Genomic DNA, 72,089 nt, shown 5'->3' with positions numbered 1-72,089 from the left:
AGCTTCTACCTGGGTGGTTACGGCACTGCATCTTTGGTTTCTCTTGAATGCAAGGAAGGGCTTACCCCAAATTAACAACTGTCACTAATCTCCTTTTCCTCAAAGCCAGAAGGACCTGTGCAGTTTTTCACTGGTATGATCACCTAGCTGCTATATTTGTTCCTTCTATAGGATTAGAAGATGTCATATCACATATAGAAGCCCCGACTGAGGTCACTCAACAGTGACCTCAGTGATAACCAAACTGGATTATCCTTATTGAATACTGAAATATCTTTAACAAAAAAACCTGTCCTCCAAAATAGAATGTCCCTAGATTAAAAAAAAAAAACAAAACTGCATCACAAGGTGGTACATGTGCAATTATCCAAGCTGAATGTTTTATTTTTATACCCGATGAGTTTCCAAAATTGTCATCTCTGCTAAATCACATGAAAAAGCAAGTAAATTCCCTTAGGGATCCTACACCCCATCTAAATAATTTTGTTAGTTGGCTCCCTATAGACATCAGCACACTTCTGCATCTGGATTACAACTCCTAATTTTGTTAACCCTCAGAATCATTGTATTGATCATAATATTTAAACTAATCACTGTTTTCTTTACTCGCTGTTGTAAAACCAGCATTCAGGCTAAAATGATGGTTTTGAGATGAATAGATCCAACAAGATGAGGCTTTCCCTCATCTTGGCTGCCTTGTTGCTCAAATATGGCCCTGCTTAACGCTAAATAAGAGATTATCTGTATAACCACATTCTTATATCCCCATTTTCTGCTTTCCAGATGTTTTTAGTTGTTAATCCTCAGGTCTGGGTTCACTTTTAAGATTGAGTCTCTAGGTGCTCACATTATTTTTGGCTTTGGGATCTAGTTTCTTTTTAAAATTATTCTGGCTTTTTTCCACAAATCCTTCTGGGAAAATCCTACCTGGATCATGATGACTCAACATCTTCAAACCCTCAAAAAAATGATTGCTGGAACCTCAATGAATTTTCACTATGAGACCATAATTAACCTATAACTGGACCCCTGCCCTGCGTGGCCCAAATTACTTGATTGGATGGCTAAGTCCTGCTAAGCCCATGAGTCCCTCCATGAAATTAGATGGACCCAACAAAGGCAGAGGACATTTTGGCACCAAAATGGCACAAACAACAAACTGATCATCAATGGTGACTGTGGCAGGTTTTGATCAAAAGGGGTAAATGTAGAATAAAATGAAATCAAAAAGACTCTGAGAACAAGATGGACTCTGTGTGGCTAACTGGGGCCTAAAAACAAAATGGAGTCAATTGACCATGATGGGACAGGGAAGCATTCACATACTCTGTTCTCAAAGAAAACACATAATGACTCTTAAGCTTTAATTCTGCCAAAGTTCCTGATTTTAAAAAAGCCCCTAAAATACACCTGGACCTAACTAATAAAATTATGACCTGCACCAACCCATCAAGACTAAGCGGGCTTGCATACTTCGTTTGCATAAAAGGACCTGCATGGGAACCTGGGTGGGGACTTTTTTTTTCAAAAGACAGCTGTGTTCCTTTGTTCTCCCTGAGAATACTTTTGTTTGCCAAAAGGCCATGTGTCCTCAGTTTGCAAACTGTATGAGCAATAAAGCTTTCCTCACTAAATTCTTGTATTCCAGATATTTTTGTTGACATAATTTACCAAAGAGATTTGGAAGCCATTTTAAGGACACATGCCATAAAATATAATTATTGCTAAGAAGTTATCTATAAAGGCTTATCTCACATCTATTTGTCATTTGCTCCCGAGAAATATGTTTAGATTACCCACAAAAACTTCATGAGTCATTAGACAAAATTATCTATCATTCTAAGTTATTATTTTTGCTGATAAATTTGTAACAGAGATAACATGAGCTCATTCGACTAGTAATCCCAGGCTGCATGTCTGTATCATCTCCAGTGTTGATAACTCTGAGAACATGTCTATTTGAATCAAACCAAAAAACTTAAATAAGTTTTTATTTACCAAAGTTTGTTTTATATCATGGCACCTTGAAAATCAATTGGGCTAGTTTCTATTACATTTAGAAAAGTTTATATAAGCATTTATTTAAGATAATAAAATAGAGGTCTTTTTTAGCCATACCATCCAGCGGTAGAAAAATATCTCACAATGAAAGTGTATATATATATACACACATTAACACACAAGCAGACACAGACCAAAACCTTATAGCTTCCATTAAATTTTTGCTATGAATCAGGTACAATACAAAACTCACTAGTTTATAAAAGAATATCAGATCCAAATTTTGTTTCGCAATTGTAAAGAGTTAAGTTCACCTGGTAAACCATTTTACTAATATTTGTGGAGAGAACATTTAAGATTTTTTTTTGTCAAATTCCAAATATTTCCTCTCCATTTTTGTAAGGCAAAGATACTTGTCTTAAGTTTCTCAAATACTTGGGTTTAGCCTGAATGATATCAAAAGGCTTATCCATTCATCCAATTACATTTTCTTTAATTCACTTATTTATTTATGTCAGGGATATTTTTAGCTAAAAGTTAAATCAAAAGATCATTATGTTCCAAAACTTCAGGAAAATATACCACACCTTTAAAAAGTCTGCACAAGGGGTTTAACAAAGGCTCTCTTTCTTTCCTTTTTTTTTTTTTTTGTGAGGAAGATCAGCCCTGAGCTAACATCCATGCTAATCCGCCTCTTTTTGCTGAGGAAGACCGGCTCTGAGCTAACATCTATTGCCAATCCTCCTCCTTTTTTTTTTTTTCCCCAAAGCCCCAGTAGATAGTTGTATGTCATAGTTGCACATCCTTCTAGTTGCTGTATGTGGGATGTGGCCTCAGCATGGCCCGAGAAGCGGTGCATCGGTGCGCGCCCAGGATCCGAACCTGTGCCACCAGTAGCAGAGCGTGCGCACTTAACTGATAAGCCATGGGGACGGCCCAAGGCCCTCTTTCTGAGTGCACAATTTAACCCTGGACAAATTCACCTTGTTGGAGGGGGGTTTCTATTATCCTTTTATTAGCACCTGCATATCAGCCTTCAGTTTCTATCTCACATTGTATCATCTCAGGAAATCTTATTGACTTCTTTTAGCACATTTAACTAAATTGTCTGAAGGTTGGGTTTATATTCCCTGTTTTACGTATCAGGCAGGGAAAACATTCCCCAGTGAGACACATGTCTGTATCCATAATGTAACCCATAATGTAATCAGACAAAAGAGATGCGATGATTTCACACAAAGCCAGTACTAAAATACCAATTTTCCTACAAAATTTTATCTTAATTGCATCGACTCTTATACCTTTAATCATAGCTTCCATTAGGACTCCATCAGTAAGTCTCTGTCTTATAATACTAGTTTGGGGAAGCATTTCTAGCCAGACATAACACCAATCTCCAAAAAAAAACCAAAAAACAAAAAAACAGGCAAAGTTGACATAACCTCTTCATATAATGCTATCTCAAATATTTCAACATTTGTAATCTTATCAACACGTATCCCTTTACATTTTCTCAATCTAGTTGTAGCCTGAGTCAGGGCCCAACCAATGGGTTTTGTACCACATTTTGTGGGGTTCCTGAATCAATGAGTCTTGGAAATTTTCTCTCAATCTCCCAGTCATTTCATCCCTTCCTTTGTAAAAGATTTTGAATCCCCAGTGAGAGGTTTGGCCAAGAGACCCCGGCCCTTTTGTCAATCTTTAAATTGATTAACTGGCCTAACTTTTGCCACAAGCAATTTTTGGTTAGGTTTCTCATTGTGATCTCTGCCTTCTGGCCTTTTAAATTTCTCCAAACTGAGGTAAATAGAGCAGACTTATTTGGGGCCCTTTAATGATAAATGTCTAGAAGTGGCTCCCTTTCGCTGGCTGAACATTAACTCGTATCATATTTTAACACCATTAATGTCCATTTTATTCATCCCACTTTTAAATTATCATCTAAAGATTTCCGTCCTGCTAGGATGAGTCCCGTGACTCTTTCTTTCTGATTCCCTTTGTTTTTCCCCTTTTAATATTTGCTTTCTTTGCCTTATTTCCTAATAATCCTTTTAAAAATTTCCACCTTGTTGAGAAGAGTCCCTTGACTTTCCCCTTGGTTTCTTTTTATTCTCTTTTTAATGAAATTAAAGCTTTTATTAGCATCTGTAAGACACTGATGAGAAGATGAGAACCCAAATGCGATTAAGTTCTTAAGGCTAGTCATTATTTATTTGTATTTTTTCTTAATTTGCTCTTTTTATCGGTTCCAATGAAACAACTGTTTAAGATGAGTGCTCACTAAAGTTTTTTCCAATTTAGATGTTTTTCCAATTTAAGGGATCATTGTCTGGCCATTGATAAATAGAATCTTAATAGCAACTCAAACTAATAAGCCTTTTATGGCTTAACTGAAGATGAAAGAGGCATCCCCAAAAGAAATTGCAAAAGAAGTAGCCATCACGATATCCAGAAAGTTCACTCCAAAAAATAGTCTAAGAAAGCAAAGGCCTTTGTTGCACAGGTGGAAGGGATGTTGTAGTGAAATCTTTCTCTGGTCTTCCACAGGAATGTGGGATGCCTCCAGTCACAAATCTGCTAAACTTGACACCCAGCAGGCACTACTGGAATGAAATTTTTCTAGCACTAACAAGCAACAAAGATTGAGATGACAAAGGCTTCTTATGAACTGGGGCCCCTTATGGCAAACTCCCCTGAGGGTTGACACAGCTGGACAAAGAGAGTGCATTTTGCAACCCCAGTCAATTCAAGTGGCCACCAAGATGCACACCGGTCTATGCATCCTCCAGATGGCAAAGAGAAAAGATATCTCACTGGTCACAAAGCCAAGCTCTCAAGACAAAGAACAAGACAAATGGGAAAACCTTACCCTATATTCACATAACGGCTTTAGATAAGCCTTGGGTCTCTTGTAGCCAAACTAATACCTATGAGGGATATGCCAGGGGCTGGGGATTCTGTGTTGTTTTTCAGATTACCTTATTGCATGGAAATTTCCTTGAGGTTGGCAGGTTGACTCATGTCAACCCCATTCTGTGAGCAACTTTTCCTGTCATAGGAGTATTCTTGAAGTGGCAAGCACCCTAATGGCTCGTAAATCCTTCATCCATGGCCATCAATTTGGTAGCTTTGTCTTCCAAGATGCCCCTTAGAAATCACTTTTACCTCACATGCACATTAACCCCTAGCAAAGTTTACTGCGTTGCCAGCCCAGACAGCTGACACATAGGGCTTACGCCTGCATACTGTCACATGGTTTTTCCTTTGTATGACAAACAACACAAAAGACAGAGACAAGGAAAAACAGTGACTATTTCTGGGAGGGAGGAGAAGGATCAATAAACCAAAGAGTACTCAAACTAAATTTCCCCGAGTCTCTGAGTCCAAGATCTACCTTCACAAATATTTTCTCCTGTTAATCTATATTGAGAAAATGAAAATCTCACCACTCTCAATTCTGTTATAGCCTGCAGGCAGAGAGCTTGCAGACTGACATGGTAAGAACTCTTACCTCCTGCCAGCTCTTGTCAGAGGTCTAGGATCTCCTAGCTTCAGTAGTCCCAGAGTGAGCATCATCCAGCCAGTTATGTTTTCTCTCACCCTTGTTGCCAACTGTGGTGGAGGAAGAAATATTCCTCTACCCTCCGTATTTTTCTACCTGGTCTAGTAACTAAATTGACATAAGGCAGACTAATAGGAGAAAATCAAACAAATTTAATAAAAAGTACACATGGGAAGAACCCGGGAAAACTGAGTAACTTACCAAAATGGCTGAAGGCACCACCTTAAATACCATCTTCAGCTAAAGACAAAGGAGAATGGTGGTGGTAGTGGCTTGGAATTCAAAGGAGAGGAAGTCAATTCACATGCAAATGGAAAAGCAAATGTTTGGTAAACAAATGTTTGTCATGCCTTGAAAAAACAATGAGACGTACAGAGGACTTTGATCAAATGGGTCTTGCTAGGTTCTTCCTTGCCTACTACACCTAGTTTATGTCATACTATAGTTACCTATGGTATTAGTTCCTTCTTGAAATGCATTTTCTGTCTTAATTTTAGGCAGTTAGGGGAAAGGTGAAAGTATCTTCTTGAGTCTTTTGATCTTAAAAATAATCAAGCCAAAGAGAAAAATTTGAGGGTGGCAATTTCTGATCCCCCACAGCTATCTTGCAGCAAACTATGGGACATGAAACACCAATATGTGATAAAGGATTCTAGGGGAGAATTAAATATTAAAAATTTCAAATCATAAACTGATTTGTTCATTAATACATGATAAGTAAAAATATTAGCAATAAGATTAGATTTTTGTTAGATATTAAAATATAGACACATATATAAATCTCTGGGGTATGATAGATGCATATTTTAAAGATTGAAATTATAGAGCTTTGGAGTCATATCACATTAATATTAAATCAGAGAAAATATCAGCAGATACTTTTGTGCCTAAAGCTACAATCTGAAACAAATTATTTTCATGTTACTTTTTCTTTTAATGCTGCTTCCCAAAATTGAAGGTGAAGCAGTCTCACCCAAAACAACAGAGCATGGTTGTTTTCAGCAGGAAACATTTATTGTCTCCGTGAAACACTTGATACACCCAGAGTTAGAGAAAACATTTCCTTTCTAGGAATTGCATTCAGATACTGCATTTCTACACAGAATTACATAATCCCTGAAGATTTATCATAGTCTTTATTGCAATCATGGAGTTACTACAGGTGTACCTCCAGTAATCCTGAAAATATAGTATAGGATTCCTATAAGTAAGAGTGAACAGCTCATATGTTTCAGAACTGCTGTCCTTAAAGACAGTAAAAATCAGGTTTCATTATCATTTAGATAAAACACCAGCAATCACTGTCACTGAGAGTCACAGTAAATCAGATTAGGAGCCACCAGGGATTGGTCCAGGGCCCCATCTCTCCTTACTAGTGCAGTTCATGCCTCGGGTATTATTCTTTCTTCCTGTGTGGCTTTGGCATTGTACCAGTTTCAAACACAGAAGAATCTCTTTTTCTAATATCATCATTGACTTACCCAGACTCAGATACCCCTCCTTCTTTGCAGACTTTGCCTCTCAGACCGAAGTAGAAAATACTCATCTGACTCCTTCCAGCTGCCAGAAGGGTGAGCTTAGTGTGACATTCAGAACAGTACCGTGTGAGAAAGAAGGAGGCAGCCAGAGAAGTTAGATATGAGTTTGTGATTCTGTGACCTCACCTCCCCTCAGAACTGCAATTATCTTTTCACCTGTAGCTGCAAGGAGAGCACAGGCTTGGGGAACTGAGAATATTTGTGAAAAACTTTTTTCCCAGTTGTTAATTAAGGAAAAACAATTACATGTTGTAGTTAACATCTCCAAAGAGACTATTGCAGTTTTGTGGAAAGGCTCCTTCTTTTTATTGATCCCTGAAGGCAGACAGGGACTCACATGGGGGCAGCAGGAAATGCTGAGGTGACAAAGGAGGGTGGCAGCAAAGGTCATGGGTCTCACTGGTTTCCTTACTCACTACGGAAGTTCTACCCCAAAGTGAGTTATTTCCTAATTTACAGACCACTGAGCTGCAGTATGATTTAAATTGTGAGCAGAGATATGGAAACAAAGTACCTGAGAAAGTTTTTCTAAGAGATATAAGTAAAAGGAAGAACATGATAACAAAAATTTACGTGAAAATCACTGGACTGGTTTACACAATCCAGTGTCAATTTATTTGGAAGTATAGATAATGTAGAAATTTCTTGCAAAATATATTTACCAATATTCACCTTTGCCCAGAACTCAGTACATGCAGGAATTCTAAACAGAACAATATCCATAGAAATATACAAGTTTATGAGTTTCTTATATAAAAGCATGATTTTGCAGGAAAAATCTGATAATTTAACAGGCAGATTTTACAATTCCTTTAACTATCAGATAAACTGGTGTTACTCCCTAAATTCAAGAGCATTGAATGGTTACCACAGTCTTCTACACTAATTTTTTTGCTGTATTTTCAGTAATGAGCATTGATTACTTTTGTAATTTGTTAAGAAATATAAAATGAGTTCAAATTAATCCTGTTTTTTAGTAAAAACAGATCTATAACTAGAACAATGTCTACTAGCCAAATCCCCTATTTCCAAGTCAGAGATTAGATCCATGATGGTAGACAACCCTTTTTCCACACACACACACACACACACACACACACATTTAAACCCTCACACTGAGATGCAAACACACCTGTGCATGCACACACACAAATATACAGTCACAATACCCACATACTTTAACATGTACACACACATTTATACACGTTATGATGCACACTCACACAAACTCACACAGCCCCACTCACATTCATAAAGTCACACTCACATTATAGCATGGGCATGTGTATCTCCATAAACTGTTCATGCACAGAAGAACTGTGGTGTATCCAGACATGTGGATGCCTGAAGAAGGAGGCGCTCTTCAAACGTTTTACTTCTTCCAACCTTGCAACAACCCACCATGATGTATTTACAATACGCAACATTCAAACTGTGCTGTGAGCATTGCCTCTTTCGGTCAAAGCAAAGAGCACCACAGTCAGAGTGTTGAGGAGTGACACTATGTGGATGTATGACAGAGTGAAGCCCTCGGTTACTGTTACTGTATATGGTGAGTTTATTTTTGTTTTGCTTGTCTCTTTTTCATTATTACTATGTGCTCATTCTTCTGGTAGCTCAAACATTTATAAAATGTATATACTTTCCAGTAGATTCTAGGCTTGAAATTAGTAATGCATACAGTTTTGTCTCTTATTTAGTTTTCAGCTTAGCCCAGGATATCTAATGCTGTCTCTAACAGCTGTAGCCAGAGTAGGTCTCCTTGTCTCACTCTGCTTTTAGGAGAAATGTGTCACAAATGCATCATTGTATGAGTTTTGCTGGAAGTGATTTGTACAAAAAGTATTTTTTTCTTTGGCTCAGCTTTGTGTTTATGAATTTTTCTCGCACATATGTTGATACATTGCTGTGACTACATTATTTTCATATTTCAAACTGTTAACTGAGTTTTTTAATCATAACATCTAATATTGAACCACCTTCACATGGCCAGAATTAATTCTATCTAGAAATTTTGTGCAAGTACTTTACCATACCAGAGCATTATAATGGCTAATCTTTTATTTAAACTATTACATTTTTATACTTGATGAAATTTTTTATTCTACATTTCATATTTCTTTGCATTTTCTAGCAATCGAGCCTGACAAAAGGCTGAAGGAAATTTATTCTTTAAAATATCTTCATAGACATTACACAACATGGGAGCAATGTTACTTGAAATTTTCATAAAACTTACATACCTATGCATGTATATTTTATTGAGATGCTTAAATATTTATTAATAATTGTTATTGATCTTTACAATAAATATTTAAACTTGAAACTTGTTAGAAAAAATAAAATACTGCAAATTTAAAATAAAATGACAAAGTATGTGAAGGTCAAAAAGCTACATTAAGCAGCACTATGTTTAAATGAACAGCCATTATACGAGCCCAGGGAGTTAAATCACCACCTTTCCCATAAAAACTATTTCATTTGACAAATCACTAAACTTTACTTGCCTCAGTGCTCGTCCTCTTTGGAATAAAAATACTAGTACTGACTATTTCATGAAGTTAGGAAGAATACAGGATGCAGGACATGAGGTTTCTCCTCTGTTCTTCACAAACATATGAATTAGATTTGCAAAATCTACTACTACTTTCAATATTAAAAAAGAGGAGAACATAAGCAGAATAGTTAAGTAATTTGTAAAAATTCACAGCTTGATTAGAGTTCCAAGGAGTCCTTGAACCCAACTAGGCTGGGAACAAAGATAGTGCATTTAACCACCATGCAATACCAGTAGATATATTTAGTTATGTTGTTCAAACAATCCAGATCAATATTAGTTTGTTTTTACCCTTTGTTATTATATTTTATAATGCTGGTATTTTGTCATATAATTTTCTTTGTAATCAAGTTCCACTCGTGTGTAAAAATTTATTCTATAGCACCATATAAGTTATGAATAAAGCTTTAGGTATCATAATAAATGTAAATTGTTTTCATTTCAGGAAAATACTACAGAAATCTACTCCATCAGAATTTGGATTAATGAATGCAAGTATGGCTCCATATTAGGATGGGAACAGAAAGACCCATTTGCTTTTGCACTAGAAACAAAAGCACAAAGGACAGTATTCTATGAATTATTGAACAGAGTCATGTCATGCCCTAAACTATGGGACACAATAACATAGTGTATGCGAGAGACCCAAATTGTTATTCATCTCAGATCATATACTTATCTATTTATTAATATTGATATTAAGTAAAATATTAGCAATGAGATGATACTTGTGAAAATAATTTAAATACAAAACACATATGCAAAATGAAATTTATGAGCCTGAAATATTGTACATTCTCTACATTGAAATAATGCTTTTTGAATTAATATTAGAATATTTTTAAATGAGAGAAAATATCACAAGACAGATTTAAGCCTGACAGCTGTAGTCTAAAACTCATAACTATATAAAGTTATCTTTTCCTTAAATTCCGCTTCCCTAACTTCAAAAGGGAAAATAGTCTCATCATAATCAAAAAACAACAGATGTTTACAGTGGAGAGACAACTCCTGCCTCCATTAATTGCATCATACAATTGGCTTTAGAGCGATCATTTCTGTTCTAGCAATTGCCTATCAAATACAGAGTTCATGCACAGGATCGGATAATTCCTATAGATTCATCCTAGTCTTCGACATTACAGTTAAAGATGCATTATACGTACACCTCTAGAGATTCTGAAAATTTTGACTATGATTTTTATATGGTAATCTGAATAGCAGACTAATTTTGTAATTATGGTTCCAAATACAAACACCTTAGAAATCAGGTTTCAATGTTATTTGGATTAAATATCAAAAATCTCCATCAGCGGAGAGTTCATTAAATGGCTTTAGGAGCCATCAGGATTGGTGTAAGGTCTAAGACCCCCATTTCTCTTGACCAGTTTTTGCTGAAGCATCAGAAGTGATAACTCATTAATCTGTGGCTTTGACACTGGACAGGTTCATAATCAGAAGAATCCCTTTTTTCAACATGATTACTTACAGGTGCTCAGGCACACCTTCTTCTCTTAGAGGTTCTACTTCTCTGGCTGAAAAAAAATCTCTCTCTACTCCTTCTCCAGCTTCCAGGATGGTGGGCTCAGTGTGACGGCCACAACAGCAAATACTTGTGTGAGAGGGAGGAAGACAGTCAGACAACTAGATATGGGTTGTGATTCTGTGACCTCACCTCTTCTCAGAACTGCAATTATCCTTTCACTTGTAGCTGCAATGAGAGGACAGGCTTGGGGAGCTGAGAATACTTGTGAAAAACTTTGTTCCTAATTTTAATTGCCAAAAACAATTACACGTGTCTAGTTATTATCTCCAAAGAGACTGTTGGGGTGTTTGAGAGAGGCTCTTTATTTTCCATAAACCCTGGAGGCAGACAGGGACTCGCATGGAGGGAGCCAGAAATGCTGAGGTCTGACACATGGGGGACTGGCAGCAAGTATGTGTGTCTCAGAAGATTTTCTGCTTCTCTGAGTTTTTCTTCCTGCAATCAAGTTTTTTTTCCTAGTCCTCAGGCACAAGTTGTACCATGATTTTAGTTATGAGCAGGGAAATAGAATGAGACAAAGTTCTTCAGACATATCTTTTTAAAAATACAGGTAAAAGCAAGAACGTGATATCAATAATGTATTTAAATAATCTTTAACTACACTTGCACATCTCAGTCTCACTTACTTTGGACTCATGTGCACAACTCAATGCAAATAAATAAGGACATTTTATAAGAAAATATAATTTCCCAATGTTTACTACCCAATAGTGACTTGAGGTAGAAAAGTACAATATCCATACAAAGAAGAGCGATGATTATTAAAGATCCATTCAGAAACTAAAGCACAAATTCCAGATGGTTTAAAAGGAAAACTCTATCATTCAGTTATTTATTTCTTATGTGTAGAAGCATTATAACTGTAATTCTTATTACAGGAAGTGGCAGAATTAGGGGTCAAATAGAATTAAGATTTCAAAAGGGTCTGCATCTAGACTGTTCTCTTAATCATGAGTTTTAATTGATTATGGATTCTACATTTTATATTATGAAATTTAACAAAAAGTGAGTCAGATCAAAACAAAATGAATTCAGATGACTTAGGCTCTATCCATATATCTTCCTGTCTAATTTTGTTTTTGTCAATTGTTACTTGAGGATAATTTAATTATTTTATTTTTTATTTTCAGGCACGTTATAGTCAAGTTTTGTATTTTTCCATTGTTTGGTTTAGTAATAAATCTGTTTTTCTTATTACTTTGTCCATGACATAAAATGTTTTCATTAATGTTTTTTTGTTTCATTTCAAAGTCAATACTTAACGTCTCAACCTCTCATTTCTCTCTGAAAATGTCTAGCTCACACTTTTTCTTCTGTTCTTCACAAAGTAATAAGTATAACTGCTTCTGCTTTTTAATTCTTAATAAAAATGTGGCTCAAAGATACAAGACCAAGTTCAGATGGCCCTCTCTGTGAAGACTTTGTTAAAACAATAGAGAACCAGATTAACTACCCTCACACAACTTTCAATCTACATTAAAATGACTTTAGTTTTACATTGTTTTCCTTTTTTTTCTCTTTAACTGGCAGATAAGCCAATGTTTCGCAGTCAAGTCAAGAACGTTGAGTGGGTACCACAGTTCCCTACACATATTTTGTGGTGATTTTATATTAATGAGCACTTTGTTTTGTAATTAATAAAAATATTAATTATAAATTGAAATTGATAATTCATTTTTTTACAAACGAATCCATAATTTCATCTAATACTCTCCTTCCTAGCTTTGATCAATACATTTGATCATCAACATCAGTATTATAACATATGTATAAGGCAATTGAGTCTTAACATTAAGGGTTACACCATATTTTAATATGATTACAGTCCAATTCAGATTAATTAAAGATCAAGTCAGTAAAAATTACAGAAGTGTTCATTGTATATCTTCAATCCAATCAGCCTTTGCCTACATATCAGATGTAATTCTGAATTGGCCTTGTCACAGTTGACCAAGACTCAGCCATTTCTGTGTTCCAAGTCCATTGCAGACAAAGCGAGTCACCTTGTCTTAGTTCACGTGACTGTACTGAGACCTGAGCGTACATTGTGTGTTGTTATGCAACAGGGACAATTTTTTTTCCTATGGGGAGCACATAGCTTGATTCAGAATGGTCCCTGTTTCTGTTCACTATATTGAAGGTCATGTCTTGTTTTGATTCATTCTTAGGGCAAGAGCAGACAGCATGCATTGATGTAAATTACAATTACTCCTGAGAACTTCCATAAATGTGGAGGTTCATAAGATTTCCAGTAGTGAACCCCTTCTGCCTCTGCTTGTAGGATGGAGGGTCATGGCCCCATCACTACTTCCACATCTTTATTAAAATAGTCAAAGCAAGGTTAGAGAAAAAGCCATTTTCCAATGCTGTCTCTTGGTAATATCCAGCTTTAGGAAATGTTAATTCTGCCTGATGCGCCTCATTAAAGCCTTATCATTTTTCCACGCTTATTTCTTTCTCTTCCTCCTTGAAGGAGATTTCTTCTAATCCACCCATTATAGCCAACAAATCTTTTCCTCTGAATGTTCCTTCTCGTTAAAAGAAAATTCAACTTGCCCTACAAGCCTAAATGAGCATATGTTGACTGAAATAAAGAGTCTAGGTGATACTAGTGAAGGAGTTTATTCAATAATCAGCATGAGAAGTTCAAACTCTGGGAAAACAGTTCAACAGAGCGCTCCAACGGAACTGCTCCAAGGTGTGGGAGTTACGTGCAACTTATATCTCTGTCACAAAACAGTGAATGTTCATAGAAGTGGAAAATGAAAAAAAAAAGTTACAACTAGTTTTCATTTGTGTCAAAAAAAGGGATATAGTATGTCTGGGCTTTTTTCTAGATTATACGTTGAAGGTAATATAAACAAGAATTTCTTGGTAATGCATCAAACAAGTTCAGAGATGTTGATGTTGTCTACGTGAGGAGGGAGTCAAGGACCAGGGTCATTAATTATTCCTTCCATCTCTAAGAAACGCAGCTGGAAAATGTGAGAGAGAGGTACCCCTTTATCTTTTCCTCTTGTGGTTGTGACCAGCTGGTGTCTTCAGTCAAGGGGTGTGGGAGTTGCAATGTCATTTTGACACAGGCTGAAGATGGCCTGCACGGCTGCTTCACAGTACAGCATCGATTTTATTGTATTGACTTAAAGCCTATGCAGTTTGCTTGCTAGATTTGCCTGTTAAATCAGGGAGAAGGGTTCAAAAATCTGTCCACATGCCTTTCTCACCTCAACATAAGAGCTAAAAGTACATGTCCCAGTGCTTGCAGACTGGCACTTTTCTGACTGGTAGTCCTTCATCAATTACCTAAGCTTGCTTGGAGTCTGGAGATCAGCCCAAAGTGAAAGTTTAAGGTTTTCATAGGACTTTTCTGAGCATGCTTCTTGCTTGGGCATGCCTGTGGCTTAATAGATTCTGCCATATACACAGCTGCCTTGAATGTACATATTTCCCAAAGAGTGTCACCTCAGTTTCTCCTCTGGGCTTTAGGTAGTCTGTTGTATGTCTCTACCCATCATCTGTTGCCCCAGGCATCTGGGGGATGTAATTCTCCTTGTAGCTCTTACTAGCTGTTCCTGCTGTTTATACTGTCTTCCTTCTGAGATATATGAATCTGGGATGTATCCTTCAGGTACTCCCCAGACAGAGTAGAAGACATATAGATAGCAATTTGCGAATGAGGTCTATCCTTCTCCCTCTAGTTTGAGAGGAAAACTGGGAACTAGTCTACCTTCTGATCAAGATCAAGACCTCCCTCTGCACCAGGGAGGGATGGGGCAAGGGAAAGTAAAAATCTCACGAAAGTTTTCTGCCGCATTGAAGAGGGCTTTTTCCTGATTGTGGTTTTTTTGTAGTTGGCTGTAAACCCTTATATTCTAGAGTTCCTACAAAGTTAGTTCAGATAGTTTCTGGTTATTTTTTCGATGTTTCTATGAGGGAACAAGAGCTTGGAGTTTTCTAGTTCATAATTTTGCTAATGTCCCTCCCCCACACTCCACGTTTTTATGATTAAGAGGGGAGGAGGGGGGGGAGGAGGGTGAATGGGATAGTTAGGCACATGTGTGTGGTGATGGATTAGTATTTGGGTGGTGAACGTGATGTAATCAATGCAGAAACAGAAGTACAATGATGTATGCCTGAAATTTATACAATGTTACATACCAATGTTGCGGCAATAAAAAAAAAGAAGAAGACTTCCAACAGGAATCCATGCAGCAGGATGAATCAAACCTGCAGCATCAACCTCAGTAATTCCCCTCAAGGACCCCAGACCAAATCAGCTGAATAAATCCAATAAACCTTCATGGTATACTTTCAAAAGCCAGGTGGTTTTCTTCTTAAATTTCTGCATTGATCTTACCACTTGTCCAGAATCACTAATCCAGGTATAGCAAAATGTATGAGTGCATGGACAGACTGTGCACTGGCCCAGAAGGAGGAAGTCTATGACAATTCTATCATCCAGAACAACACAGCCCAGAGAGCTGAGGCTGATGAATGCCTTCAAGGCGAATGTTGGATGTCTTTGAAGATTTGCAAGTCTCTTATGGCCACCATGGAGGTGGAATTTTATGGCTTTGAGGAGGAGATCACATTAATGAATGGTGTATACATAAGAAGCACAATTCCTATGTGCATATGGTGTACTCGGGAAAGAAAAGTGTTGCTTACAATCATTGGGGCTACCCAAGTGGAGCCCTTTTCAATCGGAGTACACAGGTGGACATTGCCTGCACCAAGGCTCCATGGCAGGTTGGTAAACCATAGAGTTTGCCATTCTGTTACAATATATGAGTTTAGTCAACATTTTTAGATGGATTATCTGATGGCAGTCAGTCTATCCTGTACTATTTTATTTAGGAATCCTGATATTTGGCATTCATACTTCCTGAAGGATAACTGAGAATAGAGGTGTGGAAGGGATCAAGTAGAGTTTTGCATGAAAGCTACAGGAATTAAGGATATTGTCTTTCATTTCTGATAGAGTTTTATTTGTGTTTCAAGCGAATGACAATTAAATTTTGGCTGTGGCCATCAGCAGGGGAAGGCAGACCTAGCAACCAGTTAAATGTAAAGCTCTTGCAAGACATTGGAATCAGTGTAATAGGTTGACTTCCTCTTGGAGGTAGGCTCTAGGGTGGTTTTGAAACACAAAATGTGATGGATTCTCCTCTTCTGTATCACTGGGGTAAAAAGTGTTCCCTCCTGAGCTCTCAGGTTAATGTTCTCATTCCACCTCTAAAAAATTGTGATGCTCCAGTACAGATCCATGACCATCACTTTTTTTCAGTGTTCCCCAACTTTCACCCAGACATTTCATCTGGAAGAGTATTGAACGCAAAAGCATGTCTACAACACTTAACTGGAATGAAACTGGAGTCCATAAACACTCTTTTCTCTGGGCTGCTACCCTGAGGCGCATATCAACCAGACTGGCCTAGATTTTCTATTAGGTAAAAGAAAGATGCATTCTTCCTGGAATGGTCAAGACAGAATCCTAAACTTTGTTAATATGTCGATATTATTGTCATAATTTTTATATGAGTAATTATCATGGATGCAGTAGAGGGGAGATCATTCCTTTCTGATATAGTTACTTTTAGTTGCTAAATTACCTAATTAAGATGTATGGAGATGGAGGAAGTAAGGGAGATAGAGTCATAATGAGAATTAATTTAATAGAGGATTTTGTGATAAAGGCACTCCATGTACACAGTGCATGTGGTCCTTTAGGTCTAGAAGGTGACACACATTAGTTTTAAGGATCACCATGATGTGGCTGGTGTCAGCTGATATTTATGTTGTAAAAACCTGCAATGGTGAGTCAGAGCTTATAGCTCAGAGACAAGGGTCAAAGTTTCAATTTGTCATTATCCCTGGTGATGGCAAGGGCATCACCTACCATGAGACAAATGGGACAACTTCTAGAAAGAGGCACAAGACTGGCATGCAGTGGTGATGTCTTTCACAAGAATCAGATTCAGCCTCCATCAGCAGCTAGATTCCTACCGTCCAAACAATCTCAAGAATATTCAGCTTCTTCTTTTGTGTTTCTGTTGCTTGGTTATAGACAGAGGGAGGAATCAGAGGACACAGAGGGAGAACAACTCAGTACTGGTAAGCAAGACATGAACAAGGCACATTTTCTTTCAGTGTCTAGCAGACTTTTAGTTGCTAACAGCTCAGACAAATGAAGTTAGACTGTTTTCTATTCACCCAAAACTCTGTATCAATTTGGAGATCACTTGACTCTTTCTCCTTCTGTCAGGAAGAGAATGGACAACAAGAAAAACCATTTCAGGTTGCTTGTTTCCAGTCAAATTCTCCCATATCAGCCTCATTAACAGATGGGAGAATGGAGAACCTTGATCAACACTTGGTGAGAAAATCTACTACATGCCCTAGGGAGTATTCTGTCACCCTCTAATCAGGCTCAAGGAGATCTTTACCATTTTTCCTCCTAGAAAGTTATATCTCTCTCAGAACTCCATCATCAATGAAACTGTGAAGAAGTGAAAAGGGTCTTAAATTTTACACCATTTGGTAGCAAAGTATTTAGGTGTCATTTCATGGATGATGGAAGAAAACACGAGAATCCTGGGTCTACATCAAGAGACTTAACTTTTCATGGCACTACTGCCAGCAAGAGCTTCATATTTGCTATTGTGTCCCTTCCCTTCCCCATGTAGAGTGGAGGTGAGTCAAAAAGGCCTGGAAGGATGTTGTACACACTGTAGTTCTGCATCACACCTGAGGATCTAAAAACTTAAGAAAGCCGATATTTTAAAGTGGATCCCAATCAAGCCTGCTCAAATTTTGCCTCAGAGAAAGCCATTATCTTTATTATATTGGAAAATAATTAGTCTGTCCTTCACCCCCAATAAAGGACCTACCACGATCTTGGAAGGCTACTTGTTATATACAATTTTATCTTATCCTTGATAAGATAGTTTGGAATTAAAAGTCATAAAAGACTTAAAAATCATAAAAGATGCTTGGGGAAAGTATGTCACAACTGGGTTGACTTCTCCCTTTAAATATGAGAAAAGTTGATCCTCTGAACAAAAGGCCCACTAAAGATTCTGGACACCAAGACTTTTATTTGTGACACCATGGGACTGCTAAAGTCTTTAAGAGTTAAGAAGATATGGGGAGAATGGCTACCAGAATGCACATAAAAGTCAGCACTAAGAGTGATGTGATGTTACTTTGTAATGCAATAATAGGAGTGAAAAGAAGAGATATGATAATACAACGCTTTCTTAATAAATTGAGATTTATTAGCCTTATTGGAAAACAATATCATTTGCTATCTACAACACAGCAAAGTGATTCTGAATAGAGTTCTGATTTAATTTTAAAGAATGAAAATGGTATTTATGGAAGAAAAAGGAGTTTATTTCTGTGTTTTTAGAATAGGAACAGATTTCTTTCTTTTTGTTTTAACTGTTTTTTTTTAGTTGTTGAGGATCTTTTTTTTTTTTTTTTTTTGGTGAGGAAGATCAGCCCTGAGCTAACAGCCATGCCAATCCTCCTCTTTTTGCTGAGGAAGACCAGCCCTGAGCTAACATCTATTGCCAATCCTCCTCCTTTTTCTCCCTTTTTTCTCCCCAAAGCCCCAGTAGATAGTTGTATGTCGTAGTTGCACACCCTGCTAGTTGCTCTATGTGGGATGCCGCCTCAGCATGGCTGGACAAGCGGTGCGTAGGTGGGTGCCCAGATCTGAACCCGGGCCACCAGCATTGGAGCACGTGCACTTAACCACTCAGCCATGGGGCTGGCACCTGGGAACGTATTTCTGACACTGAACAAAAACATTAAACATAATGAGTGAAATAAAAATTAAAGTACGGTAAAGTTAAGAGCTGATCTTCATCAAAAGGCAGTGAGATAGAGAGTGCACAAAGAAAGGACTTGTATGCTATATATATAAAGAACTCCTACTAATCAATAACAAAAAGAAAGATGACACAGTGGAAAAATGTGAAAAATAAAGCAAAAAAAAAATACTATATGATCTCATTCATATGTGGACTCTAATAAAACCAAACTCATAGAAACAGAGATCAGATTTTCAGTTGCCAGAGGTGGGTAGTGAGGGGTGGGGGAATTATGTGAAGGTAGGCAACAGGTACAAACCTCCTGTTTATGTAGATAACTATGTTCGAGGATGTAATGTACAACATAGTGACTATAGTTATCAATACTGTGTTGTATATTTGAAAGTTATTAACAGTGTAGATCTTAAAAATTCTCACCACAGACATAGAAGTTGTAACTATGTGAAGTGGTGGATGTTAACTAAACTTATTGTGGTGATTATTTTGCAATATATACATATGTTAAATCACTATGTTTTACACTCTAAACTTATTCAATGTTGTATGTCAATTATATCTCAATAAAACTGGAAATACCGGTAAAAATAAACCAAAAGATGCGTTAAAAAATCACCACCCAAAGTCTATTTAACACATGAAAATACACTCACCTTCCTTAGTAATCAAAAACATGCAAAGAAACTAACCCCTCACCCTTGGAACAATCACACACCAACAAGACTCTGAAAATGAAAATAACAAAAAATATCAAATGTTGGCCTGATGTGGATAAAACAGTAATTTCATATTCTGATATTGGATGTGAAAATTGGTTAAAAAAAGGTTCTTTTGGGAAAATATTTCACAGTATGTAACAAAGGTGGACAAATGTAAACCTGTGGTCAAAAACTTCCACTACCATGTACACACCCAAGAGATGTACACACGTTTCTCACAACTAGAAAAATAATTTACATATGAATAGTAAGTCCTAATAGCCCCAAACTGAAAACCACCCACATAAACAACCAAGTGCAATGATTAAATTAATTCTTTGATATTTAAGATTTCAATCTTACGTAGCAATGGAAACAAACAATCCAACATAACCTGCAACAACATTGATAAATTCATGAACAATACAAGGAATAAAAAGAAAATAAGTGAATGCTGTTTCATTTGTACAAAATTAAAAACAAGTTAAAAGTTTTCTGTGCTTTTATATGTCAGAATATCATATAATAGATGAAGTAGTGACTAGTAGATGAAAAAATGTGGTTTCTGTCATGTTGTGACAAAATTCAAATTTTTTATCTAGGTGTTGAGTAGAGAGGTATGTTCACTTTGTAAGATTTCATTGAGCTATGCAATTATAACCAAAGCATGTGGCATTGATTTTTAAAAAATGTAGATCAACAGTAAGCAAAAAAAATTGGGAGACCTTAAGAGACTAGTGTTGGAATACCATCATATTGTCCAGGAAGAGGTAAAATATATTAAAAAAAAAAACCACTCTGATTAGTTTTCAAAAGTATGCTGTAATTTCTAAGTTACAAACTAAAAGATACTGAATGTACAACACTCAAAGTGAAAGGAATAAAATGTAGAATTATTTCAAAAATTCATGCAGAGGACATTAGAAAAACAAAGAACACACAACAGGTGTCATGAAGAGCACACGATAATCAGTAACTCCAATCCCAAATGTAACTATTATTGTGTTAAACACAACTACACCAATTGCTCTTGTTAAGTTAAACATATTTTACTACATTCATTTCAATATTTTTTCAAGAGATATAATTAAAATATAGGGATTAAAATAAAAATACATTCTATGTAATGTTAACCAATTTTTGATCCAACCTCTAAAGAAAAGGGGCAAAAATCGAGTAATTTTAAATTATTTACTTGGTGATATTTAAATTAGAATGAAAAAGAACATAGAATAGTTATAAGGAAAACCATACAAGTTGATAAATCCATTCTCAAATATATCCATTTTTACATTACATTAAAGATTACTCCTAATAAAATCAAATATTTTTAATTTATTCAGTTGTATGTTTTTCAAGAGATATACCTAATATATAAGGATTTAAGTAGAAAAATGAAAAATACATTCCACGTAAATTGAACCAATTAAACAACCAGCACCATGATACACATAACAGATAAAATAGAAACAAAAGAGCAGTGTGTAATTATTTTAATTAGTATTATTTTTAAATTTCTTAATTTACAATGTTCCAATATATTTACTGATGAAAAACAAGCACAATTTGACCTCATTTATATTTATACATATGTGCACACATAAACATGGTGATACACAGCAAACATACGTATGCATATATATATACGCAAAAGCACAAATACACAAATATATATACACAAACAAGCATATTATTTTGGTGTCTAATATGTTTTCAGTATTTCAAAGTGTATCATGTGAGCTTAATATATGTGTTTATTTTTTTAGCAGAAGGTTCAATATTTATCCATTAGGTGAAACTAATCTGTTGTTTTAAATATTTGAAACCCTAATTGTTTGTATTAGCTTTTTAACGTAAATATAGAGAGACATATTAAAATCACTTATAAAGTAGATGGAATTTCCATTTTATTCTTTTGAATATCCACGGGGCAAAAGTGACACAGAAACAAAATGGATTCACGGCTTACCCTTCCAGCTGACCACTCCCCACTGCTTCAGGATTCATGAAAGCTCCACTATAAATTTATTTCCTCACATTCAAGACGTGGGTGTGCACCTTGGAGTGTATTTCCACCAACATGCCAAAGTGGCATCTTCAAAGAGAAAAACTACTTTCTACAGATCCTCAAATCCATATGATTTTATGGCAGGCAGAATGCATTTTTCATAAGCAATACTTACTTCTTGTCTTTCAATATGTGCAAAAATATACTCTTGTGCTCATTTGTCTGGCTCCAGTTCAGTCTAGCCATGTCTACAAGAAAATGTGTTAATTGTGTTAATCTCCCTTCATAACATCTTTTTTCAAATGACTATGGTCTCTCTAGGGATGGAATATACAAAAACAATATTTAGTCTTTAATGCCTCAACTCTCTGAAACTGAATTCACTCTCCAGCTTAAATCCATGGTCTTCACTTTTCTGTGAGAGAATTTTCCTTTCTACAGTTTCTTGAATGCTGATCTCAATGGATGTTCCTGTTTTATGAAACTTTCCTACAATGCCATAAGTAATTAATGTCTGGAAAATTTATTACATCACACTGAAAGTTACCTTCTTATATCCAGATTGTTTCAGGAACTGCTGTTTTAACACAGCATAGACTCTGAACCCTCCACTGCAAACATTAAAACAATCTCTAACACATCAATATTAACATGATAATAATATATTTCATTTACAATTTCTATTGATTTTATTGCTTACTTAGGAGCAAAAGCTTTCTGTCCTGTTTACCACTCCTTTGTAATGTGAGTGTTTCACAAATGTGCTTACATGCTAAAAGAGCCTAATGAAAAACAATTCGCCATTGTGAATATGCATAAAATGGAAAAATTTATGAAAAGTTTAGGGGATTTTGTATTCCATTTCAAGCAAAGCAGACTCGAGATACTCTGGAGTCGTGGCTCAGGAGAAGGTAGGGGCTGACAGTTGGGAAACATGCAGCTATTAGCGTAGAAGTGTTCCTCAGCCAGAAACTGGGGTTGTTAAAAACTGACACACAAATGAGGAAGATAGAGGAGAGAGTCCACAAAGATACAAAGGTGCTCACCAGGACAAGGATGCTTTGCATAGCTGTGGACTCAGGAGATGATCTGGGAGACAGATTTTTTCTATGCATGTATTGAACCTGCTGCTTGTGTTTGTGCAAGATGAAAACCATGAAGCCACTGGCCCAGATCATCAGCACTGAGCAGAAACCATCACGACATAACGTAAATGCTACGTAGACGTTCAATGTGGTGTTGCCAGTAAGTATTGCATAACAGTAGCCATAATCTACTTTCTGTGTGAAGTTTGCTTTGTTCCTTTTATCAGTTATATGCAGAGGGAGTATAATATCTAGCATCATGTTCAAGATCCAGCAGAGGATAGTGGAGGTTCCTATGTACTTAGGGGCTTTCACTTTAAGCTCTGCCCACCTGGGATTCAAGGGGCTGATCATGATGGCGTGGAAGACACTCAAGAGGCAAGTGGTGCCAATGGACACATCCCTGCTCACTCTGTGAACATAGAAAACAAGTTTGCATCCAAAATCATTGAGGAAATCTTTTAATCCAAAACCAGCCATCATTTGGGGAACTCCTTTAGAAAAAATAACTAAGAGGTTGCCTACAATCAGATTCTTGAGAATCAAGTCTGTGGACCTAAACTTGCATCCTGTCAAGTAAAGGAAGAGATAAAAGTAAAGAACAGAGAAATTCCCGAGAATTCCAACTAGAGTTTGTAAGGAAAAGATCATTCCTATGGCCAAATCCCTGGTGGCCATTCTGTCCAATCCCAGGAAGGGATAGTCATCTTCTGAGCCAGAAATTCCTGCATGGGAAGATGAGGCATGAGCTACATGCATCACATCAACTGAAACTCAATATTCTCCACTTACATTCATTCCCATGTATAAATAGTTTTTTATAGTTTTTCCTGTTATTAGGTTTCCAAGAGTTGAATGTATAACATTTAAAGAACTTTCACAATATGTTTCACTCCTACAAAGGCCATATATGTCCTACATCTTGTATTGTTCCTAACTACATGAAACAGTCAGTGTTATTATTTTTATTCAAAAGAGAAGGAGCACTGGGGCAGGTAAAGTTTAGTGATTTATCAAATCCAAAATCTTTTTATGGGAAAGGTGGAGATTTGAATCTGGCTAGGTTGGTATAATGACTCTGCATTTATACCCAGAGCTGTTCAAACAAAGCTAGTTGGCAGTGTTCTTCCAAAAAATACAGATGTGTATTTAGACATTTCCATAACTTGTCATTTTATTGTAGATTGGTAGTATTTTATTTTATTTTTTTCTAACGAGTTTCCATTTCCGTGTAAAGATTTATTGTATAGACTAATAATACTTATTAATAAATATTTAAATATCTCAATAAAGTGTACATGCACTTATTCTAGTATAATTCCAGAAACTTGCTCCATGACAAATTGTATTGAAAGAATGCCCTCTTGGCTTTATTTGAATTTCCAACAGATGTACTAATTTGCTTTCATGCCAGGAATGGAATGACACCTGTCACAGGCAACACTGAACATTCTGGCATGCCCTAAAATGTGAGACTTGAAACACCAATATGTGATCAGTTAGTGTAGACTGAAAACTAAATATTACTACTGTCAAATCATAACAAATATGTTCATTACATGACTTAAAAAGTATTATCAATAAGTCAAGATTTGTAAACATTAAATTATAAGAAACATATAGAAAATAAATTCTCTATGATGTGAAACCTTGTTATTTTATAGGTCGAAATTGTAGAGGTTGGAATTGATATGACTCTATATATATATATATATATATATATATATATATATATATAGACAAGGAAGATTGTCACTGAGCTAAATCTGTGTCAATCTTCCTCTATTTTTTGTATGTGGGGCACCACCACAGTGTGGCTTGATGAGCAGTGTGTAGGTTCATGCCCAGGATCTGAACCTGTGAACCCCAGGTTGCTGAAGTGGAGCACACGAACTTAACCACTACACCATGGGGCTGGCCCCAATTTTTAATATTTTTAAACCAGAGAACAGATCACAGGATACTTTTGTGCCTGATAGCTGCTATCTGAAACCCATTTTTAACATGACCATTTCTTTAATTACTCCCTCTCTAGTTTGAAGTCGCAAAATAGTCTTACTGAAATCAATCAACCATGAATGTTTTCAGCAGGAAACAATTACTATCTCCATTCAGCACTTCATACACCCAGAGCTAGAAAAACTATTTCTATCCCAGCAATTGCCATTCATATACACTGTTTTTGCAAAGGATTAGATGATTTCTGTAGATTTATTCTGGTTTTTATTAATCATGGAGGTGCTATTAGCACATCTGTAGTAAACTGGAAAGTGTGTTTTATGATTCCTGTAAGTCACCTGACTACAGATGTATTTCTGAACTACAGTCATTCCTCACATTAAAAACCAGGTTTCATTATCACTTGCATTAAACACCAACAATCGATTTCAGTGAGGATTACACTAAATTACATCAGGAGAGATCAGGGATTGGAGTCCAGTGTAGGACCCTCACTTCTCTTTACAAGTTAAGCTCCCGTCTCACAATTATACCTTCTTCCTGTGTGGCTTTGTCACTGGACCAGGTTCAAACACAGAAGATTTCCTTTTTCTTATATCATCACTTACCAAGACTCCTGATACCCTTCCTTTGCTTGCAGACTCTGCGTCTCAGACTGAAATAGAGAATACTTACTTGACTCCCTCTCTTTTCCAGGATGGTGGGTTCAGTGCCATGGTCACAACAACCTGCTTGTGTGAGAGGGAGGGAAATAGCCAGACCACTAGATATGGGTTTGTGATTCTGTGACCTCATCTCCCCTCAGAACTGCAATCATCTTTTCATCTGTAGCTTCAGTGAGAAGACAGACTTGGGAACTGAGAATATTTGTGAAAATCTTTTTTCCAGTTGTTAATTACCAAAAAGTAATTACAAGTTTGTAGTTATCATCTCAAAAGAGACTATTGTGATGTTTAGGAAAGGCTCTTTCTTTTCTTTGATCCCTGGAGGCAGAAAGGGAATCAATTTGAGGCAGCAGGAAATGCTGAGGTGTCACACATGAGGGACTGGCTGCGATGCTCATGTATCTCACTGGATTTTCTGCTGCCCTTAGAAGTTTTTCTAACCAAAAATGAGTTCTTAACTAATTTTCAGACTGCTGATCTGTTCTGTCATTTAAGTTAATAGTTGATAAATTAAACCAAAGTAACTTAGAAGGATTTTCAAAGCAAAACGAATAAAAAGAAGAACATAATGACAATAATTTACTTTAGAAAACATTAACCTTTTTTGTATAAACCAACACCAATTAATTTGGTCATCTAAGTGATAGCGACATTTTCTAGTAGAATACTCTTTATGCATATTGACCTTTCTTCTCTCCCCCAGTAGGAATAGGGTGTCTAAAAGGAACATTATCTATGGAAAGACAGAAATTTATAGGTGTCTCTCACAAATAGAATCACTGAGATCAGATGATTAATCAGGATGATTCTACAATTTCTTTAACTGTCAGATAAGTTGTTGCTTCCTCAATTCACAAGAAAACAAATTTCTGTAAATATGTATGGTGACAGATGTTAACTAGACTTGTTGTGGTGATCATTTCACAATACATACAAATATCTATTCATTATGTTAAACACATGAAACTAATGTGGTATTGTATGTCAATTATACCTCAATTAAAAAAACAGTTATGAATGCTTACCAGGACCCCCACATATATTTTAATTAGCTATTGGGTTTCTCGAAGAAACAAAGCCAATATTTGACCCTGGCCAACTATCTGATTCCTTCCAATTTCCAATTCACAGATTAAAGACATAATGGTAGACAATCCCTCCTATACACACACACACACACACACACACATACATATTTACAACTGTAAATTTTCACACACAGATGCAAACACACATGTATACCAGCATGCTCAAATATACAGTCACATACACTCACATCCTTAAACACATTTGTACTCACAAATACTTTCCACACAAATTCACAATATCCTTACTCACATTCATACACATTATGACATGTAGTCATACAAAGTTACACAGTCCCAATAAGCCCCAATAAATCTTAATATGGAGTTCACATGTGGAAGAATAGTGGCATCTCCAGAACTCTGGATTCCTAAAAAGGGGGCCACATTTCACCTATTTAACATCCTTCCATCCGTGTTACATTCCATAAAAATGTTATCTAAAAAATGCAACATTTAAAAGATGCTGTGATAATGGCCACTTCAGGTCAAGGTTCATAATGGTAAAGTTGGAGCATTGTGAAGTGACTGTGTGTGTGTATGTATGTGCGAGACTGAGAGAGAGAGAGAATATGTGTGACAGAGTGATGTACAATGAGGACACAGGCTGGGGGTATAGATATGGTGCAGAGAGCATGGGGTGTGGGGGGATAGAGAACTAGAGGGACAGAGAGGAAAGAAAGTTTAAAGGCACAAGAGTGTCAAAGTCTCAGTGTGGTTAAACTCTGGGGTTTAAGCTGATAGGGGACGATGTGTGCAAGGAAGTTAAGGGTAGGCAGACATTGTGTGCTGGGTGGATATGTGTTGGAGGTCATGGGAATGAAGGGGTTAATGGGGGTGTGAAGATAATGGGAGAAGGGGGTTCAGGGGCAGGAGTGGGTAAAAGGCACATGAGCTTTCATGTCTCTGAGAAGTTAAAGAACGTGGTAGTTGAAAGAGTATAACAAGTGGGCATGCAAGTCCTGGGGGTCGTTGGTGGCTGTAAGCAGAGGTGAGTGTAGAAGGGGAGATGGAAGTTATGGTAAAGGACTGCATGTAGGATTTGGGGTGTCCAACACGCCACAGCCACTGGTAAAAGAGAGAGCTCTTTTATCAGTTTGTATTTTAGGAAGACCTCTTTCCCTCCTTGTTTTTTTTCTGTCTCAGGCAATTGTGGGCTGTGTTTATGTTTCAAACATGATTGACAACTTCAAGAGACGGAAAAAGAATGCAAGATTTTTTTCTTGGAGTTTGGCATATATTTGTCTATTATCAAAAGTCTAGGGTAATTACTTTTTAAAATTTTTCTTCTTTTTCTGAATAACAGGTCAAATTTGTTTCTAATGTCCTGATCTTTTGTAATATCTACAAGCATTTCAAGAGGAATAAGTGAGGCTTTCGGATTAGTAAAAAGGAATAGATGAACTTTGAATTGCCCCTTGAGCTGCATTTCTAGTTTTTCAAAGATTTATAAGATAAAGACTGTTGCTCTCAATTCCTTACAGAGTTGAGTTGCAGCCTAAATGACATTATAGGATGATACATCCATATAATTACATTATGGTTTTTAGCAGATACTTTTACAAAGCTCTCAGAAGATTTGTCTTTCCCTCTGGGTACATAGTTTTATTTTAGCTTGGGGATAAGGCCCCCCAAAAATTCCTATCAGGCTCTGTATATCATCTTCCAATTTGGCCCACTTTTGACTACTGAGCTACTAAAAGTAAATATTTTAATTGTCATGTCTGTTTTCAGCTGTGACAAACAGTGAATATTTCTGGCAGTTTAAACAATGCCTTGGACACAGAAGGCATCCCCAAAGAGGGTACAAGAGATATTTTGTTTCATCTTTCTCTACCAAGAACTGTAGTGTGGACAGAGATCTGGGAAAACTGACTCTCGTAAAAATTCTTAGACTTTGCTAGCTTTTGCCAATTTTCTCAGGATCTCATCTGCAGGTTCTGAGTAAGGCTTAAAGAGAAGATTGTGGCTTCAATATTTTCCAGAATTTGGTAAGATTTATTATTAATTGTAATGTTACTTTTCCGTTGTCTGTTTAAGGGAATAATGTAGCAGTTTACCTGAAAATCCATCAAAATCTCATCAACTCTGGAAGTGGACCCTACAGGGGCCCTCATTTGGTGGTAGATAGCAGAGCATCTATAAAGCCAGTATCTTGATGGACTTTATTTATTGTCTTTCTTCAAATTCCTTTCAAAGTGCTTGACTGTAATCACAAGTTCAATCAGATTGATGACCTCCCTTCCTATTTTCTGCCTTTTTATCAACCCCCTAGTCTCAGGAAGTAATTAATTTAGAAAAATTTTTGAAGATCCTCCTTAGGTTTAGGACATTCTTTAACTATGGCCCTTAGATTGGACTTTGATCTCACAGTAAAAGATATATAAAGAGAAATATCCTTAGCTTTAGGCAGTCTTATTTTAAGAGATAAATGTTTAACAGAATCTTCAGAGTGAAAAGGCAATTGAGAGAGAGGATTACTAGAATGTGTACTGAAATGTAGAGGGGAGCAATGGGAGTAACATCCGTCTTAAGGTCTTTTGTTTTAGGTACCTCTTAAATCTTTAATTTTTGTTCTAGACTAATTTCTATTCTTTTATTTAAGCCATTCCCTAAGTTAGTCATTATGCTTCTTTATATTCACTTTTTAATTTTGTGTTTCCATAGGTACAAATAAGAAAATTGTTTAGGAACAGATCTCTCTCTAAACAAAGAATTCTAACATAGAAGTTTCTACAATTCAAAGGACCCATTGCCTGGCCATTGATGAGTAGGATCTTATAATAACCTCAAGAGTGACTCAAAATAATGAGCCTTTTTGACTAACCATGGACACAAGAGGCATAACAAAGGACAGTGCAAAAGACATAGCTGATACAAGATCCAAAAAATTTGCTCCCAAATTTAGTCTAAGAAAGTAAGTGTCTTCAGTGTTATAAGCAGTAAGAATAGTGTAGTGAAAAAAGACTCCAGCTCCCCACAAGAACGTGAGACACCTCCAATCATAGACCTGCTACTCTGTGACACCAGGCAGGTGCTACTGGAATAGGACATTTCCAGCACTAACAAACAATGAAGGTTAAGATGGCAAAAGCCCCTTATGGACTGGGACTCCTCAGAACAAATTTCTCTGAGAGCTGTCGGTGTCAGACAAGAGACTGCTTGCTGCTTGCGACTTTCTTTCGTGGCACTCCAGTCTATTTGACTGGTCACCAAGAACTAATACGTTCACCTTCTGGCTGGTGGAGATTCAAGAAAATTTTCTCAATGGTCACAAGGCCAAGCTCTCAAGACATAGAACAAGATGAAAAGAAAATCTCATCTAATTTTTCTTATATGCACACTAACAGCTTTAGCTAAACCTTGGGGCTCTTGGAGCCAAACCAGTACTGCAGAGGGATATGCAACGGGGTTGGGAATTGTGTAGTGTTTCACAGAGTACCTCATTGCATGGAAATTTTCTTAAGGTTGGCAGATGATCTAGTGTCAAAGTAACATTTTTCATGAGCAACTTATCCTAACATGGAAGTCCCTGACTTAGGTGGCAATTGCTCTAATAACTTTTAAATACTCAACCCATGTCCACCAACTTTGCTGCTTTGTCTTCCAAGATTGTCCCTTAGTAGTAGCCTTTACTCATGTGTGACACTGACCCACAGCAAAGTTTGTCTAAATAGATGCTGGTCTGGTGATATCTGTGAACTCACCAGGCTGTGAGGCTAGCTCAAACAGCAGGCTTATAGTATCAATGCCCGCATTCCACCCTATGTTTTTCTTCCTTATGACACAACGGACAGAGATTACAAAACAGAAAACAGTGAGTATCTCTGGGTGGAAATGGATCAGTAAAACCAAGAGTACTCAGAACAAATCTTTACCAGAGTTGCTATTCCGAAGAAATAATTTCCACGAATATTTTATCCTCCTACTGTAAATTTAGAAAAGGGAACAAAAAGGACTCTCACCACTCTTAGTTCCACTGGACCCTGCAAAAAGACATACCAAAAGAGGTGGTAAGAATTCTTACTCTCTGATGGCTTTTTCTCAGGGTTTCCAGGATTGCTAAACTGCAGTACCCTCAGATTGAGCAATATCTAGCCAGGGAAGTTTCTCCTAGCTGGCTTGGAAACTATTGGGGACATAAATTTTTCCTGACTCTTCTAGATTCTTTTTTTCTGATCTTTTATTTAAATTGATATAAGACAGATTAATGGGGGAAAAAATAACATACTTATGAGAGCCTCACATAGACAGGAGAGGGTCAACGACAGTTAGGAAATTGAGGATTATATGCCATCCTGAGCTAAGGAGAAGTGGGTAGGAATCTGGGGCTTTAATATCTGTTTTTTTTAATACCTTTTTTTTTTTGGTGAAGAATATCAGCCCTGAGCTAACATCCATGCCAATCCTCCTCTTTTTGCTGAGGAAGACCGGCTCTGAGCTATCTATTGCCAATCCTCCTCCTTTTTTTCCCCAAAGCCCCAGCAGATAGTTGCATGTCATAGTTGCACATCTTTCTAGCTGCTGTATGTGGGATGCCGCCTCAGCATGGCCGGAGAAGCAGTGCGTTGGTGCACGCCCAGGATCCGAACCCGGGCCACCAGTAGCGGAGCGCACACACTTAACCACTAAGCCATGGGGCCGGCCCCGAATCTGGGGCTTTAAAGGGAAGGAAGACAATTCATAGGAAGTTGAGAAGAGCAAATCTTTGGTAAACAAGTGTTTGTCATGCCATGCAGAGACAATGGGACACAGAGAGGACTTTGAACAAACAGGTCCTGCTGAGCTCCCTCAGCTCACTGCACCTAGCTCATGCTCTTTGTAGTTGTCTCTGGTGACAGATCCATTTTTGCAGCAGGCTCTCTATCTAAATTCTTTTAGGTTGTTAAAGGGGAGGTAAAAAGCCCTTCCTGAGTCTTTGGACATTGATTGTCTTCAGCACAAAATAATCCACATGCCAGGGTGACACATTTTTGTGAGGCTCAGTCTGAACCCCTTCAGTAGTGTAAATGTGTAAGTCTCTCCACAGACCCTATTGCAAAGCAGCTCCTCACAAATGCCCCCATATTTCCTGCTGCTTCTAGCACAAGATAGTGGTCAGCCCAGAACTCATATTCCCTTTAATCTTCTGCCATATGTGGTCCATCTGCCTTTCTGTTGTTTGCAGAACCTAACAGAAGGAAGAAGGCTCTTAAATTTTATATTATCTGGTAGCAAAATAAATAGTGTATCTAGGCCTGCAACAAAAGATTGAATTTTTCATGTCACAACTGGCAGGAAGAATTTTACACTTGGGTTTGTTTCCCTTGCACTTCTCAAATACAGTGAGGGGTTGCAAACAGGCCTAGGGTGGTTTTGTACACACTGCAGATCTGGATCACAGCTGAGTATCGAAAAACTTCAGAAACTCCAATATTTTAAAGTGAGTCATAAGACAACCTGCTCAACTTTTGCCTCAGAGAAAGGGATTATATTTATTATAGTGGTCAAGTGTTAATCAGCCCTTAACCCTTGGTAAAGAAACAACCATCTGCATTGAAGGCTATTTGTTACACAAAATGTTATCTTATCTTTGATAAGATAGTTTGGAAGAGAAGCTGATAAACAGATTTGAAATCAAGAGTGATGCATGGGGAAAATATATCACAACAGACTTGACTTCTTCCTTTAAGTATGAGAAAAACTGGTCCTCTGAAAAAAAAGCCTATGAAAGATTCTGGATACCAGGACTTTGATTTGTGACATCAAGGAATTGCTCAAGTCTCTAGGAGGCAGAAAGAGATGGGCAGAATGGCCACAAGAATTCGTTGAACAGTCTGTTCCAAGGATGATGTGATGTCACCTGGTGAGGTTATAATTGATGAGAGAAAAGGAAGAAAAAAAAAAAAACAGAAGACAACATTTTGTAAATCAATTGAAATTTATTAGCCTTATTGAAAAACAATGTCATTTGCTATGCACATCTCAACAAAGTGATTCTGATTGGATTTCCAAGTAAAATATAATAAACAATGTAATTTACAGAAGAAAACAAAGGACATAATCTTTAAGTTCTTAGTATAGGAAAATATTTCTGACAGCGAACAAAAAACATTAAATATAATGGGGAAAATGACAAATTAAGTCATAGTAAAATTAAGATCTGATGTTCATTAAAAGATCAAGAGATGGATAGCACACCATGAAAAGATGTTTACACAACACATATAAAAACTTCTATAAGTCAACTAGAAAAAGAGACACAATAGAAAAATGGTGTAAAATATACCAAGAAACACTTCAAAATAAAATGTTTCCCAAAGTCTATTTAATATGTGAAAGAATATTCAACTTACTTATTTGTCAGAAAAAGCAAATAAAACCCCTACCTGTAACGATTATATCAACAAAAATACTAAAATGAAAATGACAGAAAAGACCAAGTGTTGACACAATGTGGATAAACCAGGAATCTCGTGTTCTGTTGGTGGGTGTGGAAACCACTTTAAATAAATGCCTTCTGAAGGGTCTCCTTTCTTTCCTTTATTTTTAAGTTGACATATAATTGACATACAACATTATATTAGTTTCAGGTGTATAACATAATAATTTGATATTTGTGTATACTGCAAAATGATTACCATAATAAGTCTAGTTAACATCCATCACCAGACATAGTTACAGAATTTTTTTTTCTAGTGATGAGAACTTTTAAGAGTTACTCTCTTAGCAACTTTCAAATATGCAATACAGCATTGTTAACTATAGTCACCATGCTGTACATTACATCCCCATGACTTATTTATGTTATAACTGGAAGTTTATACCTTTTGACCTCCTACATCCATTTTGCCCACTCCCTAACCCCCTGCCTCTGGCAACCACCAATCTGTTCTCTATCTATGAGCTTGATTTTTTTTTTTTTTTTGGATTACACATATCAGTGAGATCATACGGTATTTGTCTTCCTCTGTCTGACTTATTTCACTTAGCATAACACCCTCAAGCTCCATCCATGTTGTCACAAATGGCAAGATTTCATTCCTTTTTATGGCTGAATAATATTCCATTGTGTATATATCTACCACATTTTCTTTATCCATCCATCCATTGATGGACATTTAGGTTGTTTCTATATCTTGGCTATTGTAAATAAAGCTGCAGTGAATATAGGGGTGCAGATATCTTTTCAAGTTAGTGATATAATGTTGTATGTCAATTATATGTCAACTTAAAAATAAAGGAAAGTGGGCCGGCCCCGTGGCTTAGCGGTTAAGTGCGCGTGCTCTGATGCTGGCGGCCCGGGTTCGGATCCCGGGAGCGCCCCGAGGCACCACTTCTCCGTCCAACGCGAGGCCGAGTCCCACATACAGCAACTAGAAGGATGTGAACCTATGACGTACAACTATCTACTGGGGCTTTGGGGGGAAAAACTGAATAAATAAAATCTTTAAAAAAAAAATAAAAAAAAAAAATAAAGGAAAGAAAGGAGACCCTTCAAAATAAATAAATAAATAAAATAAAATAAAAAGATAATAAATAAATAAATAAATAAATAAATGCCTTCTGGAAAATATTTCACAGTATGTATAAAAGCTGGATAGATGTAAGTCTACTGTCTTAAAATCCCACTACCATGTATACTCCTAAAAGATCTACGTTTCTCACAAAGAAAAAAGAGTTTGCATATGAGAAGCAGTCCCAATTTTCCCAAACTGAAAAGTGCTCACCTGAAGATCAGCAAAGGAATGATTAAATTAATTCTTTGATATTCAATGTCGACAAATTCATGAACACCATATGGAATAAAACGACAACAATAACAAATGAGTGAATGCTGTGTTATTTCATTTGTGTAAAATTAAAAACAGCCTGAAAGAGTTTTTTACTCTTAGACGTCAGACAATCAGTTACTTAGTGGATATAGTGTCCAGCAGAGGAAAACATGTGGTTTCTGCAGAATGTTGCCAAAACTTCTGTGGTTTTCTTTTGTTTTTTTTGGGTATTGAGTACAGAGGTATATTCAGTTTGTGAAATTTCACTGAGCTGTGCATTTATGACCTGTGCATATGACATTGGCATTTTTTAAAAATACAGATCCACAACCAAAAATGTTGAGAGAGCTTAATGGATTATTGTTGGATTGCCATCAGACCATCCAGGTGGAGGTTAAATATATTAAATAATTGCACTCTAATTAGGCTTTGAGAGTACACCATAATTTCTAATTAAAAAATTAAAATATACTGAATTTATAACCACCAATTTGAAAGGGGTAAAATGTATAATTATTTCTAAAAATTAATAAAAAAGAAAGTTATGATAGAAAAACTAGAAATACATAACTGATGTAGTGAGGAACACACTATAAATTGGTTTCAATACCAAATGTAACCATTAATGTATTAAATAAAACTATATAATTACTCTTGATGCAGTTAAAAGTATTTTACTGTATTCAGTTGATATTTTCAAAGAGATATACCTAAAATATAAGAATTCATATGGAAAAATGAAAGTTATATTCTGTATAAATTTATACCATTAATCAACTAGCATACGGATATATATATATATATCAGATAAAATAGAATTTAATGTTAAAGCAGTTTGCTGTTATTGTTATTGGCATTCTTTTTTACTTCATAATTTACAATTTTCCACTGTTATGGATAAAAAATAAGTATAATTTGATGATTTTAAAATTATACTCATGCGCATATGTAAACATGAGAATCACACACATATGTATGTATATACATTCCAATACAAACACACAAATGTATATATATGTATATATACACTCACACATATGTTTAGTGTCTAATATGTTGTGAATATTTCTAAGTGTATCATGAGCCCAAAATATATGTTTCTCTATTTTTTTGACAGAACATTCAATGTATATCCATCAGACAAAACAAACGCTTTGTCTCTAATATTTGAAATTTTAATTCTTTGTATCAACTTTATAATGTAAATATAGAGAGACTAATATTAAAATCATTTGTAAAATTAAAGAAATATCCATTTTATTTCTTTGACTATCCAGAGGACAACAGCATCACATAAACAAAGTGGCCTCATGTCTTACCCTTCCAAATGAACGTTCCCCCACTGCTTCAGGATTCATGGAAGGCTCCACCATAACCTTACTTTTTCACCTTTGAGACACGGAAATGAAACTTGGAAACTGTTTCTGCCAACATGTCCAATTGACATCGTCACATCATATAAAAAAAGTCTATCTTACGTCTATCTTCTACAAATCCCAAAATCCGTGTAATTATATTGCAGGTGAAATGTATTTTTAATAGGTAACACTTTATACAATACCTTTTAAAAATCTCTTAAAACGTGCTTTTATGGTCTCATTTATCTGACTCCAATTTTAAGGGTCATTTCTACATGAAAATGTTTTACATATACTATCTCCCATCATAAAATCTTATTTCCAATGTCTGTGGTCTTTCTAAGTATGTCATGTACAAGATTCACACTTTTCCTTCAATGATTTTACTCTCTGAAACTAAATTTAACCTCCAGTTTCACTTAATGGTCTTCATTCCTTGTGGGAAAATTTTCCCTCCTTCAGTTTCTCAATGACAGTCTCAAATGGTTTTCCTGTTTTATGGAACCTTTGCTACAATCCCGTAAGTAGTTAATGTCTGGAAAATTTATTATGGCAGATTGAAAGTTGCATTCTTAATGAATTCTCTATAATCTCCAGGTTCCATAATCATTGTTTTAACCTCTACATAGAATCTCAAACCCTCGACTGCAAATATTAATACATTTCAATTACATAAATATTAACATGATAATATCTTATTTCATTTAGTTAGCATTCATGATATTGTTTATTCAGAAGCAGAAGCTGAGTCATTCTCTTTTGCCACTCTCTTGTCATGTGGCTATTTCACAAATGTGCTTATAAACGAAGGTGATCAATGAATACACAAATAACCATTGAAATAAACAAACACTTTACATACTTATTGTAAGTTTAAGTGATTGTATTCCTTTCCATGGAAAGCAGAGCCTAGATACTCTAGGGTCATGGCTCATGAGAATGTAGGAGCTCAGAGTAGGGAAACATGCATCAATTGGTGTAGAAGTATTCACCAGTCACAAACTGGGACTGTTAATAACCAACAAACAAACGTGGATGATAGAGGAGGGAGTCCACAAAGAGGGAAAAGTACATACCAAGACAGGGATGCTTTGCATAGCTGTAGTCTCAAGGGAGGATGTGGGGGAGGGATTGCTCTTGTGAATGTATTGGACCTGCTGCCCGTGCCTGTGCAGGATGAAAACCATGGAGCCACTGGACCAGATCATGATCCCCAAGCAGAAACCATCACAGAATAATACCAATACTACATAGGTTGACTGTGTGATATTATATTGAGTTACAGAATAACAGGAGCCATAATCTTTTTCCCCTGTGATGTTTGTGTTGCTTCTTTACCAGTCATATACAAAAGAACCATAATATTTAGCAACATTGAAGGTTTCCCTGTACTTGGGGTAAGTACAGGGAAAACTTAAGATCTTCCCTTGTGGAGTTTCTGGGGCTGATAGTGATGGCCTGGAAGACACTCAAGAGGCAGGTAGTGCCAGTGGACACCTCCCTGCTCACTCTGTGAATGTAGAAAACAAGTTTACATCCAAAATCATTAAGAAAATGTTTCCACCCCAAATCTGCTATCATTTAGGGGACTCTTTTAGAAAAAATAACTAAATAGTTGGGTGCAGTCAGATGCTTGAGAATCAAACCTGTGGACCTAAATGTGTATCCTCTTAAGTAAAGGAAGAGATAATGGTAAGGAACAGAAAAATTTTCCAGAATTCTGACTATAAATTGTAGTAAAGGGATCATTCCTATTGCCAAATCCCTGGAGGCCATTCTGTCACATCCCAAGGAGAGATAGTCATCTTCTGAGCCAGAGATTCCTGCGTGGGAAGTAAGGCACGAGCTACATGCATCATGTCAACTGAAATTCAATATTCTTCTTTTACCTCTGTTCCCACTTAGAAATATTTACAATTTTTACTTTCTAACAGGTTTTCAAGTATTGACTGCTTAATGTTTAAAGTGCTTTTTACGGAATGTGGTTCTCTACTATGTAGGCTGTATACGTACATCCTGTATTCTTCATAACTTCCTGAGAGGGTCAATCCTAGTATTTTCACTGAAAAAAGAGGGATCACTGAGGCAGAGAAAGACTAGTGATTTGTCAAATTCCAACCATTTTTATGGGAATAGTAAAGGTTTGAACTGGCTGGGCTCCTATAATGTCAGTGAATTTAACCACAATTTCAATCTACAAAGCTAGTTAGATGCATTCTTCAAAGTGCAGGTGTATATTTAGATGTTTTCATACTTTGTTACATTATTTTACATTGGTGGTATTTTATTTTACATTTTTTCACAAGTTTCCATTATGTGTACATTTTTATTTTATAGGCCAATACCATTTATGAATAAAGGTTTAAATATCTTAGTAAAATCTAGATGCACTGATTGTGATATAACTCTACAGGGACCTGCTCCATGACAAGCTGTATTGACAGAATGCACTATTGGCTTTATATTGGATTGGCCACAGAAACACGAAATTGCTTTTATGGCAGGAAGGAAATGATACCTATCTCAAGAATCACTTAATGCTCTTCTGTATCCTGAACTGTGGGACTTGAAACACCAATACATGACAGATTAGTGTCAGGTAGCAACTCAATATTACTAATTTGAAATGATAAACTAATCTGTTTATTAACATCATTTAATAAAAAGTGTTAGTAATAAATAGTAATTAGTAATGCAACACCTGCTACATTGACAGATATGTTCAGTTTATGAAATTTCATTGTTGTGCATTCATGACTTTGCATATGACATTAACATTTTTAGTACAAATACACAATTTAAAAAACAAGTAGGGAAGAGGTTAATGGATTATTGTTGGATTGCCATCATGTTGTCCAGGGAGAGGTTAAATGTATTCAGTAATAACATTCTGATTAGTTTTAAACAATATGCTACAATTTCTAGGTTAAAACTAAGCATAATGAATACACCACCTCCAAGTAAAAGTGTTAAAATACGAATTTATTTAAAAAGTAATACAGAAGAAGTTAAGCCAGAAAAACTAAGAACATAAAACAAGTGTAATGAAGAACACACGATATATTGGTAAATCTGGTCTGAAATATAATCATAATTATATTGAACGTAAATAAACTTGCTCCTGTTAATGTCAAACATATTTTAGTATATTCAGTTGGATACTTTTTCAAGATATATAACTAAAATATATCCATTAAATTAGAAAAAAATACATTCTATCTAATTTTAACCAATTAAACTAGTAGCATGGTGATACACGTATCAGATAAATAGACTTGGTATTAGTTTGCTAGAGCCGCCATAACAAATCACCACAGGCTAGTGACTTAAATAATACGTATTTACTTTTTCACAGTTCTGGAGACTGAAAGTCCAAGATCAAGGTGCTGACAGAGTCGATATCTCTGAGGCCTCTCTCCTTGCCTAGCGGATGGCTATCTCCTTGCTGTGCCTTAAATGGCCACGCCTGCTCATGTGCACTTCTTCCTACATAAACACCAGCCCTACTGGAGTAGGGCTCCACCCTTATGGCCTGATTTATTCATAATTACCTCTTCCAAAGCCCTGTCATCAAATACAGTTGTTTTGGGGATTAGAGATTCAACACATAAATTTTGAGGATATGCAATTCAGTCCATCACACACTTTAAGCTTAAAGCAGGTTGTTGTAGTCAGCATTTTTATTTCATAATTTACTTTTCCCAAAATATTGGTTGAGGGAAAACATGCATAATTTGACTGATTTCATACATATGTATATGTGTACATATACATACATGAATAGAGAGAGACAAAATATATACAAACACATGCAAACATTAACACACACACATTTCTTGCTTTCTTTGTGGTGTAATACATGGTTAATACTTCTAACATTCTTCTGTGAACCAAAAAAAAAAAAAAATGTGTTTCCCTATTTTGTGGCACAAGATTCAATATACATCTGTTAGCTCTAACTAATTGTTTTGTTTTTCTATTTTGAATCTTTAATACATTGCATCAGCTTTACAGCGTAAGTACAGAGAGAGCTATATTAGAGCTATATCAACTTTATTAAAATTAAAGAAATATCCATTTTACTCATTTGAAAATCTGCCAAAAATGCCACTTAAAAAAATGAATTCATGACTTATCCCTCCAAATGCTTATTCCCTCACTGCTTCGAGATTAATGGGAGGCTCTAATATAAATTTATTACCTCACCTGAGAAATATTAGAGTGAACCAGGGAACCCATTTTTTCCTAACATACCCAACTCGCCTCTTCACGTAATAGAAAAAACAAACATCTACACTTCCCCAAATCCATGACAATTATGCCACAGAGCATGCATTTTTAACAGACAACACTCACTTGAAGTTAACAGTCAGCAAACATATATCTTGTGCTCTCCTTTGTATAGTGTTGGTCAATCTGGTCCTGTCTACGTTTTTGAATCTCCCTTCATAATATCATATTTTAAAGGACTACCATCTTTCCAAAGATGTAACATGCAGAACTTATGCTTGGCTCTCAATCCCTTCCTACCCTGAAACTGAATTTGCTCTCCAACTAAACTCCATGCTAGTCAATATAGTGTGGAAGAATCCTTCATTTTTCAGTTTCTTAATGAACATCACATATAGTTTTCTGTTTCATAAGATATAACCTACAATCACATAAATAGTTAAAGTCAGGGAAAATTAAAAATATCAGACCAAAAATTACACTCTGTAAGACTTCTGCATAATCTCCAGATTGTTTCAAGAACCGCTGATTTAACATTGCATAGACTCTGAACTCTTCCACTGCAGTCATTAAGAGAATTTCAATTATATAAGCATTAATATGATAATTACATAATCTTTAATGTACAATTACTATTCATTTTATTGTTTATTTTGGAGCAGAAGAATGATATGTCTTATTACATTCTCTAAATGTGAATTTTCATAAATGTGATTAATTCTGAGGAGAATTAATGAATAAAAAGGGAGCCATTGTAAATATACATGAAATTTACAAATTTATGACAAGTTCAGGTGAGCTTACATTCATTTTCCCAGCAACTCAGAGCCCTGATATTCTGGAGTCATGCCTCATGAGAATGTAGGGGCTTACAGATGGAAAACATGCAGCTAATAGTGTAGAAGTGTTCACTAGCCAAAAACTGGGATTGTTAAATACTACCAAACAAATGTGGAAGACTGAGGAGAGAGTCCATGAACATACAAAGGTGCACACCAGGACAAGAATGCTTTGGGTGGCTCTGATCTCAGGGGAGGATCTTGGGGAAAGATTCTTCCTATGCATATGTTGGACTCGCTGGTTGTGCCTGTACAGGATAAAAACCATGGAGCCACTGGAGCAGATCATGAGCCCCAAGCAGAAACCATCATAGGATAAAAACAATACTATATACAGTGACTCCGTATTGTCACCATGAGTTATGGAAGAACAGTAGCCATAATCTCTTTTCCTTGTGATATTTGTGTTGCTCTCTTTCTCAGTCATATAAAAAAGACCGAGAATATTTAGCATCACATTCAGAACCCAGCAGAAAATGTTAGAGGTGCCCATGTACTTGGGAGCTTCTGCTTTAAGCTCTGCCCACATGGAGTTCAAGGGGTTGATGGTGATGGCCTGGAAAACACTCAAGGGGCAGGTGATGCCAATGGACACATTCCTGCTCGTTCTGTGAACATAGAAAACAAGTTTACACCCAATGTCATTGAGGAAATCTTTTAACCCCAAAGCTAACATTGTTTGGAAGACCCCTTTAGAGAGAATGGCTAAGAGGTTGGCTACAGTCAAGTGTTTGAGAATCAAATCTGTGGACCTCAACCTGGATCCTGTCAAGTAAAAGAATAGATAATGGTAAAGAAGACAGAAATTCCCCAGAATTCCAACTATAGTCTGTATGAAAAAAATTATTCCTATCACCAGATCCCTGGTGGCTATTCTTTCAGTTGTCCATGACTGATATTCCTCCTCTGAGCCACAGATACCTGCGTGGGAACATGAGGCATGAGTTACATGAATCATATTAACTGAAATACAATATTCTCAGCCTATATTATTTCCCAATTAGATAAATGATTTAAAAATTTTCTTTTATTAACAGGTTTCCAATAGTTGAATGTAGAACTTTTAAATGGTGCTTACAAAATATGATTCACTGCTATGAAGGCCGTGTGTGTAATAAATATTGTGTTGCTAATAAGTCCAAGGGACTAGCAGTACTATTATATTCATTGGGAAGATAAGAAACACTCAGTCTGACAAAGGTTAATGATTTGTCTAAATTCATTTCTTTTATAAGAGCAAGGTAGGGATTTGAATGTGGCTGGGCTGGTAAAAAGACAGTGCATGTAAACACTGTGCTTTTCTAACATGACTGGTTAGCTGTGTTCTTTATATAAAACAGATGTATATCTAGTCATTTTCATATCTTGTTATTTTATTTTAGTTGGTGGTATTTCATTTTTTAGTTTTGTTGGTAACAAGTTTCCATATATGTGTAAAGGTTAATTGTATAGGACAATACTAATTATAAATAATTATTTAGATATTTCATAAAATGTAGTTGCACTGATTATAGTCTAATTATATATGAATCTGCTCAAAGACAAATTTTATTTAATGAGTTCACAATTGGCTCTATATTGGGGCAGCGATAGAAACATTTATTTGCTTTAATGCTGGCAACACCATTGCACCTATCATGAAAACTGTAAACACTAGGTTACACTCCAAAGTACGGGCCCTGAAAAAATAGCATATGATAAAATAGCGTAGGGTAGAAATTAAATATTACTAATTTCAAATCATAAACTATGTTTATTAATATCAGACAGAAACACTAGGATTAAGGGAAGATTTGTGAAATATATTAAAATATAGGACACGTATACAAAATAGAATATCTAGGATGAGAATTATGATCATTATATAAATTGAAATTCATGAGAATGATTTGAGAATATTTTGAAATCAGATAATATAACATAAGATCCATTTGTACCTGACATCCAGTATATGAAACATTCTTTTACTTTACTGTTTCCTCAAATGCTGCTTCCCTAACTTAAAGATGGAAAACAATCTCACCAAAATCAAGAAACCATGGATGTTTTCAGAAGGAGACAATTACTGTCTCTATTAAGCAATTCCTATGCCCAGAATTAGAGAAAATATTTCAGTTGCAGTACCTGCCATTCAGAGACACAATTTCTGCACAGGATTAGATGATTAATGTAGTTTCATCCTACTCTTTATTATAAGCGTGGGGGTGGTAGTTATATCTATAGTAATCCTGAAAATGTAGGCTATGGCTCCTGGAAGGTAGGTTGAACAGCAGTTTGATTTTGCAAGCGTAGGCCTTAAACACTTAAAAAGTAGGTTTTTTACCACTTGGTTTAAATACCAACAGTCACTACCATTGAGGATTAATCTCAATTACATTAGGAGCCATTCAGGAGCCACAGCACACTGTTGTAAGATATAGAATCCTCATCTCTCTTTTCTAACTCAGCTGAAACTTCAGAAATTATTCCTTCTTCCTGTGTGTCTTTGGCACTGGAATCACATGTCCAATATGATCACTTACCCAGTCTCCTGATACCCCTTCTTCCTTGCAGACTCTACCTCTCATTCTGAAATGAATAATATTCAGCTGAGTCCCTCTGACTGCTAGGATGAGGGTAGAGTGACACCCAGGCAGCTAGTACCGTTTTGTAGGGAGACAGCCTGACCACTCCGTATGGGCTTGTGATTCTGTGACCTCCTCCCCCCAGAGAACTGCAATCGTCTTTTCACCTGTAGCTTCAGTGAGAAAACATTCTTGAGGAATTGAGAATATTTGTGAAAACCTTTCCTCCCCGTTCCTAATTACCAAATAACAAAGACAAGTTTGTAGTTATCATCCCCAAAGATACACTTGCAGTGTTTGGGAAAAAAAAAAACCTCTGTTCCTTGACTATTGGAGGCAGAAAGGGCTCATATAGAGGCAGCAGGAAATACTGAGGTCTGACACATGACAATCAACAGTGGAATAAGGAAATTAATTGTTTGATATTCACATAATGGAATGTTATACAGCAATGTTAATGAATAATCCAGAGTAACATGCAATAATACTGAAAATTCACAAACATAAAGAATGAAAAGAAATGAAAATAAAGTGCGTGGTCTACTATTTCATTAATATAAAATTTTAAAAAACAGCTAAAAGATATCTATGCTCTAACTTGTCATACTATTGGTTACTCGTGGAGGTACTGACTAGAAGGAGGCAGAAAAGGTGGCTTCCAAGGGTGCTGACAAAATTCTGTTTATTGACCTAGGTGTTGTGTATAAAATGTGTTCAGTTTGTGACGTTTCATTGAGCTCTGTATGACCTGTGCGTGTGACATTAATTTTTTTCTTTATATACAGTACAACAATAAAAAAAAGTTGGGAGAAAATCTACTAATGTTGGATGTTGTGATATCGTGCAGGTGGAGTTAAATGTATTAAACTACTACACCATTATTAGCTTTTAAAAATATGCTGTAATTTAACAACTATGAAATATGGTGTATACAACTTCCAAGGTAAAAGAAGTCCAATGTGGAATATTTAAAAGTTAGTACAGAAGAATTTAAAATAGAAAATCTAAGAACATACAACAGAGTTAATGAAGAGCACAGTATAAAACAGTAATTCCAACCCAAAATATATTCATTATTATATTAAACATGAATAGACTATTTATTATTTTAAAGTGAAACATATTTTACTGAATGCAACTGGATACTTTTTCTATAAATATATCTAAACAATAGGAATTTAACTAGAAAAAAAGAAAAATATATTTTACATAATTTTTCCAATAATTACATAGCCTCTAAAGTAAAGCGGCAAAATATAGAGTTACTTCAAAAATTGAAACAAAAGAGTTTAAAGCAGAAAGGATGAAAAAATAGAAAAGGTGTAATGAAGAGCATATAAGAAGTTGATGAATCCAGTGCCAAATATATCCACTCTCATGTTAACCATAAAACCCTAATTACAACTAATAAAATCAAACATTTTAAACTACGTTCTATTGACTTTATTTTCCAGACATATAGGTAAAATATAAGGGTTGAAATAGAAAAATAAAAACTACATTCCAAGTGAGTTTAACCAATTACACAACAAACATGGTTAAATTAGATAAAATAGAATTTTAAACCTAAGGCATACTTTTTTTATTGTAATGAGTATTATAATTTTATTTCTTGATTTGTAGGTTTCCAATATTATTGATTGATGGAAACAAACATAACTTGACTTATTTTATATAAATATATATGTGCATATATACACAAACATATATACAGAGACATACATACATATATATACAAATGTATACATATATAAGGGTACATTTATATGTACACATCTTGCTTTATGGTCTAATATGTAGCAAATATTCCTATAAGTCTCCTGAGCTAAAAATATGTTTCGCTATTTTTGCAGCTTATGGTTCATTATATACCCATTAGGTCAAAATAATTCTTTTGTCTTTCAAATTTTAAATCTTAATACTTTATTTTAGCTTTACAATGTAAACACAGAGAAAGCAATATTAAAATATTTCCTAAAATTAAGGAAATATCCATTTTCCTTCTTTAAACCTTACTCCCAATACTCCAAATAAACAATGTGGATTCACAACTTACCCTTTCAAACGGCTACTCCCCCACTGCTCAAGTTTAATAGAAGCCTCCACCCTAAACTGATTTCCTCACCTGAGAGACCTGAGAGCCTCTTTCTAATCATTATGCCCAATTGGCATCTTCACATAAATGTTCCTTCTACAGATCTCCAAATCCATGCATTTTTATCTAATACAGTTTGTATTTTTTCATAGACAATACTCACTTGATATTTTTTAAAAATCAACAAAAACTACTTTTATGCTCTCCTTTGTCCCATGTGAAGTCAATCTGGCCCTTTCTACGTAAAAACATTTTGAATAAATCTCCCTTCAAAACATCCAATTTCAAATGAGTAGTGTCTCTCTAAAGATGCAACTTATAAAACTCACACTTGGCCTTTGTTGCCTCTACTCTCTGAACATGAAGTTGCTCTCCAGCTTAACTCCAGGCTATTCATTATTCTGCGGGAGCTGGTGTTGTCTTCAGTATTTTAAATGACCACCTCAAATGCGTTCCTGTTTTATGGAACTTTTCCTGCGATCCCATAAGTAACTAATGTCTGGGAAAATTCATTATGTCAGATTGAAAGTTACTTGCTCACTGTCTTCTCCTTAATATCTAGATGTTTCACGATCCTGTGTTTTAAGTTACATAGACTCTGAACTCCTTCACTACAAATGTTATTAAATTCCTTTACATAAGTATTAATATGACACATATAATATTTCAATTATAACTGCAGTCAATTTATTGTTTATTTTTCATCAGAAGCTCAGTGTGTCTTCCTTACCACTCTCTTATAAATGGCTGTTTCAGAAATGTGCTTACACTTTGAGGGGATTAAAGAATAATCAACTAACTATTGTGAATATACATAACATTTGTATTTATGATTTTAATTTAAATTTTAAATATTAAAGAATTTTTGTATTCCTTATTCAAGCAAAGCAACACCTGAAAACTCTGGAGTCATGACTCATGAGAATGTAGGGGCTTATAGTTGCAAAATGTGCAGCAATTAATATACAGAGCTTCACTAGCCACAAAGGGTGATTAATTAAAACAGCCAAACAAATGTGAAAGACAGAGGCGAGAGTGCATAATGATACAAAGTTTCTCACCAGGACAAGGATGCTTTGGGTGGCTCTGCTATCAGAAAACGATCTATGGGACGGACTGTTTGTAAGTATATATTTTACCCGCTCCTTAAGCCCATGTGGGATGAAAACCATGGAGCTACTCACCAGATCATGAACCCCAAATAGAAAACATCATGGAATAATAACAATGCTACATACAGTGACTGTGTGACGTTGTATTGAGCTACGGAATAACAGTAGCCATAATATTTTTTTCCCTGTGATGTTTGTGTTGCTTCTTTTGCCAGTCACATACAAAATAACAAGAATAGATTTAGCACCGTGTTCAGGATCCAGAAGAGGATATTAGTGGTGCCCAGGTACTTGGGGACTTTCACTTTAAGCTCTGCCCACTTGGAGTTCCTGGAACTAATTGTGATCACCTGGAAGATGCTCAAGAGGTAAGTGGTGCCAATGGAAACATCCCTGCTCACTCTATGAATATAGAAAACCAGTTTACACCCAATATCATTGAGGAAATCTTTTAACCCCAGAGCTGCCATTGTCTAGCGGACTCAGAGAGAATGACTGAGGAATTAGCAGCAGTCAGGTGGGTGAGAATCAAATCTTTGGACCTCAACCAGCATCCTGTGTAATAAAGGAAGAGATAGTGGTGAAGAAGACAGCAATTCCCCAGAATTCCGACTATCATCTGTAATAAAATGGTCATTCCTGTTGCCATATCCCCAGAGGCCATTCTGTCAATTCCCAGTGATGATCTTCTTTTTCTGAGCCAGAGGTTTCTGCATGGGTACATGAGGCGGGGTTACGTGTATCAAGTCAACTGAAATCGCGTATTGTCCACCTATATTAGTTCCCACGTATAAATAATTATTTATTGTTTCTCTTTTATCTATATGTTTTCAAGGTTTGAATGTGTCACCTTTGAAGAGCTCTCACAAATTATAAATCATCGCTATGGAGGCCATACATGTAATAAATTCTGGATTCCTCATAACTTCATAAGACAGGCAGGACTAATATTTTCATTCCAAAAATAAGGAGCACTTAGGCAGGTAAATTTTAATGATTTGTCTAAATTCAAATTTGTTTTATGGGCAAAATTTGGACTTGACCCGGATTAACTCACGAAAATGTAGTACACTTATACACTATGCATTCTAACATGACTAGCCATATTCCTCAAATAATATCAATGTGTATTTATTATTTATGATTATTTTACCTTGTAACTGTATTTGAGATTGGTGGTATTTTATTTTATAATTTTGTTTGTAAAAAGTTTCCATTTATAATGTATTATGCAGGCCAATAAAATTATGCATACAGATTTAGATTTTTAATAAAACATAGATGCACGGATTGTAGTATAATTCTATAGGGACTTGCATTATGACACATTATATTTCAATAATGTACAATTGGCTCTGTATTGAGATGGCACCAGAAACACAGATTTTCTTTTATGCCAGGAACCAAATGACACTATTCACAGGTATCACAGAACACTGTCTTGATCTAAACTATGGGTCATGAAACACCAATATATGCTAAAGGATTTCATAGGGTAGAAACTCACTGTTACTAATTTCAGAGGATAAACTAGTTTGTGTATTAATATATGACAAGTAAAATTATTAGCAATAAGATAAGCTTTGTGAAAGATATTAAAATATACACACATATACAAAATGGAATGTCTAGGGTATGGTATATGTATATTTTATTAATTGAAATTGTTGAGCTTGGATTCATATCATATTAATATTAGATCATAGAATACATCAAAAGATACATTTTTACCTGAAGCTGCATTCTTAAACCAATTATTGTTATGTTACCTTTTCTTTTAATACTGCTTCCCAAAATCGAAGATGAAACAGTCTCACCAAAATTAACAGACCATGGATGTTTTCAGTAGGAAGCATTCCCTGAAGCACTTCATACACCCAGAGTTAGAGAAAATATTTCCATTCTAGCAATTGCCATTCACATACACCGTTTCTGCACAGTATTACATAATTCCTGAAGATGTATCCCAGTTTTTATTTCAATCATGGATGTAGTAGAGGTGCACCTCTAGTAATCCTGAAAATATAGTATGTGATTCCTGTAAGGTAGGCTGAACAGTTCATATATTTCAAAACTACTGTCCTTAAGCATATTAAAAATCAGGTTTCATTATCATTCAGATAAAACACCAACATCTCTATCAGTAAGGGTTACCTAAATCACACTAGGAGCCATCAGAGCTAGGTCTAGAGCCCCGTGCCTCTTTACGAGCACAGCTCATACATCAGGTATTGTTCTTTCTTCCTGTGTGGCTTTGGCATTGCACCAGTTTCAAACACAGAAGACTATCTTTTACCAGTATAATCACTCACTTACTCAGAATCAGATACCCCTCCTTGCTTGCAGATACCCCTCCTAGACTGAAATAGAAAATACTCATCTGACTTCGTCTGGCTTCCAGGATAATGGGCTCAGTGTGGTGGTCAGGACAGTATTGCGTGAGAGGGAGGGAGGAAGCCAGATCACTAGATAAGAGTTTGTGATACTATGGCCTCACCTCCCCTCAGAATTGCAGTTGTCATTTCACTTGTAGCTACAATGAGATCACACACTTAGGGAACTGAGAATGTTTGTGAGAACTGTTTTCCCAGTTGTTAGTCACTGAAAAACAATTAAAATTTTGTAGTTAACATCTCCAAAGAGACTATTGCAGTTTGGGGGAAGGGCTTTTTATTTTCTTTTATCCCTAGAGGCAGACAGGAACTCATACAGAGGCAGCAGGTAATACTGAGGTCTGACACATGAGGGATGGCAGCAAAGCTCATGGGTTTCACTGGTTTCCTTGCTCACCATCAAATGGGTGTTGCTGGCTTTCTCCTTATCTACCACACCTAGTTCATATTATACTATAGTTATCTATGTTATTAACTCCTTCCTGAAACAGGTCTTCTCTCTTAAATTCTTTTAGGCAGTGAAGAGAAGGTCAAAGTTTCTTCCTGAGTCTTTTGTTCTTAAAAATAATTAAGACAGAGAGACATATTTTGAGATAGTATATTCTGCTCCCCTACATCCCCATCTATGAGACTTCTGTAAGAAGTTTCACAGCCCAGAAGCTGAGTTGGTAGATTGTTCCATCTCACTGAACTAGTCTCTTGGTCCTGACAATAGGTCAGTTCAGTTAAATTTACTTCAGGAGGTGTTGATGCAGGTGGGCTTCCAAAGTTATGCCTGTATTGTGTAAGCATGCAATCAGGTATTTAATAAAAGGCATGGAAACAAAAAGAAAAACAAAGGTTAATAGTTGGAGCAAATCTTAAACCAGTTTCTCAGGCCAAGGGCTAACCAGTAAAGATTTCTAGATGTGACAGTCGAAGCATCTTTTGTAGTTTGAAATGTCTTTGATGATATCATCGACTGTTCGGGTATCTCTCTGAGTGGCTTACACAGAAGCAGCCACAAAGATTGTCTTAACATGGTCTATTGTGGTGATTTCTCTTAAGTTTATATTTAGTTGTTTAGCTTAAGTTTACAGGGCTTCAGGAAAAAGGGCAGCTTTAGTTCTCAGTGATTCCCAGTCAAAAATGAGGGGAAAATTGGAAGCATTAGTTTGGAGAGTTGTAGTCAGATATTTGAGGAAACTAGAAGAATTTAGCATCTAGTCCAGTTCACGGGTAGAAAACAAAAACCTCAAAGACAGTTAACTGAACTAGAATCTAACATCCACAAATCTGTACTATAGTTTCTAGGGAAACATAATTTTTCTCTCTAAAACCACCCTAACTTTTTTCACCAAAGATAGCCAAATTGAAACTAATTGTCTTGCAAAATAAGTTTAGTTTCAATAACCTTGCCCCAGTTATGTACTTAAATACAGGAAGAATAGCAATTGATCATATAGACTCCTTAAAATCTTATTTCCTGAAACTTTTCTTAAGAAATCTCAGATTGAACTTTTAAAGGCCTCTCAAAGCCAGGAAACCAAGCCAAGGACTTTTCCTCAGACTCCACCTGCAATACTTATGGATCTGGGTGAATTCTTCTCTTTTTGAGGTCCCCAAAACATCTTGAGTTTCTTGCACCTGCCAAGAAGTGATCTTCCTCACTCAACTGCTAAGGTCGATGGGAACCCTGTAAGCAAGGTACCAGGCTGACATTTCCAAAGGGTTTTATTTATTTCATGAAGTCAACCTTTGCTGACTTTGTCCTTAAAGCTGTCTGGTCATATCTGAGTCTATTCATGTCTCTCTTAAATATGACATTCCACTCAAAGCCTTGGGAATACAATCAATGTTTCTTATTGTTTACTGTTATGAGGAGAACAGACTCTTACTGAACTTGTGGAAACAACTGTATTCCCATGAAAATAAGAATACTCACTCATCAAGAGTTTCCAAATCATTAGTCAAATTTAAATTAGAAAGAAAAAGAATATACGATAGTTATAATGAAGAGCACACAAGCAGTTGGTTAATCCATTCCCAAATGTATCCATTTTCGTGTTAACAGTAAGGACTACTTCTAAACAAATCAAACATTTCTAGTATATTGAGTTGTATATTTTTCAAGTGATACACCTAATATATAAGTAGTAACTATAAAAACAAATATATATATATATTCCATGTAAATTTAATGAATTAAACAACGAGCATAATGATACACATATCAGAAAATACAGACATAAAGATTAAAGTAGTGTGTTGTTATTTTAATTAGTATTATTTTTAGAATTCTTAATTAACAGTGTTCCAATACATTGACTGATGAAACGCAAGCATAATTTGACTGCATTTATATTTATACACGTGTGCACATATAAACATGCTGATGAACAAACTCACATATATACGTATATATACATGCAAATACACACATACACAAATATATATAAACACAGGTACATATGTGTATTATATATACAAAAAATAAGCATATTGTTTTGTTGTATAATATGCCTTCAATATTGCAATGTGTATCACGTAAGCTTAAAATATGTGTTTATTTTTTTGGCAGAAGTTTCAGTAACGGTCCACTAGGTGAAACTAATTTGTTGTTTTAATATTTGAAAGTTTAATTGTTTGTATCAGCTTTATAATATAGGTAAATCAATGTTAAAATCATTTATAAAATTGAGGAAATTTCCATTTTATTCCTTTGAATACCCCCGGGCCAAAAGGGACACAGAAACAACATGGATTCATGACTTACTCTTCCAAATACCAGTTACACCACTGCTTCAAGATTCATCACCATAACCTTATTTCCTCACTTTGGAGACATGGAAGTGTACCTTGGAGCCTGTTTCTGCCAACGTGCTCAATTGGCATCTTCACATTTTGGAAAAAATCTACCTTCTACAGATCCCCAAATCCATATAATTTTATCCCAGACAGAGTGCATTTTTCATAGGCAACACTTATTTCATGTCTTTCAATATGTGCAAAAATATACTCTTGTGCCAATTTGTCTGACTTCACTTCAATGCAGCCATTTCCACAAGAAAATGTGTTAAGTGTAATAATCTCCCCTCATAACATCTTATTTGAGATGAATATGGTCCTCTAAGGATAGAATGTACAAAATCCATAATTAGCCCTCAATGCCTTGACACTCTGAAATTGAGCTCACTCTCCAGCTTAAGTCCATGGTCTTCATTTATCTGTGGGAGAATTTTCCTTCCTACAGTTTCTAGAAAGCTGACCCCAATAAGTGTTCCCGTTTTATGGAACATTTCCTGCAATCCTACAAGTAGTTAATGTCTGGAAAATTTATTATATCAGTTTGAAAGTTACCTTCTTAACTCCAATTTGTTTCAAGAACTACTATTTTAATATTGCATAGACTCTGAACCCCTCCACTGAAAATATTAATACAATTTACATTACATCAATATTAACATAATATTATCATATTTCATTTATAGTTGCTATAGATTTTATTGTTTATTTAGCAGCAGAAGCTCAGTCTGTCTTGTTTACCACGTCCTTGTAATGTGAGTGTTTCAAAACCGTGCTTGTATGCTGAAGGAGCCTAATGAAAAACAATTCACCTTTGTGAATATGCATAAAATGGACAAATTTATGAAAAGTTTAGGGGATTTTGTATTCCATTCCAAGCAAAGAAGACCCAAGATATTCCAGGGTCATGGCTCATGAGAACGTAGGGGCTGACAGTATGGAAATATGCAGCACATAGTATAGAAGTGTTTCTCATCAGAAACTGAGATTGTTAAAAACTGCCAGACAAATGAGGGAGACAGAGGAGAGAGTCTACAAAGACAAAAAAGATGTGCACCAAGACAATGATGCTTTGTGTAGCTGTGTATTCAAGGGAGGATGTGGTGGACAGATTGTTCGTGTGTATGTATCAGACCTGCTGCTTGTGCCTGTGCAGGATGTAAACCATAAAACCATTGGCCTAGACTATCAACACCAAAAAGAAACCATCATGATGTAATACCAACACTACGTAAAGTTTCTGTGTGATTTTTCCATGAAGTAGTACATATCAGTGGACAAAATCTCTTTTCTGTATGAAGTTTCCTTTGTTCCTTTTATCAGTCATATGCAGAAGGAGTATAATATTTAGCATGATGTTTAAGATCCAGTAGAAGATATTGGATGTTCCTGTGTACTTGGGGACTTTCACTCTAAGATCTGCCCACCTGGAGGTCAAGGGACTGATAGCGATGGTCTGGAAGACACTCAAGAGGCAGGTGGTGCCAATGGACACATCCCTGCCCACTCTGTGAACATAGAAAAGAAGTTTGCTTCCAAAATCATTGAGCAAATCTTTAAACCCAAAACCTGCCATCGTTTTTCTTTAGAAAAAATAACTAAGAGGTTGCCTACAATCAGATTCTTGAGAATCAAATCTTTGGACCTAAACTTGCATCCTGTCAGTTAAAGGATAAGATAAAATAACAGAGATATTCCCCAAAATTCCAACTATAGTTTGTAGTGAAAAGATCATTCCTATCACCAAATCTGTGGTGGCCATTCTATGAAATCCCAGGAAGCGGTAGCCATCTTCCGAGCCAGAGATTACTGGATGGAAATACGAGGCATGAACTAAATACATCATGTCAACTGTAATTCAATACTCTCCACTTAAATTTGTTCCCATGTAGAAATAGTTATTTATACGTTTTAAAACCGTGTTTCCAAGAGTTGAGCATATAACATTTAAAGAGTTTTCACATGTGTCCCATACCTTGTTGGCTGTACTGCCCCTTTGGTTAAAGGTATGTAGTGATGTAGCCTGGTCAAATATTTATTTACTATTTACCTCTACTTCCACTGCCATTTCTGTTCTATGAGGAAAGGCTTCAACCCATCCAGCAAAGGTGTCTACAAAAACCAAGAGATACCTAAACCCACCTGGTGCAGTTGGCATAACTGCAAAGTCCACCTGCCAATCCTCCCCTGGCAGGGTTCCTCTGGACTGTACGGCTTTTGCCAGGAGTGGTATTGGTGCCCTGGTTTTTACATTATTTTGTTGGCAATGTACAAATTTCTTTGTTAATTTCTCTATTATTTCCTTTAAACCCAGGATTCTCACTATGCCCAGAAGCCAGTTGTACAAGGTTTCTTTTCCATAGTGAGCGGAATTGTGAGCAAACTTTATCATTGCCAAGGATGTATTTTTAGACAACCAGACCTTTCCTTTGCGGTCCATCATCCACCTCCCTGAGATAGGAGATGTTTGGAAATGGCTTTCTTAGCTAACTGTATTTCGTGTGGGCTGTATGTGGGGGTGAATTCATAGAGGGGCAGAGAGGGAATGAGGGCCACTTGGAGAACCTCTTCTGTTAAGGCTTCTTATTTGACAGTTGCATCAGCCAACTGATTTCCCTTGATCCTTCTGATTCCCCCTGCTGATGTCCTTTGCAGTGTACAACTGCAAACTCTTTTGGTTCATTGACTGCTGAAAGCAGCCTGAGTAGTTCCCTTCCTTACTTAATTTCATTACCGTTGGCTGACAAAAGACCCCTTTCTTTTAAAATGGCCCCGTGAGCATGAATAACAGAGAAGGCATATTTGGAATCAGCATAGATAGTAAAAATTTTTCCTTTTCCTAATTCCGATGCTCTTTTTGGGGAAATGAGTTCTGCCTTTAGTGCTGGTGTTCCTGGGGAGAGTGCCTTTGCTTCTCTGGTGGTCTGGAGGGAGACCACAGTGTAGCCTGCTCTGCACTGACCACTAACAACAGAACTGCTTCCATCTACAAAACATGCTTACACTGCATTCTGTCAAGGGTGCCTTTGGAGGGCTTTCCTGATGGAATATACCTGATCCACTAGCTCAGAAAGGTCATGTATCAGAGGCTTCTGTGATTCAGGAAGCAAGGCGGCTGGATTTAGGCCCTGGCAAGCCTTTAAGAGTAGCTGAGGAGTACCCAGCAGTGTCGCTCAATACTGCAACGTTCTGCCATTCGTGAAACAGTGGTGTCCTTTTGTTTCCAAAATACTTGAAATCTGATGTGAGGAACATGGAGCTAGGGGCTGTCCCATAGTGAGTTTTTCTGCTTCTTTAATTAACAGGCAGGTGGCTGCCACGGCCCGCAGGCAAGTTGGCCAGCCTCTGACATGGTCTCCAGATGTTTTAAAAAATAGGCAACCAGGGGCCAGCCCTACGGCGCAAGAATTTAAGTGCGCTCACTCCACTGCAGCAGCCCGGAGTTCGCAGGTTCGGATCCCAGGTGTGCACCGACGCACCGCTTGTTAAGCCATGCTGTGGCCGTGTCCCGTATAAAGTAGAGGAGGATGGCCACGGATGTTAGCTCAGGGCCAGTCTTCCTCAAGAAAAAAGGGGAGGATTGGCATCAGATGTTAGCTCAGGGCTAGTCCTCCTCACCAAAAAAAAAAAAAAAAAGGCAACCAAGCTCTTAAGTGGTCCAAGCATTTGAGTTAATGCTCCTGTGGCTACTCCTTGTTTTTTATTTACATAGAGATCAAAGGGTTTGGTTAAGTCAGGTAAACCCAAAGCAGGAACACTCATCAGGAGTTCTTTTAGCATTTTGACGTCCTGTTCACATCATTTGTCCCATTTGAAGGGATCAGTTTCCTGCCCCTGTAGCTTGTCATATAGGGGTTTTGCTACTAGTCCAAACATTGGGATCCAAATGCAGCAGAAACCTGCCATTCCCAGGAACCCCTGTAATTGTTTTCTGGTAGTTGGAGAGACCCATACGTAAAAGGCTAATTTTCTTTCTTGCAGAAGCTGCATTGGCCTTGTGAAATTATGAACCCCAAATATTTAATGGTTTCCTTAGATATTTCTGCCTTTTTTCTAGAGACTTTATATCCCCTATCAGCTAAGAAATTTAGAACCATAACCATGTTCCCGTCACAGTCCTCCTTGTAGGGCTTGCAACAAGGATGTCATCCACATATTGCAATAAAGTCCCACAGTTTAATTTCAGGTCTCTCAAGTCTCTACTCAAGATTTCTCCAAAAGGGGTTAGGGAGTTTTTAAATCCTTGTGCAACACAGTCCAGCAATATTATTGTTTTTGATGAGTCTCAAGGTCCTCCCTTTGAAAAGTGAACAGTTCCTGAGATGCAGGTCCAAAGGGATGCAGAAGAAAGCATCTTTTTGGTCCAGAATGGTGTAATATTTGCTACCTCCAGGAAAGTTTTCTAAGAGGGTGTATGGGTTTAGTACCATTGGATGAATGTCCCTGGTAGCCTCACTTACAGCTGTGACGTCTTGTACAAACCGGTATTCTCCCATCCCTGGTTTCTTAACAGCAAGGATGGGAGTGCTGCAGGGGGGTCTTCAAGGTTTTATTAACCATTGCCTCAAAAGTCTGTTCAATACAGGCAGGAGCCCAGCTAAAACTTCAGGTTTTAGAGGGTATTGTTTTACCCTAGGACAATGGACACTCTGCTCTGTTAAGAGGCGAGGCATTAACAGACCGTCCCACTTGTCCTTTTGCGCAAATGGTGGCATCAACTCGAGTTAAAACATTTTCTGGAATGACTTCAGCCAATTTGGTTGGCTTATGAAGGAATGCCACAAACTCTGGTCTTCAATTCTGAGGAAGCTTAACTTCTATTTTATCCTGCTGAGGACTTATGGCGGCCCCTAACTTTGCCAACAGATCTCTCCCTAACAAAGGAATTGGACACCCTGGCATATACAAAAAAGAGTGTTTTAAAACTTTGGAACCTATTTCACAGGTCAGAGGCTCTAGGAGATCCTTGGTTTCTGCTTTTCCTGATACCCCTTTTATATTTCATTCCCTTTTGGAAAGAGCGCCCTTCTTAGTAGTCAAAACAGAGTATATGGCTCCTGTATTGAGCAGGAACTTGATTTCCTCTCTGGCAACATCTAAGGTAACCCAGAGCTCCTCAGAGGAGATCTCGAGAGCCAGATGGGGAGCCCCTTCGCCCCATCAATCTTCCTTTCTAGTCAGGGGTAGCTGGAAGGAATTGGGCTTGTCTAGCCCCTTCCTTCTTGGCGATGGTTTGGATTCCTTCTTTCAGTGCGTTCTTCCTGCCTGCAGTAAGCACATTGATTAGGCCTGAGCTTTACAGGCACCTTTTTGGTCACACGTTGGGGGTCAGGGGCACTCACCCATGGTGATTCCTTCCTCCCAGGTTACCTGGGAGAGACTGCAGTGCTACTGCGAACAAGGTTGCTTGCTTTTCCATCTCCATTTCTTCTTCTGCCCCATCTCCGTTGTTGAAAACCTTAAAGGTAATCTTCACCAACTGAGAGTGGTTGGTCTCAGGACCAACAGCCAATTTTTGGAGTTTCCATCGGATATCAGGGGCACTCTGAGATAGGAGATAGGTTCCTAACACTATTTGGTTGCTTTCACCATCAGGGTTCCAGGGGGTGTAATTTATGAAGGCATTCCCTCAATCTTTGCATAAACGCTGAGGGATTCTCATCTTGTCTTTTTTGACTTTCCCTTAATTTATTCCAGTTAACAGGGGGTTTTCCTGCTGCCTGCATCCCTTTCAAGAGCACATTTCTATAGTGCTCTAAGGCTGCCTTATGCCCTCTTCTATTGGGATCCCAGCCCAGATCTGTGGCGGGTACTGACTCTTCAGCTGGTCACCAAATCTGGTGGTCAGGCTGATTAGTATGCTGTTTATCTGCCTCTTTCTGGGCTTCAGTTAAAACTGCTGCCTTGAGCCGACCCCGTGGCTTGGCGGTTAAGTGCCCGCGCTCCGCTATTGGCGGCCAGGTTCGGATCCCAGGTGTGCACCGACGCACCACTTCTCCGGCCATGCTGAGGCTGCGTCCCACATACAGCAACTAGAAGGGTGTGCAAGTATGACGTACAACTATCTACTGGGGCTTTGGGGAAAAAAAGGACGACGATTGGCAATAGATATTAGCTCAGAGCCGGTCTTCCTCAGCAAAAAGAGGAGGATTAGCACGGATGTTAGCTCAGGGCTGATCTTCACACACACACACACAAAAACCTGCTGCCTTTTTTTCTTTTTGATCAGCAGGGTTAACAGGAGAGTCTGTATATTAGCCCAAGTGGGGTTGTGAGTGGAAAAAATACCCATTATGATATTAAGGAAATCTTCACAATCTGCCTGCAGACCTTGAGAACGTGCCTTCCAATTGTAAAGGTCAGAGGTGTTGAAAGGCACATGCACATCTATAAGGTTTCCAGCCCCATCAGGGACTTGGCGTAAGAGAAAAATTACACCTTTTTCTGGACTGTAGCAAGTCCAGTAGCGCTGTCAGGTAGGAGATGGTGGATAGATTTAGGAGCAGCAGTGGATGGATGCAGCTCCTTGGGGACAGATGACTGATTGGGAGGATAAGGAGGGGGCTGCTCTATGGGTCTCATTGGGGTGGGTCAATGTGAGCAGACAGCATGGGTTCCACATCCCATCTCCTAGCAGGATAGAGCATGTCCTCATCATCTGGAGGGCTTTCCAGCACTGGGAAGGTATTCCCTTTGGGAGTAGATGGATTGGTCTTTACTTTGGTCAATTTGTATTTTTGCTTAACTCTCTTTCAGCTGTAAAGCCATAAAGCATTGCACATAGGGAATTTCTTCCCATTTCCTTCCCTTTTACAAAAGAGGTCCAGTTGTAGGATGGTATTACATTTCAGTGACCCATTTTCTGGCCCCCTTTCTTGATTTACCAACCTCTACTGGGGCCAAGCTGTCTTACAGAAGAATATAATCCTGTTTTTAGTCATGGGAGTATAGCTAAATAATTACCAATGATGGAGAGGCACCCTAAATAGGCTCTCCTTCAGTATGGGCACTGTATTGCTCATACTGGAGGGTTTTTGTTACAAATTTGTTTCTAGCTCCCTATAGGTAGATAGTAATGGTTAGTAGATACACAAATTCCAAAATTTTAAACCAGATGTTATTAAAATACTTACCCATACCACCGGAGTTCTCTCTAGTGATGTCTTAGAATCACACACTCAGGTGGCTCAGGGATGTCATACAGCCAAGCCTCCCTTCCCAGACCTTGTAGCTACCTAAGGAGATCTCTCTCCCAAGTTACAGAGGCTTTACTCGGTCAGGTGTCCCCAAGTAGGCTCCCTTGCAGCCAGGTCAGAAATGTCTCACAATCACCTAGACCTTAGCTTTTGCCAGACAGAATGGAAACCAAATGTGGGATCCAGAAATCTGTGCAGTTTATAGTGAGAACCATTCTTCACACTATCAGAAAGACTTTTATAGCTGGCTTGCTGGTCTGGCTCTACTCATCAATCCAGAAGAACTTCCAAACAAAATAGCCCAACGCAGCTGCCATGTTCATCTGAGGTGGTAGTGGTGCAGGGTTGGCAAATCAGGTGTCAAGAGGATCCTCTCCCTTCACCCTTCACCAAGTCACCAGCAGTGTAGGGGAGTTAACCTGGGTGAGCTGCCACTTCCCACTACTTCCCTTGTTGAAAGCTGAGTGACAAGGAGCTCAGGGATCATAGGAGCAGTCCCATCTGGCTCACCAAATTTGTGGCTGAACTCAATGGGTTCATCTCTTGGTGAGTGCAGAGGTGAAAAGCACAGCCAAGGCAGAAGTAGGTGAAGAAGAGGTTTATTGCTTGCACAAGCAGTGGAGAAGACCGGGGATAGCTCCCAATGCAGTGTCTCCCCGAACTCAGTGCTGGTAGAGACTTTCTACACAGGTGAGCAGAGGATAAAAGGTGCATTTATAACAACTTTTTAACGACAGTGTTCATTCTGGGTGCATGCATAGCAGGTAAACATGCTATTACAAACATCGGAAGATTTGAAAATGACTGCTTGGATCCTCCCAGAAGAGGAGAATTTAAGATGCTAGTGAGTGTAATGTAACTTTAGGATGCTTGGTGCTGGATTATTTTGTAGGAGTCCTGCAACAAATGTGTGAGTTTCTCTGCAAGATAGCAACATCTGCAAGACAGGGCCATCAATTTCTGCAAAACAGAACACATAGTTTCTTCTTGTCTGAGAAACATTTGACAGACCATGTTAATTGTTGATGAGACTTTTTTGTGTGTGTGCGAGGAAGATTAGCCCTGAGCTAACATCCAATGCCAATGCTCCTCTTTTTGCTGAGGAAGATTGGTCCTGGGCTAACATCTGTGCCCATCTTCTTCTACTTTATATGGGACACTGCCACAGCATGGCTTGACAAGCGGTGCCTCGGTCAGCACCAGGATCCAAACCTGTGAACCCCGGGCCACTGAAGCAGAGTGCGTGAACTTAACCACCCCGCCACCATGCAGGCCCCTGTTGATGAGACTTTTATTAGTGATACTAGGGGATTGCTAAGGTCTTTAAGAACTAAGATATGGGGAGAATGGCTACAAGAATTCACAGAAAAGTTAACTCCAAGGATGATGTGATGTTACTTGGTAAGGCAATAATAGGAGAGAAAAGAAAACATACTGTAATATATTTTGTAAATCAATTGAAATTTATTAGCCTCATTGGTAAACAATATCATTTGCTATAAACATCACAACAAAGTGAATCTGAACACAGATTCTGAATAACCTAATTTTAAAGAAAGGTAATGTTATTTATAGAAGAAAACAAAGGAGATTATATCTGTGCTCCTAGAATAGGAACATATGTCTGACACTGAGCAAAAACATTAACTATAATGGGGGAAACAAAAATTAAATTACAGTAAAATTAAGAGCTGATCTTCATCAAAAAACAGATAGATAGTGCTCTAAGAAAGGACTTGTATCATATATATAAAGAATTCCTACAAATCAATACGAAAAAGAAAGATGACACAATAGAAAAATGGTGGAGAAAACAGAAAAACAAATACTGTATGATCTCATTTATACGTAGAACATAATAAAGCCAAATTCATGGAAACAGAGATTAGATTTGTGGTTGCCAGAGGTGGAGGGTGAGGGGTGGGGGAATTGGGTGAAGGTGGTCAAAAGATACAAACTTCCAGTTTACGTAGGTAAATATGTTTTAGGGATATAATGTACAACATGATGACTATAGTTAACAATACTGTGTTGTATATTTTAAAGTTGCTAAGACAGTAGATCTTAAAAGTTCTGACCACAAGGAAAAGAATTTGTAACTATGTAAGGTGATGGATGTTAACTAAATTTACTCTGGTGATCATTTTGCAATATATACAACAAATCATTATGTTGCACACCTTAAACTTTTACAATGTTGTATGTCAATTATATCTCAATAAAACTGGAAATATTGAGAAAAACTAAACCAAAAGGTACTTTAAAAAATCATCATCCAAAGTCTCTTTAACACACACAAATATATTTTACTTCCTTAGCAATCAAAGAAATGCAAAGGAAACCACCCCTCTTGGAACAATCACACATCAACAAGACTCCAAAAATGAAAATGACAGAAAATATCAAATATTGGAATGATGTGGATGAATCAGGAATCTCATACTCTGACATTGGATGTTAGAACTAGTTAAAAAAAGATGATTTTAGAAAATATTTCACAGTATGTAATAGAGCTGGATAGTTGTAAACATACAGTCAAAAAATTCTGCTGACACATGTATACCTAAGAGATGAAAAAACATTTCTCAAGAGGAAAATAATTAATGTATGAACAGTAGTCCTAATAGCCCCCAAGTGAAAATCGCTCACATGAACAACCAAGTGGAATGATTGAATTAACTGCTTGATATTTATAGAATGGAATCTTGCACAGCAAGGTAAATAAAAAATCCACCATAACATGCAACAATATTGATAAATTCACGGACAATGTAAGGAATGAAAAAATCAAAAATGACTGCTGTATCATTTCATTTTCACAAAATTAGAAACAGGCTAAAATTTTTCTGTGCTTTTAAATATCAGAGCTTTGTTAACTAGAAGCAAGTAGTTACTGTAGATGGAAAAATGTGGTTTCTCCCATGTGCTGACAAAATTCAATTTTTTAATCTAGGTATTGAGTAGAGAGCTATGTTCACTTTGTAAGATTTCGTTGAGCTATGCATTTATGACCTATGCACGTGGCATTGATTTTTTAAAATACAGACCGACAGTAAAAAAAAAAAAAAAAAGTTGGGAGAGCTTAAGAAGTTAGCATTGGAGTGCTATCATATTGTTCAGATGGAGGTTAAATATATTAAAAAAAAATACACTCTGATTAGTTTTCAAAAGTATGCTTCAATTTCTAAGTTAAAAATGGAAAGATACTGAATGTACAACTTCTCAAGTGAAAGAGATCAAATGTAGAATGATTTTAAAAATGCAAAGTGAAATAAGTCAGAGGGAGAAGGTCAAATACCGTGTGATTCCCTTCATTAAGTAGTAGATAATAACAACAATAAACAAACACATAGAGACAGAGATTAGGTTGGTGGTTACCAGAGGGGAAGGGGGGAGGGAGGAGGGTGAAAGGGATAATTCGGTACATGTGTGTGGTGATGGGTTGTAATTAGTATTTTGGTGGTGAACATGATGTAATCTATGCAGAAATAGAAGTATAATGATGTACACCTGAAATTTTTACAAGGTTATAAACCAATGTTACTGCAATAAACAAAAAATTAAAAAAAAAAAGAGGTTGATAAATCCATTCCAAAATATATTCTTTTTTATATTAACAATAAAGACTACTTTTAATAAAATCAAACACTTTTTAGTATATTCAAATGAATACTTTAAGAGATATACCTAATTATAAGGATTCAAATACAAAAATGAAAAATATGTAACATAAATTTAACCAATTAAATAATCAGTATAATGATGTACATAGTAGATAAAATGGACATAAAGCTTAAAGCAGTGTATTATTATTCTAATTAGTATTATTTTTGTTTCTTAAATTACAATGTTCTAATACACTAAATGATGAAAAACTGGCATAATTTTACTGCATTTATATTTATATATATGTGCACCTGTAAACATGGAGATACACAAGCACACATATACATGTGTATATACATACAAATACACACATACACAACTGTGTGTGTATATATATATATACAACAAGCACACTGTTTTCGTGTATAATATGCTTTGAATAATTCAAAGTGTATCATATGAGTTTAAAATATGTGTTTATTTGGCAGAAGGTTCATATATATCCATTAGGCAAAAGTAATTTGTTGTTTCAAATATTTTAAACCTTAATTGTATGTGTCAGCTTTATGATACAAATATAGATAGACATATTAAAATCATTTGTTAAATTGTTAAAATTTCCATTTTATTCCTTTGAATATCCACAGGTGAAAAGTGACACATAAAAAAATGGATTTTTGGCTTACCCTTCCAAATAGCCACTCCCCCACTGCTTCAAAATTCATGCAAGGCTCCACCATAACCCCGTTTCCTCACCTTTGAGACATGGAAGTGCACCTTGGAACTATTTCTGCCAACATGCTCAATTTGATTCTTTACATTATAGAAAAAAATCTACTTTCTACAGATCCCTAAATCTATATAATTTTATTGCAGACAGAATGCATTTTTCATAGGTGATACTTACTTCATGGCTTTCAATATGTGCGAACATATACTTTTGTGCTCATTTGTCTGACTTCAGTTCAATCAAGCCACTTATACAAGAAAATATATTAAATGTACTAATTTCCCTTCAGAACATCTTATTTCAAAGGATTTCAGTCTCTCTAAGAATGGAAGCTACAAAACTCATATTTAGCCCTCAATGCCTCCACTCGCTGAAACTGAATACATTCTCCAGCTTAAGTGCATGGTCTTCATGTTTCTTTGGGAGAATTTTCCTTCCTTCAGTTTCTTGAATGCTAATCTCAATGGGTTTTCCTGTTTTATAGAACTTTACCTACAATATCATGAGTAGTTAATGTCTGGAAAATTTATTCTATCAGATTGAAAGTTATCTTCTTCAAGATTTCTCCATAAACTCCAGATGTTTTCAGGAAATACTATTTTAACACTGCATAATTCTGAACCCCTCCACAGCAAATATTAATAAAATTTCGATTACATAAATATTAACGTGATAATGACATCATATTTCCTTTACAGTTGCTATTGATTTATTGTTTATTTAGGAGCAGAGGTTCCGTCTGTCCTGTTTACCACTTCCTTGTAATGCGAGTGTTTCACAAATATGCTTACATGTTGAAGGAGACCACAGAAAAACAATTCACCATTATGAATATGCATAAAATGGACAAATCTATGAAAAGTTTAGGGATTTTACATTCCTTTCCAAGCAAAGCAGACCCGAGATACTCTGGAGTCATAGTTTATGAGAATGTAGGGGCTGACAGTTGGCAAACATGCATTGATTAGAGTAGAAGTGTTCCTCAGCCACCAGCTGGGATTGTTAGAGGCCACCAAAAAAATGTGGAAGATAGAGGAGAGAGTCCACAAAGATACAAAGGTGCACACCAGGACAAAAATACTTTGTGTAGCTGTGGACTCGGGGAGGATCTTGGGGACAGATTGTTCCTACGCATGTATCTAACCTGCTGCTTGTGCTTGTGTAGGATGAAAACCATGAAGCTGCTGGCTGAGACAATCAGCACAAAACAGAAACCATCACGACATAATATCAATGCTACATAGAGTTTCGATGTGATGGTATCATGAACTGTCACATAACAGTAGCCATAATCTACTTTCTGTGTGAAGTTTGTGTTGTTCCTTTTATCAGTCATATACAGGGGGTGTATAATATTTAGCATCATGTTCAAGATCCAGCACAGGATACTGGAGGTTGCTAGGTACTTGTGGGCTTTTACTTTAAGCTCTGCCAACTTAGAGTTGAAGGGGCTGATAGTGATGGCATGGAAGACACTCAAGAGGCAGGTGGTGACAATGGACACATCCCTGCTCACTCTGTGAACATAGAAAACAAGTTTGCATCCAAAATCATTGAGGAAATCTTTCAACCCAAAACCTGCCATCATTTGGGGGACTCCTTTAGAAAAAATAATTAAGAGGTTGGCTACAGTCAGATTCTTGAGAATCAAATCTGTAGACCTAAACTTGCATCCTGTGTAGTGAAGGAAGAGATAAAAGTAAAGAACAGAGAAATTCCCCAGAATTCCAGCTACAGTTTGTGATGAAAAGATCATTCCTATCACCAAATCCCTGGAGGCCATTCTGTTAAGTCCCAGAGATTGACAGTCATCTTCTGAGCCAGAGATTCCTGCATGGAAATATGAGGTATGAGCTACATGCAGCATGTCAACTGAAATTCAATATTCTGCACTGACATTGGTTACCACGTAAATAGCTTTGTTTTCTTTTAATATTTTTTAATTTTATCACATTTCCAAGAGTTGAATGTACAACATTTAAAGAGCTTTCACAGTATGTAGCACTCAAACAAAGGCTATGTCTGTAGTGCACCCTGTATTCTTCCTAACTTCATGCAATAATCAGTACTAGTATTTTTATTCAAAAGAGAAGGAGCACGGAGGCAGATAAAGTTTAGTGATTTGTCAAATTCAAACAATTTTTATGGGAAAGGTGGGTTTTGAACCTGACTGGTCTGGTCTAATGGCTGTGTATTTAAACACAGTGCTGTTCTAACAAAGCTTGTTGGCTGTGTTCTTGCAAAAAATACAGATGTGTATTTAGATTTCTCATATGATGTCACCTTAATTTAGGTTAATATTTTGTCTTTTTCTAACAAGTATCCATTTATGCTTAAATATTTGTCATGTATACTAATAATTATTAATAAATATTTAAATATCTCAATAAAATGTACATACACTAATTCTAGAGCCCTGCTCCATAACAAATTGTACTGCAATTGTGCACTCTTGGTTTTATTTGCAATTCCAACAGAAACACTAACTTGCTTTTCTGCCAGGAATGGAATGACACCTATCACTGGCAACATTGAACACTACAGCATGGCCTAAAATGTGACACTTGAAACACCAATATGTGATAAGTTACTGTACAGTCAAAGCTAAAGATTATTACTTTCAAATCTGTTTATTAAGTGACTTAAAAAGTATTATCAGAGAGAAGTCAAGATGGCGGCGTAGGCAGACTCTGAACTCACCTCCTCCCGAGGACACAGACAATTTAAAACTACTCGTGGAAAAATTATTTCTGAGAGAGAACTGAAAACTGGACAAGAGGAACTCCTGCAACAAACGACAATCCTAATTGAGGTGGAAGAGGCAGAAACTCTCTTCTGGAGAAGAAAAACGCCGCCTTCACGAGCTGCCAGCTTCACTGCTGCCCGGGAGCAGCCCAAAGGTATGCAGCCCTCCCTGGAGGTGCGGGTCCCTAAGTGGGGAGCGCCCCTGCTGTGGGAATTTTGTGGGCCCAGCACAATCGAGACAAGTGGCACAATATCTGACTTTGCCTGCTACTAAAACATTGGGGAATACCCCCAGAAAAGCTGGTTCACAAACAAATTAAAACAAGTTCTTAAAGGGCCCACACGCAAACACACCCATTTCAGAAAACAACCTAAAATCACCAGAAAGAAAGGTGCACAGTGCTTTGGTGAAAAGAGACTCACCTGATAGGCTCTGAGTGCTTTGCAGTGAGAGATGAGACCTCTCCAGGGACTGGGACATTGGTGGCAGCCATTGTTGTGGCCTGGTGTGGGCGTGCTGACAGACACCGTTGGAGTTCTCCCTTGGGCCTGCTAGCCCAGGGTCTGCCCCACCCGCTAGAGCACCGATTTAATCCAGCTCAGCCAGGGCAGGCAGCCCACCCTAGAGACTGGCCCCACCAAACAACAAGCCCTCAGGCAAATTGTGGGCCTGCATAGATTGGTGGCTGGATTCTCTGCAGCCTGGCAACCAAGCCCACTTCAGTGGGGCACGGTGTGCACACGGGGCAGGACTGTGTTGACTGTGTATGTGGACAAGTGGGCGGCAGGGCTTGTGAGCTGCAGAAGACTTGTGCTTCTCAAAGACCCACATAGAGGGTTTGCCCAACCTTCCAAAGCCTGAAACAATTGGGTGCTCCTGTGCCTGAGGCCAGCCCCACCCAGCTGCAATCCTCAGAGAGCTGACAAGAGACCTAAAGGTTGGAGGCTTATAGCAATTGTAAGCCCCTGAGCCTAACAACCTGCCACGCTGGGGGCCAACTCCCTTAAAAGAAATACTGAAACACAAATGTGCTATTATTACTTGCAGGCAACTGTGCTGGGGCTTCCCACACCCGATAAAGAGACTGAAGAGCCCACAACAACTACAAGCAGCTGAGCATCACAACAGCTGGCCAGGAGCATAACTTAGCCTCCCTGGGCGCCTACAGGGAGAGAAAACAGGCCACAACAGAAGGACACACGTAGCCCACATAGGGGTCACCCCTGAAACATTGAGAACTGAGGGAAGCACACTGCAGGCCTCCTAAGCCATCACTTATATAAGGTCACCTATGCAAGAGCAGGAGATGTAGCTGACCTACCTAATACATAAACACAAGCACAAGGAAAAAGGCAAAATGAGGAGGCAAAGGAATACATTCCAAGTAAGAGAACAGGACAAGACCCCAGAAAAGGAACTAAGAGAAACAGAAATGAGCAACCTACCCAACAGAGAGTTCAAACAAAGAGTGTTAAGGATGCTCACTGATCTGGGGAGAAGAATAGATGATCTCAGTGAGAATGTCAACAAAGAAATGGAAGATATAGAAAAGAACCAATCAGAAATGAAGACTACAATACTGGAAAGGAAAAATTCACTAGAGGGACTCAAAAGCAGAGTAGAGGATACAGAAGAACAGATCTGCGAGCTGGACGAAAGACTAGAAGAAATTACCCAAGCTGAACAGGTAAAAGAAAAAAGAATTAAAAAGAGTGAGGACAGTCTAAGGGACCTCTGGGGCAAAATCAAGTGCACTAACATCCGTGTTATAGGTGTCCTGGAAGGAGAAGAGTGAGACAAAGGGGCAGAGAATCTATTTCAAGAAATAATAGATGAAAACTTCCCTAGCCTAAGGAAGGAAACAGACATCCAGGTACAGGAATCACAGAGAGCCCCAAACAAGAGAAACCCAAAGAGGCCCACACCAAGACACATCATAATCAAAATGTCAAGAATTAAAGATAAAGAGAGAATCCTAAAAGCCACAAGAGAAAGACGTTACATACAAAGGAAACCCCATAAGGCTATCAGCTGACTTATCAGCAGAAACCTTACAGGCTAGAAGAGAGTGGCACGATATATTTAAAGTGCTAAAAGGAAAAAACTTACAGCCAAGAATACTCTACCTGGCAAGGTTATCATTCAGAATGGAAGGAGAGATCAAAAATTTCTCAGACAAGCAAAAACTAAAGGAGTTTGTCACCAAGAAACCAGTGCTACAAGAAATGTTAAAGGGACTGATTTAAGAGGAAAAGAGAAGACCACAACTAGGAAAAATTATCTAGTTCCATGATAAGAGGGTAATGGAACAAATGCACAAAAAAGAGGTGAGATATGATATCATTAAAATAAAATGAGTGAGGAGGGGAGTTAAAGAGTAGATCTTTCAGACAGAGGTCAAACTAAAGAGACCATCAATTCTGTATAGAAGGAGAAAGGAACAGAGAAGGACCACTATAACACTAAGAAAAAAAAAGTTTAAAAATGGCACTAAGTACATATTTATCAATAGCTACTTTAAACGTCAATGGACTAAATGCTCCAATTAAAAGGCATAGGGTGGCTGACTGGATAAAACGACAAGGCCCATATATATGCTGCATGCAAGAGACACACTTTAGACCTAAAGACACTCACAAACTGAAAGTGCAGGGATGGAAAAAGATACTCCATGCAAATGGCAATGAAAAGAAAGCTGGGGTAGCACTATTCATATCAGATAAAATAGACTTTAAAACAAAAATTGTAAAAAGAGACAAAGAAGGGCATTACATAATTATCAAGGGAACAATCCAACAAGAGGATATAACACTTGTAAATATCTACACACCCAATGTAGGTGCACTTAAATTATTAACAGACAGAAAAAGAGATATAGACAGTAACACAATAATAGTAGGGGACTTTAACACTCCACTTAAACCAATGGATAGATCAACCAAACAGAAGATCAATAAGAAAACATTGGCCGTAAATGACACACTAGAGCAGATGGACCTAGTAGATATATACAGAGCATTCCATCTAAAAACAGAAGAATACACATTCGTTTCAAATGCACATGGAACATTCTCCAGGATTGATCACATATTAGGCCATAACAAGTCTACATAAATTTAAGAAGATTGAAATAATACCAAGCATCTTTTCTGATCACAACGGTATGAAACTAGAAATCAACTATGGAAAGAAAATCAGAAAAACCACAAATACATGGAGATTAAACAAAATGCTACTGAACAATGATTGGGTCGACAAAGAAATCAAAGGAGAAATCAATAAATACCTGAAGACAAATGAAAATGAAAATACGACATGCCAGAATTTATGGGATACAGCAAAAGCGGTTCTAAGAGGGAAGTCGATAGCAATACAGGCCTATCTCAACAAACAAGAAAAATCTCAAATAAACAATCTAACAATGCACCTAAAGGAACTGGAAAAAGAAGAACAAACAAAGCCCAAAATCAGTAGAAGAAGGGAAATAATAAAAATCAGAGCAGAAATAAATGAAATAGAGACTAAAAAAACAATAGAAAAAATTAATAAAACTAAGAGCTGGTTCTTTGAAAAGGTAAACAAAATTGACAAACCTGTAGCTAGACTTACTAAGAAAAAAAGAGAGAAGGCTAAAATAAGTAAAATCAGAAATGAAAGAGGAGAAATTACAACAGACACCTCAGAAATACAAAAGATTATAAGAGAATACTATGAAAAGCTATATGCCAACTAATTTGACAGTCTGAAAGAAATGGATAAATTCTTAGAATCATACAACCTTGCAAAACTGGATCAAGATGAAGTAGAGAATTTGAATAGGCCAATCACCATGAGGAGATCGAAACAGTAATCAAAAACCTCCCCAAAAATAAAAGTCCAGGACCAGATGGCTTCCCTGGTGAATTCTACCAAACATTCAAAGAAGACTTAATACCTATCCTTCTCAAACTCTTCCAAAAAATTGAGGAGGGGGGGAAGCACCCTACTCATTCTACAAAGCCGACATTACCCTAATACCAAAACTAGACAAGGACAACACAAAAAACGAAAATTACAGGCCCACATCACTGATGAACATCGATGCAAAAGTCCTCAGCAAAATACTAGCAAATCTCATACAATGATACATTAAAAAGATAATACACTATGATCAAGTCGGATTTATTCCAGGTATGCAAGGATGGTTCAACATTCGCAAATCAATCAACGTAATACACCACATTAATAAAAAGGAAGAATAAAAATCACATGATCATCTTAATAGATGCAGAGAAAGGATTTGACAAGATACAGCATCCATTTATGATAAAAACTCTGAATAAAATGGGTATAGAAGGAAAGTACCTCAACATAATAAGGGCCATATATGACAAACCCACAGCTAATATCATCCTCAATGGTGAAAATCTGAAAGCTATCACTCTAAGAACAAGAACCAGGTAAGGATGCCCACTGTCACCACTCCTATTTAACATAGTACTGGAAGTCCTGCCAGAGCAATCAGGCAAGAGAAAGAAATAAAAGGGATCCAAATTGGAAAGGAAGAAGTGAAACTGTCACTATTTGCAGATGACATGATTTTATATGTAGAAAACTCTAAAGAATCCACCAAAAAACTTTTAGAAGTAATAAACAAATACGGTAAAGTTGCAGGATACAAAATTATCATGCAAAAATCAGTTGCATTTCTATACACTAACAACGAAGTAGCAGAAAGAGAAATTAAGAATTCAATCCCATTTACAATTGCAACAAAAAGAATAAAATACCTAGGAATAAACTTTACCAAAGAGGTGAAAGATCTGTACGCCGAAAACTATAAAACATTGTTGAAAGAAATTAAAGAACACACAAAGAAATGGAAAGATATTCCGTGCTCTTGGATTGGAGGAATTAACATAGTTAAGATGTCCATACTTCCTAAAGCCATCTATAGATTCAATGCAATCCTTACCAAAGTTCCAACAACATTTTTCACAGAAATAGAACAAAGAATCCTAAAATTTATATGGAACAACAAAAGACCCCGAATAGCTAAAGGAATCCTGAGAAAAAGAACAAAGTTGGAGGTATCACACTCCCTGATTTCAAAATATACTATAAAGCTATAGTAACCAAAACAGCATGGTACTGGCACAAAAACAGACACACAGAACAATGAATAGAATTGAAAGCTCAGAAATAAACCCACACATCTATGGACAGCTAATCTTCGACAAAGGAGCCAAGACCATACAATGGAGAAAAGAAAGTCTCTTCAACAAATGGTGTTGGGAAAACTGGACAGCCACATGCAAAAATTGAGAATACACCCTTACCTCACACCACACACAAAAATTAACTCAAAGTGGACTAAAGACGTGAATGTAAGACCTGAAACTATGAAACTTCTAGAAGAAAACATAGGCAGTACGCTCCTCGACATCGGTGTTAGCAACATATTTTCAAACACCATGTCTGACCGGGCAAGAGAAACAATAGAAAAAATAAACAAATGGGACTACATCAAACTAAAAAGCTTCTGCACAGCAAAGGAAACCATCAACAAAACGAAAAGACAACCTAACAATTGGGAGAAGATATTTGCAAACCATACTTCTGATAAGGGCTTAATCTCCAAAATATATAAAGAACTCATGCATCTCAATAACAAAAAACTAACAACCCAATTAAAAAATGGGCAAAAGACCTGAACAGACATTTCTCCAAAGAAGATATACAGATGGCCAACAGGCACATGAAAAGATGTTCAAAATCATTAACTATCAGGGAGATGCAAATCAAAACTACAATGAGATATCACCTCACGCCCCTCAGAATGGCTATAATTAACAAGACAGGAAACAACATGTGTTGGAGAGGATGTGGAGAGAAGGGAACTCTCATACACTGCTGGTGGGTGTGCAAACTGGTGCAGCCACTATGGAAAACAGTATGGACTGTCCTCAAAAACTTAAGGATAGAACTACCATATGATCCAGCTATTCCACTGCTGGGTATTTATCCAAAGAACATGAAGACACCAATGCGTAAAGATACATGCACCCCTGTGTTCATTGCAGCGTTATTCACAATAGCCAAGACTTGGAAGCAACCTAAGTGCCCATCAAGGGACGAATGGATAAAGAAGATGTGGTGTATAC

The 72,089-nt window shown here is 36.9% G+C and overlaps 3 protein-coding genes across 3 annotated transcripts; all 3 read right to left on the bottom strand.

Annotated features, from left to right (window-relative positions):
• Nucleotides 1-22,608: 22,608 nt before the first annotated feature.
• On the bottom strand, nucleotides 22,609-23,508 carry LOC147912771 (vomeronasal type-1 receptor 4-like). Its single transcript, XM_087422347.1, has one exon. The coding sequence runs from the start codon at nucleotides 23,506-23,508 to the stop codon at nucleotides 22,609-22,611; it is 900 nt and encodes a 299-aa protein (XP_087278473.1).
• Nucleotides 23,509-40,703: 17,195 nt separating this feature from the next.
• Nucleotides 40,704-63,210, bottom strand: LOC147912770 (vomeronasal type-1 receptor 4-like). Its single transcript, XM_087422346.1, has 3 exons — nucleotides 63,157-63,210; nucleotides 57,039-57,213; nucleotides 40,704-41,641 (listed from the first exon to the last, which is right to left on the bottom strand). The coding sequence occupies exons 1-3, from the start codon at nucleotides 63,208-63,210 to the stop codon at nucleotides 40,704-40,706; spliced, it is 1,167 nt and encodes a 388-aa protein (XP_087278472.1).
• An 862-nt stretch (nucleotides 63,211-64,072) lies between these two features.
• Nucleotides 64,073-64,983, bottom strand: LOC147912769 (vomeronasal type-1 receptor 4-like). The gene is given in 2 exon segments (XM_087422345.1): nucleotides 64,073-64,305; nucleotides 64,308-64,983. Coding segments are annotated over 2 exon segments (909 nt in total).
• Nucleotides 64,984-72,089: the final 7,106 nt, after the last annotated feature.

The sequence above is a fragment of the Ceratotherium simum genome, chromosome 33 (assembly GCF_057802395.1).
Source record: "Ceratotherium simum simum isolate JZ-2026a chromosome 33, ASM5780239v1, whole genome shotgun sequence".
Lineage (NCBI taxonomy): Eukaryota > Metazoa > Chordata > Mammalia > Perissodactyla > Rhinocerotidae > Ceratotherium > Ceratotherium simum.
This window is presented reverse-complemented; position numbering and strand designations above follow the sequence as displayed.

What these genes read in the sequence shown, in the direction of transcription:
- LOC147912771 (XM_087422347.1), bottom strand. Translation starts at nt 23,508, where the DNA reads ATGGCCACCAGGGATTTGGCCATAGGAATGATCTTTTCCTTACAAACT.
- LOC147912770 (XM_087422346.1), bottom strand. Translation starts at nt 63,210, where the DNA reads ATGGTGGAGCCTTGCATGAATTTTGAAGCAGTGGGGGAGTGGCTATTT. An exon ending in GGGAGTGGCTATTTGGAAGG is followed by an intron (nt 57,214 to 63,156) that starts GTAAGCCAAAAA and finishes CTCCTATCTCAG; the next exon opens with AGTGCCCCTGATATCCGATG. An exon ending in AGCACTGCAGTCTCTCCCAG is followed by an intron (nt 41,642 to 57,038) that starts GTAACCTGGGAG and finishes GTTCCCACGCAG; the next exon opens with GTATCTGTGGCTCAGAGGAG.